Source organism: Bos grunniens, chromosome 3 (assembly GCF_055505025.1).
Source record: "Bos grunniens cultivar Pamir isolate PY7600 chromosome 3, Bosgru_T2T1.0, whole genome shotgun sequence".
NCBI lineage: Eukaryota > Metazoa > Chordata > Mammalia > Artiodactyla > Bovidae > Bos > Bos grunniens.
This window is the reverse complement of record NC_141167.1, coordinates 88468086-88539984: the sequence shown is the minus strand read 5'-3', so window position 1 is coordinate 88539984 and position 71899 is coordinate 88468086. Positions and strand designations below refer to the sequence as shown.

The 71899-nt window shown below is 49.1% G+C and overlaps 1 protein-coding gene across 1 annotated transcript; it reads left to right on the top strand.

The window, feature by feature from the left end:
• The first annotated feature begins 42393 nt into the window (after positions 1-42393).
• Positions 42394-55927, top strand: KCNA10 (potassium voltage-gated channel subfamily A member 10). Its single transcript, XM_086394467.1, has 2 exons — positions 42394-42503; positions 54176-55927. The coding sequence occupies exon 2, from the start codon at positions 54232-54234 to the stop codon at positions 55765-55767; it is 1536 nt and encodes a 511-aa protein (XP_086250593.1). The 5' UTR covers positions 42394-42503; positions 54176-54231; the 3' UTR covers positions 55768-55927.
• Positions 55928-71899: the final 15972 nt, after the last annotated feature.

The following is a 71899-nucleotide window of genomic DNA, read 5'->3' as shown; positions in this document are numbered from 1 at the left end:
CTGGCAGCTGACCAGCTCTGTGACCTGGGCAAATGGTAGTAATTGCCTTGAGCTTCACTGTCATTCTCCGCAATAGATATAACCACACCTTCTCTTCTTCAGTGTTGTTTTGGGGACAAAGCTCATATACATGTGAAGACATTTTAAAAAAATAAAATGCCCCACCCCACTGATATATAGTGACTATAAATGATGCTTATGGAGAATGTCTAATGAAACAAATAATTACACTACAAGTGAAAAATTCAGGATACAAGATTGTGTATACAATACATAAAGAAAAAACACATAGAATGACTAGAGGGAACAGTGGCAAAATGCTAACAGTAGATGTCTCCAAATATGAGGATGCTGTACCTACTTTATGAACTTTTTTTTTCTACAATGAGCATATACAATAATTAACAGGGTGTGGGGAAATTAGAATTTTTATTAAGGTTTTTAAAAAGTTGTTGAGAAGTCCTGTTCTCAGGTTGCTCAGACAGATGCAGCACTAACTGGCAGATCAGATCTATGCCTCACACAGAATCTGCTGGGCACAGTGCGTTAGGGAGGGAGAGGGAGAGGGGTGTGGCCCCACAGGGAGGGAGGAGGGGAAGTGGTCAAACTGCCAGCCTAGCAGCCACAGGAGCACTGCCTGTCACTTCCTTGAGCCACCACAGGACTGCAGAGATGGCAGGAAGCTCAGAGACCCCTAGCCACTCATCATCCTTGATCCCACTTTTCAGATCATCATCTGGGGCTAAGACGGGAAAAGTGACTTGTCTAAGATACCAAGTCTCCCATCTTCTGCTTCTCCCTCCCTTCTGTGTCATCTCTGGTGACTGGGGACTGCTGCCTGTCTGCTCTCCAGCTGCTACTCACCTTCCCAGTTTTCAGGTCAGCATATCTGCTAGGGAATCAGAATCACTAATATGAACTTGAGCACAAAATATTCAGGATGTGAATCTGCCTATCCTTGTCCAAAAAATAAGGCCATTGCAAACACAGCAGCTGAATAATAAAAACTATAAAATTCAGAGATTCTAGAGCTTGGCACAATATCTTCCTTGGCACAATGTTCTTCCAAGAACATTGATACAGAGACCTTGAGTGACTTACACTAAAAGTTAATTTGTGGATATGCCAAGTCACATACCTAGATCTTTTTATTCCTAGTTTCATCATCTTTCTCATTATATTGTTCAGCTCCTCAAAAATGAATTAATAAATTAATGAATGGAACAAAAATTGACTCCAAGCATTGTGATTTAATAGATAATTATCACACACTGGAACTTCCAAAATACTGGGAACATGTATGATAATCAAACAGTTTATGTCTTTATATAAAAAGATTGCCTACAAACTGATAAGAAAAAGATATCCCAATAGAAGAAAAGAATAGATAAAGGATACAAAGAGGTAATTCATAGAAGAAGAAATTTAAATAGCTGACAAATATACGTCCTACTTTTATAAGATAAGTTTGTCATAAAAAATTCAATTCATTCAAAGGAGGATTGGATGGGGAAATTTGAGGCATCTTGCTTTTTACATTATGTATTTCTGCATTGTTTAAATTTATTATAACAAATATTTTGAAATTTTTAAAAACTGGCCTTCTGAAATGTAAACGTATAATCACACAGTTTCAAAGCTAAACATTTCTTTGTTGTTTGGAATTATATTGGCCAGTATTTGCCTTTGTCCATCTACAGCCTTAACATGCTCTAACAACAAATAAATAACATATTCATACCACTGGCCAAAATTAATTCCAGGTATGTCAAAATGTCCAAAGTGAAACAGTACTTTAAGAGTAGGTAGCCATTTTCTTGGAGAAGGCATTGGCACCCCACTCCAGTACTCTTGCCTGGAAAATCCCATGGATGGAGGAGCCTGGTGGGCTGCAGTCCATGGGGTCGCTAAGAGTCGGACACGACTGAGCGACTTCACTTTCACTTTTCACTTTCATGCATTGGAGAAGGAAATGGCAACCCACTCCAGTGTTCTTGCCTGGAGAATCCCAGGGGCAGGAGAGCCTGGTGGGCTGCCATCTATGGGGTCGCACAGAGTCGGACACGACTGAAGCGACTTAGCAGCAGCCATTTTCTTCTCCAGGGGATCTTCCCAACCCAGGGATTGAACCTGGGTCTCCTGCATTGAAGGAGGATTCTTTACCCTCTGAACCACCAGAGAAGCTAAAATATTACATGATAATACAAAATACTTAATCTTGGGCTAAGAAAGGGCTTCCTAAACAAAACACAATACTGGAAAGCCATAAAAACATAGCTGACAGATTTAACTACTTACAAATTTGTGCAAGACTTATAAACCAAGAAAAGAAATGAGAGGATGGGAGAAAATATTTGCAATATATATAACACAAAAGATATTAATGTCTATACTTTAGGTAATAACCTAAAATCAAGTATAAAAGACCAAACACCCAATATAAATAAAAATGGGCAAAATTATGAATAGGCAATTCAGCAAAAGAAAAATAAATTTAAATGGTTAATCATTTTTATGATGCTCCACTTCATATATAATTAGAATACACACCAAATCATCATGAAAAGTGGTTTAAAATTATAATTTGTATTATGGAATACTTTGAAGGCATTTTTTTAATTAAGGCCAATCTGTATGTAAAATATGGGAAGATCTTCAAACATATTTCATAGAAAAATACGTTACAGAACAATACAAATATCATGCTTAAAAGCTTTATATCTGTTTTAAATATGGACAGAGGAACCTGGCAGGCTACAGTCCATGGGGTCGCAAAGAGTCAGACACGACTTAGCAACTAAACAACAACATATACATATAAATGTATGGGAAGATTCTGAAAGAACACACATCAAACTGTGAACAGTGGGATCCCTCTGGAAGGAAGCAGGAATGAAAGAGGTAGCTTGGGAACCAAGAATGTGTTCACCATTTACTTTATTTACTAACGTATGTATTGTTTGAATATTTTGCAAAACTGTATTCCTCTATGACCTGTTTATTTTGGTGGTGGTGGTTTAGTCGCTAAGTCCTGTCCGACTCTTGCAACCCCATGGACTGTAGCCTGCCAGGCTCCTCTGTCCATGGGATTCTCCAGGCAAGAATACTGAAAGGGTTGCCATTTCCTTCTCTGGAAGATCTTCCTGATCCTGGAACTGAACCCAGGTGTCCTGTATTGCAGGCAGATTCTTTACCGACTGAGCTACTGGAGTGGGTCGACATTTCCTTCTCCAGGGGATCTTCCAGACCCAGGGATTGAACACACGCCTCTTTCATCTCCTGTATTGGAAGGCAGATTTTTACCACTGCATCACCTGGGGAGCCCCCTATTTATTTTAGAAAGCAATAAAATAGAACAATGGAGAGGTCTTCATGGCTGTGTTTTCTCCTGAACCAGACTATCAAGAATTGCATCAATTTTAGGAATAATCTCCCAGGATGGAAATGAGCCACCAATTCATTAGGAATTTTCTTCTAAGTCCACCCTTAGCCTCCATGGCGCATGAACCTAGGCCTGTTTCCACTTGTTCAATCCTCAGAAACCACACAGAAGAGTGACCTCTCCAGACTTTCATACAGAAGTGTCCCACCTCCACCTCCTCCCACTTTTGATCCCTCCCCTCCCCACAGGACAGGTTCCCGTCTCTGCATCTAACCAGGTCTCCCTGCCCCTGGAATCCTCCTGTAGGAAGGCCAGCTCCAGAGCCTTTGCTGGCAAAACCCAGGAGGTAGACATTTCAAGTGAAGAAACTTTGCAAAATTTCAGGCCACTTCAAAGAGAAGGTCTCCCAGAATCCTTGGTCATTTTCACTACCTTCACCAGAAGGATGAGAATTTTTCCTCTGCACCATTAGAAGATGCCAGATTCAGAAAGCCATCCATTCATCACAGGGTATGAGCATGTACTTACATGCCAGATATCACACAGGAACTTTTGTTTCATTCAGGCCACACCACAGTCCCAAGGTGGGCACTACTGCTTGTCCACATCTTACCAATGAGAAAACCCAGATCTGAAAGGGGACATCACCAAAGATCAGTTCCAAGGTGTTAGGGACACAGTTTATAGTCAGGATTTGGACTCCAATCTGTGTGCCTCCAGGCTTCATGCCGTCTCCACTTGCCACATTGAAAAATATTTTTCTCTACAGTGAGGAAATCTTGGGGTACAGATTATACTCAACAAGAGAGGTCAGTGTCAGGCAAATAGATGAAAACCAGCTTGACAGAGTTTTACCCAAAAGTATGCCCCCAAGGAGATCAAACCAGTCAGTCTTAAGGGATATCAACCCTGAATACTCCTTGGAAGAACTGATGCTGAAGCTGAAACTCCAGTATTTTGGTCATCTGGCATGAACAGCTATCTCATTGGCAAAGTCCCTGACGATGGGAAAGATTGAGGGCAGAAGGAGAAGATGGCATCAGAGGATGAGATGGCTGGATGGCATCATCGATGCAATGGACATGAACTTGGGCAAACTCTGGGAGATGGTGAGGGACATAGAGGCCTGGCATGCTGCTGTCCGTGGGGTCACAAAGAGTGGGACACGACTGGGTGACTGACAACAACAACATGCCCCGTAATGAGCTTTGACTTTGGGAAACACCATCAAGGAGAGCAGCTTTCTCATTTAGCCTTGGCCTGGGAAAGTGTAGCCCTTCCTCACTATACTTCAAGCGCAGTTTTAGGGCTGGAACTGCTCTCCATATGACCCCTGGAATCTCATATTCCATGGTGCCATCTCTCCTCTCCAGACCCACAGGCATCCCCCTACACGCCTCTGTCTTCTCTGCTTTCAACTGTCAAGCTGATCTTGAAAGCTCAATCCGTTTATCAAGTAGTCTGAGCTAATCTCCCCATTCTCCATCCATGCCTCTGGGACTGCTCCCAGGATCCACACAATGAGCAGCCCTCCCCCACATATCCTGGCCGCCCCCGCTCATCTCGACTATGCCTGTCACATAATTCTAACTCGGTGCTCACATTATCCCAGCCAGAGGGCCTCAGCAGGGACCGATACCCTTGAGTTAACTCCTGCCTAGTTACCTTCACTACCAAACACATTTCTTGTTTCCCCTACCTCAGAGCAGGCACACCTCAGGCAAAGCCCACTGCCCAGAGAATGGACATTCTTTATACCAGAGTAGGAGAAAGTATTTCTCCAATCACTGACCCATCCCCACTGGGTCTTGACTTATCCTGGAGACGTAACAGGATACTTCTCTATCTTCCCTCTTCGCCTGCACACCTCTCAGCACACACACGAGGCACCCGCCAGCCACACAGACATAGCTGTTTAGGCAGAGGCATTGTGCTTTAGCACAATGGAAGCCAGAACTTCCGTGGAGCCTCCCCCTCCCGCAAATGCAGACACCAGAGATGCAGCCCTTGGCTGCCTGCCCAGGAAGCTCCCCATCCTCTCCAGCCCCTGCTCTTGGGTCCTCCTGACAAGCTGACGGTAGCCACCACACATCCCCCTCCCCGGCCTAGAGGATCCCATCCAAAGCAGCAGGGCTTTTTAATGAACAATTAGCTTGAATTTTTCATTAGCTGCAGCTTCCTTTGAAGTTCCTGCCTCTATGCCTTTCACATCACCAAGCTATGTATAGCCGGGGAGGCCTAGGCCATCACAGCGGAGAGCCCAGCGGAAGTGTGGGTTTAAGGTTCCCGTGGACCCACCTCTGAAGCAGACCCCTAATGAAGCTGATTATCAATTCAATCCATTTCCTCCAGACAGCCCATGTGTGGCCTACTTCAGACAGGGGTTTCCAAGGGCATCAGCAAAGCCCACTCTGCTGTAAGAAATGTTACTCTTCCCTGCTGCTGAGGATGACCATGGTAAGGACAACGAAGGTGATAAAAGGGATAAAGAGAGGTAGATGCCTTCCATCTGTACACCATTTCATTGTTAGCAGAGATCTTACACATTCAGACTCTCATCTCAGCCCCTTAGCAACCCTGTGAGGTCACTGTGATCATGACTAACAGCTTCTGGCTTACAGAAGAGCACACTGGGCTTCAGTGTTGTGACTTCATCCAGGGACACAAAGCAAGGGAATGGCTGAAGTAGGCCTGAGGATGTTTCCAATGATGAATTCAGGCTGGGTATTTCAAAATGAGGAAGCCCCAGGCCAGGGAAACTCTGTCTAGATGAGTGGATGGATAGATTTTCAAGTATTGCTACTCACACCAGTTTTTTGGAGATGTTTTCAAGAAAATGAAAGAAGGAAAAAAAAATACCCTTTTTAGTTCTAAGTACATATGCAGACAGTGAGGGAGGAGCCCACACACATCCACTCTGGGAAGTCCACAGACTGGACTTAAATCTCGCCTCCGCCGGCACTACCAAGGACGCCTACCTGATGTTGGGAAGACAGAGCTTCTCCAGGGGAGTGCCTGTCCTTTTACGGCCAGCGGGAAGGCAGGTGCCCCGGGAAAAGGAAGGAAGGCCCCTCCAGCTCCAAGAAGAAACCTGAGGGGAGACCTCACCCCACTGCTCCCCACAGCCTGAAGAGAGGGCCACCCACCTGTCAAATCTGCCTCAGGTGCTGATTTGGCTCCAAGTTACCTCCAAGCCCAGGGTAGAAGCAGAAGAGGAGCTGGTTGTTTTAGATGGATCTGGTTGCTTTGTGGCACCTAGTGGATGGTCAATAAACTATTGTTGGTATATGGAATGGGATGGGATGGGATGGGATGGGTGTGATGGGATGGGTGTGATGGGTGGGATGGGATGGGAAAAGGGCAGAGAGCAGGTCACAGTATGCCCCACCCCCTGACTCCTAACCGTATGTCCACCTCCCCAACCTCCCTCCCACGGTAAGCACCCTGGTCTCCCGCTGCCCCCTCCTCTGTTTCCGTGGCCTTGGACTTACCTCCAGTACTCCGTAAGTCTTCCCCTCTCTGCCCCAGGGTTTCCATGCCTTTGTGGACACCAGTAGGACCTTGTTCAGCACACAGGCCTGTGGAGTCCATAGGCTCAGGAAACCAATGCCCTTTGAGGCAACACTCAACCAATGGGACAGAAGAGCCCGTGGATAAACGCACACCATCATGTGGACAGTTGTGAGACACATCTTATGGTCTCCCCGGACAGTCTCGGTGAGGCCCAGCCCCATTTCCCTACAGTAGTGTCCTTTATCTTGGATTCTCCTCCTTCCTTCACTTTCCCCCAGGTCTCCCAGATATACTACCTACCATGAGACCCCTCAGAGAGCTCTCAGGACCACTGGCCCTCTGCTACTTCCTTGGTTCCTGTCCACAGAACAGGTAGCCTGTTTTTCTCCCACCCTGAGAGAAACCCTGCTGGGTGCTGTCCCCAGATGGCAGATTAACAATGCAGCTAGCTTGGCCAGAGTCCAGTCCCATGCATGAATTGGGCTGTGTGCTTTCTAAACCTTATCTCCAAGCCTCACAACTATTCTCTGGGTCAGTGTTACTTTTCCCATTTTATAGATCCATACATCAAGGTTCAGAATATGATACAAGTCACAACTAGAGACAAGAGATTGGCAGCGCTGGAAATTGGCCCCAGGACCCCCTTGGGCCAATTTGGAGACGCATGGAGCCATGAGATTGGTCCCCTATCACCGCTGGCAGAAGGACACTAGAACAAGCCAGAAGGTGGGAGAGAGCATGAGGTGTGGAACAGTGAGGCAGGACTGAACTAGAGCAGAGAGAGCAGGCTGAGGGGCTGAGAAGGGGGATCTAAGTTCTGGTGTACCTGCTCTGCCTGTTGGGAAAAGTGGATTCCTCCCTGAGGGCCACCTGGAGCCTGGGGAGGCCCTGAAACAAGGGACTGGCAGGGTCGGATTTTTGTTTCAGAGACCCAGGGCGGGCGTGGTCACAGGGCGGATGGGCGTGGTCACAGGGCGGATGGGCGTGGTCACAGGCCGGATGGGTGTGACCAGAGCGGCTGGGCCGACGGTCCAGGAAGATGATCAAGTCCTGGAGCTGGACGAGTGACACACAGGGCACAGGGTGAGGAGGGGCTAAACCCCGAAAGATGTGGAAGTCCAGGGAGAAGGCGGAGTTGAAGACAGCCTCCAGGGCTGGACCCAGGGCTGCAGCACTCCCTGCCAGGCAGCCCTCCTTAGGACCTGTCTGTAGGGGCGGGGGTGGGGGTGGGTCCATGAAGGGCGTGCCCCAGTACCGCATGCCCACCGGCCACACCACGACCAGTCTGCTCTGTATCTCTGGGCAGCCCCTCCATCCCCCCGAAGCTTCAGGCCGGGCTCCTCTCCTGCCCAGGGCATGGTCTGGAGCCTCTGGGAAAGGGTGTGGCTTCCTCAAGCCCCATCCTGGGAGTCTCCGCGGGGCCAGCTCTGCCCTCTGAAACCTGTGATATATTTACAGGCAGCCAAGCAGGGGAAGTGAGTGGGAGTAGAACATGAATTATTGACAACTCACTCTCATCCTGGCCCGGGCTGCTGGGCCGAGCAGAGACCCAGGGGAGCCCCAAGGCAATCTATGGGCATTAAGCAGAGCTCTTGAGGAAGCCAGAGGAAGAGGCTTCTGACTGTCGGGGGAACCCTAGGTGGCCTGAGCAGTGTGGCCCCTGTCCTGGCTCCCTGGGGTGCCCGGCGTCAGGGAGGGAGTGGTGAGCAGATGCTCAATAAGGAGCCCAACAGCCCAGACCCAGCTTTACCAAGCCCAGCCAAGGCACCCCCTTCTCCCTCACGGGCTGCCACCCAGACACCAGGGACGTGGCCTGCTGAGACCACCAAATCCCCTGCAAGCTGCCTGTCACTACAGAGGTCCACTGTCCCCTCTAAGATGACTGTCACTGTGGTCCCAAGTCTTGTTCAGTCACTAAGTCATGTCCGACTCTTTGAGACCCCATGGACTACAGCACACCAGGCTCCTCTGTCCTCCACTATCTCCTGGAGTTTGTTCAAATTCATGTCCATTGAGTCAGGGATGCTATCTAACCATCATATCCTGTGTTGCCCACTTCTCTTTTTGCCTTTAATCTTTCCCAGTATCAGGATCTTTTCCAATGGATTGGCTCTTTGAATCAGGTGGCCACCATATTGGAGCTTCAGCTTCAGTATCAGTCCTTCCAATTGAACATTAAGGTTTGATTTCTTTTTTTTTTTTTCTTAATTTTTTTGTGTCGCCTGCTGCGGCCTCATGGCGAGGACAGGACGGGCCGCGCCGCCTCCTCTGCCCTCCAGCTGCTGTCGCAACGCCTACGCCTCCACTTACGTCCTGCCGCAAAAGGCCTCTTCCTCCCCAACACCTCCCTGCCCCTCTCAGGTTTGATTTCTTTTATGATTGACTGATTTGATCTCTTTGCAATCCAAGGGACTCTCAAAAGTCTTCTCCAGCACCACAATATGAAAATTTCCCAGTCCTGCAGGGCACCAAATCCAGCCTGTGGAGTGGCCCCGAAGGGCAGACCTCTTTTGCTTACAAGCATCTCTACTGGGCTGCAGCACAACCTTTGCAGAACTTGCCCTAGGAAAAAGGCCTGTGGGTGACCACTCCCTACTCCAGCTCCTCGGCCAAGGAAAGAGCTGAATCCTGCCATCAAGGAGCCAAGACTCAGCAGACATGGGTCTGAGTCACAGCACCAACCACTAGCCAGCCATGGACCCAAGCCTCAGTTTTCCCTTCTGAGAGATGGATATGAAAGTAAAACCTGGCCTACCCTCTGGTGCTGGCAGGCATATCCCAGAAAGCACGTGAGGATGAACTCTGCAGATTGAGGTATCATTCTTCCAAAGCCCAGTTCTCCCCTGAGTCTTGGCTGCAGTCAGCGCCTCAACCTTCTCAGACGATAAAAACCTGACAGCCAGGGTGACAGGCCACCCCGGCCGTGTGATCCGTGTGATCCAGCCTCAAGACCAGAGGCTTTTTATATTTTCACATTTGTCCTTCCAGCCTCCTGCCAGGCTCCCTCCCCGCCTGCCCGCCTGCTCAAGACAGCTCAGTCCTGAGGTGAGGGAAGAGACCAAGATGGGATGGGGGCAGTATGTCTCTGGAACCCACAGTGAACAGGCAGGATCTGGGTCACTGCCCTCTCTCCTCACTGAGCTGGGGCGCTCACCCAGCTCCTGTGGGCCTCTGGTTTCTGCTGGTAGATTTTGGAGCCCTTGAGCATTGTGGACAGGGAAGGACCCCGCCCCCCATGTACTTCCCAGAAGCCCACCCCCTCCGGCCTTGTGGTCCAACCGCCCGCCCCCTGCCAAGGAAGCCAAACCCATAAGCAGATGGTGTTTCTGCTTCTCACTTGCTTGCTACCTCCCTCTCCACAGCTCATGGCACTCTGAGAACTTTCCAAGTTAGCAACCACAGCATCTTCCAGAGGAGAGAGAGAAGAGGTCACTAGAGGGCTGGGTGAGTAGAAGGTTCAGGGTTGAAGAAAAGGTGCGGGGTTGCAGAAAAACCATGCAAATCATTTGTATAAAATGTTTCATTCGATGTCTGTACTAAAAAAATACATATAACCTGAAAGTAAAGAGTTATTTTATTTGGTGGAAATGTTTAGGACTCAGAGCCCAGGAGACAACATCTCAGTAGCTCTGAGAAAACTGCTTCAAGGAGGCAGGAGGGAAGTCAGGCTGTATACAAGTTTGCAACAAAGGGAGCAGATAGTCTGAACAGCAAAGATCAGGTATCAAGTTAAAGAATTTAGCATTCTTTGTGTGGGAAGATGCAAGCCTCTGGGGTCACTGAATTCATCCCTTTTATATGCACCTCAGCTATCTTTGGCCAACCCTGTTTCCTTGTTCACCTTAAGGAGTGGCAGATGGCTATTTCTTGCATTCCCCTAGCTCCTCAGCAATCACTATGGAGGGTGAGGGGCAACAGTATCCACTGTGTAACAGTTTTGGGAGCCGTCATTCATATTTGGAGGCCAGAAATTGCTGATGGCTGTGACATTTCTTGGTTATTGATATGGCAGGAGATATTTTCATTTCACAGACTGGACACAGTATTTCTCAAAGGGGACCCTACTGGCTTTTGGACTGAGATCATCCTTGGTTGTGTAGGATCATCCTTCATTGCAGGATACTTGGCCTCCCTGGCCCTTCCTTACGCAGGACCTACCTTTGAGGTTCTTTTACACTCAACCCCCAAGTACATTTCCAGTGGTCTCTAAGGATGAAGTTCTGCCCCATTAAGAACCAGAGGCTCACCAGAGCAGAGACCTGGTCGCTGTCTTCTCTTTCTGACTCCCTCTGCCCACAGCACCTAGTAACTCCTGTCAGCTGCAAGGTGCACACAGAACGTGCTCCTACCTGCCGACTCAATGCCCCCTCCAGGTGACTGTTGGACAGACAATTTCTGCATGCAAGACTGACCGTCTAGCTAATTGGATGGGCAACTGGACTGACCAAGTGCCTGCTTAGCTAACCGATAGAAGACACAAGCCTTTCTGGAACAAGTATTCCCTGAAACTGAGCACAGATCTGTGTCAGCCATACTCTCTGGGGTCACAGACCCTCCACCATCTCATACAGGGGGGTTCTCACTTGCCTTGATTCTCTTCCTTTGGGAATTCTCTGCCACCACCCTTGAGGGACAGAGGCCATTGGCCCTGGCTCTAAGACCCCAGACCTCCTCCAGTTAAGCCCACACCCCAAGAGCCCATGTCCACCCCTGAGTCAGCAACTGGAAGCTCCTCAATTCTACCTGCCTTTAGACTGATCTCCAGGATGTGTCAGAATGAGTCATGGCCCCCCACCTAGTGCCTTCCCTGCAGGTATAAACACAGAGGAGCAGCTCTTTCCCACACCTTACCTGAGCACGATCAGACTCCCCCACCCCAATTTAAATCTGGCTGACTTGGCCTGTGTGAAATCAGAAGCCCTCTCCTACCCATCCTCCTTCCCCCTGGACTCTTCAAACCCTGGCCTTCCTCCACATAGGGTAACATCCATCTATCCTTCTATCCATCCAGTCATCCATCTATTAATAGCTCTTCACCATCTATCCATTTACCCATCTACCTGTCCAGCCCACACTCTATCCATGTACTAAGTTATGCACTCAAAATTCAGAGTTTATTCAGTAGGTTAATAATGAGGCCACACCTGGCTAGTGTCCATTACTCTCACTCAGCTAGCCCCCTTATTAAAAGACTCTCAAAGTCGACTTTGTCAAATTGTATCCCCTAGAGCCTACTTCTTCCACTCATCCCACATGTGTTCATTAAGTACCTATTCTGTGCCAGACACTGTACTAGCTGCTGTGGATACAATGATAAAGAATGTGGTGCCTGCTTACCCAGGGCTAGTTTGTTGCTGAGGACAAACCACTGAAACAAAAAGTTGGTCCATTTGGGAACAGTGATGAGCAAAGCATGCCAATGGAGAATCGGGTGACAGCAATGCCAGCATCTCCACAGGGCTCATCACATCTGGCACCACTCTGAGCCCAGTGCTTACATTAGCTCACCTGGTCAGAAGGGGGACACCTGTTCCAGGGGGAGGGGGTTCCTGACAAAGGGAAGAGTCCATGCAAAGGCAAGGGCACAGTGACTGAAGCAAATGAAGAGACAAATGAAGGAGAGGCAAAAGAGGAGACTGAGAAGGAGGCAGTGTCACAGTCATGTGCTGTGTTGGGACCCAGGGTTTCAGCAACTGTGCAAGACAGAGAGTCCCAGCCTCACTGAGCTTACGGTCTAGTCTTAGAGCAGTACAGGATCAGAGCACATCAGAATCTACAGACAGTTTGCAAAAGCCTCTGGATGATTCTGAAGTGTATCCTTCACCCAGGGAGAAGATTATTGTATCCAATGGTCTCAAAATTCACTTCTAACTTTAACATTCTATAAAAGGGGCAGTTAGAAAAAGGAACCAAATCAACCTGCCTCAAACGATTCTGAGGTGCTAACCTTGGTCTTGGAGCCCAGTAAGGGGCATCAGACACTGGCGGGGGGGGTCCCTTCCTGCCCCCATCGCAATGGGTGACGGGGGTGTTGTGGTACATCACCAGATCTCCCCTGCATGACAGAGGCGCTCATTCCCACAGTGGCTGACAGCTCAGAGCTGAGTTGCTCTCCAGCCCTGCCCTCTGAGGAAGGGACCTGCCTCCCCTAAGCTTATACCCCAGGGTAGCCTGCATCCAGTGACTGATGGAAGGACATAGAGATTTTGGCTCCCCCGCCTCAAATAAGAGTCTCTTGGAAAGGTCCAGAGCTCCCCATGAGATCAGCTGAGATCTCTGTAAAACTGAACACAGTTCAGCCTCCCCCTCAGCTCAATGTCTCCGAAGTGCTGATACCAAGTGCCCATCCCAATAATCTTCCTGCATGCAGTGTTCTGTCTCAGAATCTTTCTCCCTTGGAAAACTCACCTAAGACAATGGGCTATATTGAGTTGGGCCCTAGGAAGGAGCTGCCTTGACAAGACTACCCAGTCATCCACCCTCCCATCTAAACTCCTGTTCTGACTTGACAGTCCCACCAAGGAGACTTGCTCTCCATTCCTTTACCATCATTCATTCTTGCAGTATGGCTATATTCCAGGAAAGTGAAAGTGTTAGTCACTCAGTTGTGTCCAGTTCTTTGTGAGCCCATGGACTGTAGCCCACCAGGTTCCTCTGTCCATGGATTTCTCCAGGCAAGAATACTAGCGCCACTACCAAATCTCTCCTACCTTAAAATTATTGTAAATGTGGTTATCTTGGCTGGAGCTCCATCACCATCACCCACTACCCTTTGCTCTGTACTCTCTTCCTTCAAACAAACAAACAAAAAAAAATATTTCCTCTTCCAAGAAGCCTCGCTTGACTTCCCCGGAGTTTGATGAATTTAGGATCCTGGAGCACTTGAACTTCCAGCTGTTGTTAGTTTGGAAATTTTTGTGTGTTTATAGATGGATATTTAAAACCATGTTTTGGGGTTTCTTTGAAGTCTATATTTGTGCATTCTCTGCCCTCAGGAATGTGTGTTCCGTTTCTCCAGTAAAAGAGGGGGCGGAGATCCCCCAAGATCAAGGGAGTCTTTCATCTGTGCCTCCCCCTGCCTCTGCTTGGCAACCACTTGGCTGCCCAGAGAAGTGACCAGGGTCTAATGACGACCCAACAACAGGAAATGGAAGTAGGAGCACAACCTACTTGTAGCCCTTTTTCCCATCCAAGACCTGAGTGCACTGTCTCTCCAGAACCTCTGGGGGCAGGCGGGACACCCATCATTATGTCCATTGATAAATGAAGATCCTGAGACCAGAGAGGTGAGGTGACTTGCCCAAGGGCACCCAGTCCTGAAGCAGCAGTGTTTAGGTCAGACCCCAGGCCACTCTCCTCTCAGCCCAGGGCTCCTCCTGCCACACTCTGCTGGTGAGACTGGTGATGTTCTGGGAGCTTATAAATCTGGTCTGCAGTGGAGCTGTGTGCTCCTGGTAGGCGAAGGAGCCCACATCCACCCGGGGGCTGGGAGATGCTGTCAGATGCTTGCTGGGGCACCCCAACTGCTACCCCTTTTCCAAATGGCTTTGAGCAAAGAACCGTTTCAGGAGACCCAGGCACCAAGGAGACCTGGGGAGCCACAGCTGAGGCTGTGAGGAACCTGCAGAGTCATCCAAGGACATGGTCAGAGGCTGAACCCATCTACAGGAAACAAGGGTGTACCAAACACACAGGACTTCACTGCACCACTCAGCAAAGGCTCTGATCTCCTCTCACCTCGCCGAGACCCTGAGGACACAGAAGGGCACTGAGGGTTCACAAGGGCCACAACATCATTGGAAGCAAGACCCCTGAATCTCACTGAGCTATAAAGAGAATGCACTATCAGGACGGTTCTCTGGTAGGCCTGCGAGTGGGTGGGCATCCGCACTGGCTTGTGGAGGAACCCTGAGAGCTCATGGCCCCGGCCCTGCTGTGGTGAGGACCACAGACAGCTCTATGAACAGCCTTGAGCTTGAGGAAAGGAGGGGCAGAAGCAGGGCTTAATAATATTAGTAGTAAACCCTTAGATAGTTCTGAGCCCATGCCAGACTCTGCCTTAACATTTTACATAGAGAGGTAACTCGGTGAGCCTCACAGTAGCTCCAGGAGGCAGCTATTATTATCATCCTTGCACCCTTGAGGAGACAGATGGAGGAGGGTGGTGGGATCATTTGTCTAGGATGATCAGCTAGAAGTGGTAACAGAGTCTGCATATCACCTCTTCTAGTGTTCTGGGGTGTTCTTGCCCTAAACATCAGTTCTTAGCCCACAGAATTGACCAGAAAGGGACACTCCCCCTACGCAGCCCCCCTCACCGGCCGCGCACACACGTGCTTTGGGATGTGATCCGACGGTAGTGCCCGGGCTGGAGGCCAAGGCAGCAGAAGCCCCTCGCTGGAGGCCTCTGGCCAGGGCCGGACCGGCAGGCTGCTGCGGAGTCGAGGACCACAGAGCCGGCAGCGGTCCCCACAGAAACCACCGCTCAGCCCCCGGCTCCATCCACACCCGCAGCGGCCCGGCCCACAGCGCTGGGCCTCCCTTTGGTTAAAGGAGGAGAATCAGACCTCCAGCCGCCCAGCCTACGGACTGGGCCTCCGGGAGTCACCTGAAGATGCGCGGGCGAAATCCCATCTGTTCCGGTTTCCTCGCGGCGTCTGAGCCGCATCCGTACCCAGGCAGCGCCTTCTGCTGGTCTGGCCGGCTCTGTGCGGCTGGGAAGTTGCCTCGGGGCCGGGACAGCCCAGAAGTCTGCCCCTTCTCCCCCTGGGCTGTTCCAGGAGGTTACAGACGCCTGCCGGGAGCCACCTCAGCCTGACCTGCCAGTCCGGTAAAACGCGAGCCTTGGTTTATCTCTAAAGGGCGGCTGAGAAGAAAAGCCAGTGGAGGGACCAAGATGCACAGGCTTCCCAGCAGAATAGCCCCAGTTCTGCTCGTCCTAAACTGATGGAAGCCTCTTTGACCATCGGTTTACTGATCTCTGCAACGGAAATGATGATTCTTTGGCCCCAGAATTGTTGGAAGGGTTAAATGTGGTGAGGTTAAGGTTCAGGCTAACAGGAGGTGGTCATCATTGCATGCTCCCCACCCCCAGCCCAGCACAGATAAACAGGTGCCCTACCCTGCTGGAATGGTGACCCTGGGTACTCTGGGCTTTGGCCCTGCTGCTCCTCCCCAGCTCCCTTCCCTTAACCATAAGGGTGCCCAAAAGATGGGCCCTCTGGGGAAGTTCATCCCCAAGCAGAGGTCAACCAACTCTCCGTGGTCAAATCAATCCCTTCTCTGAGCTTCACTATTACACTGTGGTTCCCAGATTCTAGACTATCAGCATCCATAACACCTAGCGACCACTTTAATAATCCAGATTTCTAGACCCCCACTTCCTGGAATTCCGATCTATGAGATCACCGTGGAGTCTGAGCATTTGTACTTAAATACCCTCTTCAGTTTACTTGGCTGTCCAGCAGGATTTAATAACCACTGCTTTAGGTGTTTATCAGGTCTTCTGGTGGTGTTAGTGGTAAAGAACCCACCTGCCAGTGCAGGAGACGTAAGAGATGCTGGTTCAATCCCTAGGTTGGGAAGATCCCCTGGAGAAGGAAATGGCAACCCACTCCAGTATTCTTGCCTGGAGAACTCTATGGACCAAGGAGCTGGTGGGCTGCAGTCCATAGGGTTGAAAAGAGTAAGATAAGACTGAAGCGACTTAGCATGCATGCATGCAGCTCCAAGATTCAATGACCTTAGACAAGCTGACCACAAAGGCCTCGGTTGATCCCTGAGCCTTGGTCTCCAGCCTGGAGCAGCCTACCTTCCTCTCAGAAAGTGGCTCCAAAGGGTTTTTCCTTGTCTTTGTTCCTCCTTGGAAGAATTTTGGGAATTGGCTCATGGTTAGCAGATACTTTGGGTTAACTTCTTAAAAAACACACTCTTGATTTCTTAGTAAGAGATCCCTAGTTTTGTTAAATGGTCCCTTAATCAAAGACCGGAGAAGGCAATGGCACCCCACTCCAGTACTCTTGCCTGGAAAATCCCATGGATGGAGGAGCCTGGTAGATTGCAGTCCATGGGGTCGCTAAGGGTCGGACATGACTGAGCGACTTCCCTTTCACTTTTCGCTTTCATGCATTGGAGAAGGAAAAGGCAACTCATTCCAGTGTTCTTGCCTGGAGAATCCCAGGGACGGGGGAGCCTGGTGGGCTGCCGTCTATGGGGTCACACAGAGTCGGACACGACTGAAGTGACTTAGCAGCAGCAATCAAAGACAGTGATAGTAATCTTGATTCTTCTCAACCAGTTCTGATCATCTCATTTTCTTGGCAAGTATTTATTCAAGTAGCATCATATTAACCAGTGTTGGGCAAGTAACATGAAGGAAGTTTGGTTGGGGGGTGGGGGGAGAGTAGTTAGAGAGGGGTTGAGAAAGGTTACTTAAAAAGAGATAGAGAAACAGATACTCCCTCTTCTTTCCCGGATATAGTCACAACTAGATGTGATGTCCAGAACTTCAGAAACCATTTTTCAACTGTGAGCCGATATTTGAGTGGAAAACCCCTCAGCCTGGAATTCTTTTTTTCACCTGTCTCATTCTCCAACCTGACTCATTCTCCAACTTGACTCTTCCTTGCCCTTCAACCCCTCTCTCAAAAAACACTTCCTCAAGAAAAGAACCCTCACACTAGCCTGGTAATCTCCTATTCTCCTTGTTCACCCTTCTCAGGCCTCTAAGTTTGCATTTGACATACAGATCACAGTTTGAAACTATTCATCTATAAGATTACTTGGTCAAACATGTCCCCCTGACTAGACTATAAACTGTAACCCCAGCACCTCATACAATGCCCGATAAATCAGATGTTTCATACACCATTGTCAAATGAATTAATAAACAAACTCTCACTTTCCCAAGGAAGGATCATGCTTATTTTCAAAATCTACTCCCAGAACTTTAGGCAAATAGACTCCCCTTCCTAACGCTCTTCCATGAAATCAGAGAGTGCTGATGCTACATGAGCCCCAGAGATTTTGTTTTCAGATAAGCAGACCAAGGCCTCAGGCGTTCACTCCATTGTCAACAGTTCCTATATGTCCTCTCTGCCCACTACTGTGCTGGGTGTTGAGGACCCAGAGTTAACTAGGGCAGGATCCCTGCCCTTTCAGAGCTCTGTCTGGTAGATTTTCCCAATGTTTTCCTCCCTTCTGCTCTCCCCGACCCAGTTCTCCATCTGTCCTTTGAGGCGCTAAAGCCAAGGAATGTGAGACAGCTAGACACACGGGGCACCACTCCCTCCTGGGGGTGACCTAGGGACTTCTGGAAGCTCTCGTCTGGAAGGACAGAGAGGTGTCCAGTCAGTGCTGACCAGAGGCTGAAATGAGGTCTTCTGGCCAGTTCTGCCTGCACATCAGCCAAAGAAAGAAGCCATCAGGGAATGCCCAGGGTACAATGAATAGCTCGTAGCTACCTCAGTTTCCACAGGGTGACTTTCTTCCTCAGAAGCAGAGATTTCCGGGCAATAGCAGGGGAAGAATTCAGGCTCCATCTCAGAAGCAGATAGAAGTCCCAGAGAAGACTCCTCTGCTTCCACCTCTGGTGCCCCTTCATCCCTCTCTAAGAGGAGGCCAGCCTCACTGGCTGGGAGAGCTCCTGAAGCCCTGACTTCAGGACTGACAAGGAGACTGGGGACAGGGGTCAGCTCTGGCTCTGAGCAGGGGTGAGGAGACATGCTGAGGTTGGAAAGTTGTCACAACAGGGTACGGGGAGAGAGCTAAGATGTGGAGCTGAGAGAGGTCTGCAGGAGAGATGAGATGCATCTCATCTCATCTGAGAGAGATGGCTAGCATCTCTCAGCAGTGGACTTTCCAGCTGGGCAGTTACCCACATTGGGCTCCGCAGTCCAAGCTTCTGCGTCCTCCAAAGCTTTGCTCTGCCTTACTTCCTCCCCTCAGATGAGGAGCCTTGTGGAAGATGCCCCATCACCAAAGAATCCCCCTACAGAGGAGGGCTGGAACCAGAGGGAGCATGACCCTGGGGTGAAAGGGTTCCTTTCCTGGAGACCTCAGGTGGTTCATCTTGGAGAGGCAGCCAGAGTAGCAGCACCCTGGGGAGAGAAGAAAATGGGAGAGGAATTCATTCAAGGAAAGAACTGCTCTGTAATTCCTTAAAGACATTCTCTATTTGCTTTCCCCCTCCTCCTTCCCCTCTCCTCCTTCCCCCTTCTCCCTCCCCCTCCTCCCTCCCCTTTCCTCCTCCTCCCTCCCTCTTCCTTTTCCCTCCCCCTTCTCCCTCCCCCTCCTCCCTCCCCTTTCCTCCTCCTCCCTCCCTCTTCCTTTTCCCTACCCTCCCCCCTCCTCTCTCCTCCCTCTCCTCTCCTCCCTTCCCTCTCCTCCCTCCCCTCTCCTTCCCCCTCCTCCCTCCCTCCCTCCTCCCTCCCCTTCCTCCCTCCCATCTCCTCCTTCCCCCCTCCTCTTTGTTCCTCCTCCTTCCTCATCTCCCCTCTTCTCTATCTCTCCTTTCCCTTCTCCCTCTTTCTTCTCATTTTCTCTCTCTGTCCCTCACTCACTCATTCTACCCCTCTCTCACTCTCCCTTTCTCTCTCTTCCATCTTTCCCTCCCAGCACTGACAGTCTTTATATGATTAAAGTAGGACAAGAATGTTTTCCAAGGCTTTAAAATATCCTCGTTAAGGAAATTCACTGGGAGGAAGGAACTCTGCTTAATTTCTTGGAAAATACAAAGCATATGGTGAGAACTGCTGTTGTTTCCTCTGTCTTCCGGATCCCCTCCTGAGGAGATCACGTCTTAGGCTCACCTGTCAGGCACACCAGGCAGGTGGGGCCTGGATGATGATGGCCAAATCCAAATTTGCCATCTCCCATCTGGCTCCTGTCCTGAGTTTTGCTTGACAGGTGAGTTTAGGGACCAGAAAAACACCTTTGAACATCTTCCTGCTAGAAAGAGAAAGCAAAGCTCTTCCCATCTCCCTCAAGGGGTCTTTCTCCGCATACCCTAAGCCAGAGCTTCAGTAAACTCACATAGGTCCCACCACACCCCAGAATAATCATTGCAAAGGCGCACTGTGTAGACAGAGGCCAGCTAGGGAGTGGAGGTGGGGAATGGGGGCGGGGGGAGGAAACACACCTAGAGATAAAGCAGCTTCTGCAACTCTGAATTCTTTGCTGTCTGAGCCACCAGGGAAGCCTTTAAAGAACCTGCCTGCCAGTGTAGGAGACTGTGAGAGATGTGGGTGTGATCCCTGGGTTGGGAAGATCCCCTGGAGGAGAGCATGCCAACCCACTCCAGTATTCTTGCTAGAGAAATCCCATGGACAGAGAAGCCTGGTGGGCTACAGTTAATGGAGTCACAAAGAGTCAGACACAACTGAGCAACTTAGCACACACGCACACATCCTGGAAAGACATGGAAAAGACCCAGAAAGGACCAATTTTGCCCATAAGAGTAAACAGAGTGGTTTACAGTGGTGGTACTTAGATTTTCTGGATCACCTTGGGGATCTGATGAAAACTATAAACCTGTTCCCCCCAAAATAGACATATACAGGACAGTAAGATTTTTCATATAATTTCAGTAAGTCCGTTGAACCCAGATTAATAATCCGTGTATTAAAGGGATTATTACCATCTTCCTGGTAGCCATGATTGCCTGCAGCCTTCCTGTCTCCTTCCTCCTGGCCCCACAGGTATCACAGCCAAGTCCTGATGTTCCTGAGCTCTCTGCCACTCCGCCCCAATCTTCCAGTCCCTCCATATCTCTGTCCCACACTAGTCTGCCTGTTCCCAATCTCCCCCTCACACCTGGTGGCCTGGCTTCTAGACAACAGGAGGTGGAGTGAACGCTGAGCCCTCCTAGGGGTGCCAGAACAGCAGCAGCAAGGCGAGGACTGTGTGAGAGGCAGAGCCATTCCCAGACGCTGCCTTCTCCTTCGGCTCCATCTCCACTTGGTGGGTTCCTTCCCTCCCCAGGGCCTTCCAGGTTCTCTATAGCTTCTACTCTTTGCACTAAATTCACATCAACTGATATGTATTAAGGGCTTCCCTGGTGGCTCAGTAGTAAAGAACCTGCCTGCTAATGCAAGAGATGTGGGTTCCATCCCTGGGTTGGGCAGATCCCCTGGAGAAGGAAATGGCAACCCACTCCAGTATTCTTGCCTGGAGTATCCCTTGGACAGAGGAGCCTGGTGGGCTACAGTCCATGGGATCTCGAAATAGTCGGACATGACTTGGCAGCTAAGCAACACCAATATGTATTAAGCACCTCCTATGTGCCAAATGGCCTGTACATGCATTATATCTTTCTCCCTTTACATTGAAGCTTATGAAATGGGTCTTCTTATGTCCACTCAACAGGTGAGGGAGCGCACAGGTTTGGGGAGGTTACACTCTTCCCACCAGGTTATCAATTGCAGTCAAATTCCTGTTCAGAGCTTCTTTCTTCCAGTCTACTTGGCTTCCTGCTACTTTTTATTAATTGCCAAAGACTGATAATGAATTTTCAGGATACCACCTGCCAGATGGACAAAGCATTTCAGGGTCAGAAAGGTCTTGGAGTCCCACTGTGGAGCCAGCCTTCTTCCTCTGCTGTGTGAGAACTTAGTATAGTCGAGGGGAGTTCGCACTGACGCCTGCTGTCAGGGCTGTCCAAGAGAAGCAGACCCATGAGAGCTCATGTTGGGGTCCAGATAGAACTCTCCGATCTCACTGATCAAAATGCAGGGCATACAGCTCAATCTGAATTTCAGATAAACAAAGGACCATTTTTTTAGTAAGTATTGCATAAGGTATATTTAGTCTGTACTACTCTAAAGAAATCATTCACTGTTTATTCCACTGACACCAAACATTTAATCTGGCCACCCTGGGCCCAGGCCCCTCAGATGTGGGCTTCAGCCAGGCAAGTGGAGAGGAGGCGCAGCTGTGGTTCCCTGTACCCCTACCCCCACAGTTAGACAAAAAAGCTTGGAAAGGCCCATCCAGCCAGAGCTGCCAAGGGAGGGAACCAGAGGCCCTTCTACTCCAAGCTTCCCTCTTCGCCTGCCAGTTTCTTTGCCCTAGGTCACACCCTGCCCCCTCTGTCATCCTCTTCCTAGGCCCCCCATTCTCCCCCTCTGCCTAAGAAGCTGCCCCAGGCCAGGGGGCTCTCCTGCTCTGCTGACCCCAGCACAGGTCTGTGATCTAAACATACAAGACAGCTCGGCTGCCATTTCTGTGACCTGAGTTGGCAGGGGTAGGAGGGTGGCCAGATCCCCAGGCCACCCAGGTGCCTTTCAACCCTGGAAAATGCCTTTATGCAGATTTGCTCACTAGGGCCACCATTCCTTGTTCCCCGGGAAGCTGAGGGCTGTCCTCAGTGCAGAAGGACGTGAGTCAGTACCCACAGCAAGCAGGCCAGGGGGCCCCAGCCTCCCTCCCACTTTCACATTCTTTCCAGCCTGGGGTCTGAAGGGGACACAGGACACATCCTGCTTCTCAAAGGAAACTGAGCCATTCAAAGCAAGTGATTTTATGTTTGTCTTCTTTGAATGCATCTTTAAACTAGAGGACAGTACAGCATCACTCCAGTTCAAGCACCAGGTCAGCAGATGGGCTGAGGGAGTTAAGAAAGGATTGCTAAGGCACGGTGCACATAGTGAGAGGCCAAGGGTAGCCAGAGCCCCCCGGGCTGGCGGCTGGAGGACAGGTCCCAGGTATGTGGGTGCCAGCCTGGCTGAAGGCTGGTAGCTTCTGGGGTGTAGATCAAAGCCAGCAGTTCGTCACTCTCAGGCTAGGGGTAAGGATCTCAGGTAATGATGGAGAGGAATTTGGAGGATTCATACATTGCAGATGGCTTCCCAGATGGCTCAGTGGTAGAGAATCCACCTGTCAATGCAGGAGATGCGGGTTCCATCCCTGGGTCAGGAAGATCTCCTGGAGAAGGAAATGGCAACCCATTCCAGTATTCTTGCCTGGAGAATCCCAAGGAGAGGGGAGCCTGGTGTTATACAGTCCATAGGGTCGCAAAGAATCGGACATGACTGAGTGACTAAACAACAACAATGTACTTCGCATATATGGTCATTTGAGGACAACCTCCGGCAGGGAATGTAAGGAAAGCAGGAGCAGTGATTCAGGTGCTTCTCTAATCAGCATTGGTGCATGGTGGACAGGCTTCACTTCTTCACTTCTTCCAGAATAGAAGCGTAAGTTACTCACCTCTCACCCTCCCAGCTTCTGCCCCTGGGCCTGTGCACCCAGGGGAGAACAGACAAGTTTCTCATTCCTTCCTTTGCCTGGCTCTCTGATTGCCCCTTCCACACCACCACCCACCTCAGAGCAGCAGAACCAATGAGAGGACCCTCCTCCTGCCCCCTATACACTCAACTTCAGAAAGACCTTGACATCCCCACCTGACTCCAGCAGGGCTTCTGGGGCCTGGAGCATGGAGTGGGACATCAAAGGTCAGCTCTTCCAGGCCCTTCATTTCATCATGGGAAAGTAGAAGCCCAGGGGTGTGTGTGTGTGACTACTCCAAGGTCACACTAGAGCCATAAACCACCCAAATCTGAACTGGTGCAAGTTCTTCCTAGTATGTTACCCTGATCTTCTCCTAATTTGGGTAATCTTTTAGCAAATGTTACATTTCAGAGAAAAACATTTAAGTCCAATTATCCTGACCCTATTCTCTTTCATAACTAATAAATGCAGACTCAGTTCAGTTCAGTTCAGTTCAGTCGCTCAGTCGTGTCTGACTCTTTGTGATCCCATGAATCGCAGCACGCCAGGCCTCCCTGTCCATCACCAACTCCTGGAGTTCACTCAGACTCAAGTCCATCGAGTCAGTGATGCCATCCAGCCATCTCAGCCTCTGTCGTCCCCTTCTCCTCCTGCCCCCAGTCCCTCCCAGCATCAGGGTCTTTTTCAATGAGTCAGCTCTTCACATGAGGTGGCCAAAGTACTGGAGTTTCAGCTTCAGCATCATTCCCTCCAAAGAAATCCCAGGGCTGGTCTCCTTCAGAATGGACTGGTTGGATCTCCTTGCAGCCCAAGGGACTCTCAAAAGTCTTCTCCAACACCACAGTTCAAAAGCATCAATTCTTCAGTGCTCAGCCTTCTTCACAGTCCAACTCTCACATCCATATATGACCACTGGAAAAACCATAGCCTTGACTAGACGGACCTTTGTTCGCAAAGTAATGTCTCTGCTTTTGAATATGCTATCTAGATTGGTCATAACTTTCCTTCCAAGGAGTAACTGTCTTTTAATTTCATGGCTGCAATCACCATCTGCAGTAATTTTGGAGACTAGAAACTGACAAATAAGAAATTGCTTTTTAAAGAAAAGATGTGTTTGATTTAAGGCAGATATTACAATAAGAAATATATTTGAAAAGGAGCTGTAGTCTTGTAACTTACTTATTATTTTCCAAAACAAACAAGTCTTGAACTAAAGAGCCTTGGCTTTGAAGTCAAATGGATCTGGGTCCACAGCTTGGTTCTGCCACTTACCAGCTATGTGATCTGAGGCAGGGTAGTTAACTTCTCTGTGCCTCAGTTTTCTCACTCACAAAATGGGGATAAGAGCAGCATCCATCACACAGGCTTGTTGAGATGACTAAAGGAAATAGTGGAAAGCACTTAGCCCAGGCCCGGCACACTGTAAACCATAGTAATGAGCCGATATCTACTGAGACGCCTTCACACTGTCCCCAACCCGTTTCAAGGCTAATAGGAGCCTCCCACTAATTATTGTTATGAAACCAAGTGAAAAAGAACAGTCACTGCCTGATTATAAGAATCTTCTTTCCTGGACTTCAGGCTGCTCAACTCAGAGAATGACTGCTATGGACTGGATTGTGTACCCTCAAATTCATGTTGAACTCCTAACCTTTATTGTGACTATAGTTGGAGACAGGACTTTAAAGAGTTAGTTAAGGTCAAAGGAGATCATAAGGATGGGGTCCTAGGCTAAGAGGATTGGTAGCTTTATAAGAAAAGGAAGAGGGAGGCTCTCTTTCTCTCTCCAGGTGCGTGCACTGGGGGAAGGCCTCGTGAGCACCCAGCAAGAACGTGGTCATTGGCAAGCCACAGAGAGAACTCTCATCAGAATGTGACTGAGCTGGCGCCCTGATCTCAGACTTCTAGCCTCCAGGACCATGAGAGAATAAATTTCTGTTGTTTAAGCCACCCAGTCTATGGTATTCTGTTATTGCAGCTTCAGTGAAGATAATGACCAACCCGTGCTGACTCGTTGGAGCATGACGGCTCTCAGCCACAGGGACAGAAAACCACACACCACACCCTGGCAGTGGAGCCTCGTGGTAAAACACAGACTGCCTGGAAATAAATATCAGCTCTGTCACTACCAGCTGTGTGATGTTGGGCTAGTTACTTAACCTCTCTGTGCCTCAATGTCCTCAAGTACAAAACAGGGGCTCGTGATGTTGCTGTGGGAATTAAATGGGTTAATGAATACAGTGATCTCAGAGCAGGTCACTCAACAAATACTTACCCAGTGCCTACTCTGTGTCAGACACTGGGGGATCTAGCAGACAAAACAAAAGTATTCCTGCCTTCATGGAGCAGAGGAAATGGCTGATAAGACGATAAATGCTGGGGACTTTCTTGGCAGTCCAGTGGTTAAGACTTCACCTTCCAACACAGGGAGTGTGGATTCAGTCCCTGGTCGGGGAGCTAAGATCCCACATGCTTCATGGCCAGAAAACCAATAGCCCACAACAGAAGTAATATCATAACAATATAATAAAGACTTTAAAAATGGTCCACATCAAAGAAATCTTTAAAAAAAGAAGGAAGATAAATGCAATAGTGATAAGTGCTAAGGAGATAAATAAGGAGAGGGTAGGGTTGGGATGGGGACTGCAGTTTTGGACAGGTAACCGGGGATGGCCTGATGGAAGTGACCATGCAAACACCTGGAGCATTCCAAATGAGGGGAAAGCAAGTGCAAAGGCCTTGAGGAGGAAGCCTGTGATCATGTCTAAGGAAGAGCAAGGAGGCTGATCTGAAACAGTGAGCAAGAGAGAGCCCTGACAAAGAGACATAATGGGGGCTGGCTTCCCTGGTGGCTCAACGGTAAAGAATCCTCTTGCAATGCAGGAGGTCTGGGTTCAATACCTGGGTTGGGAAGATCCCCTGGAGGAGGGCATGGAACCCTCTTCAATATCCTTGCCTGGAGAATTCCATGGACAGAGGAGCCTGGTGGACTACAGTCCACAGAGTAGCAAAGAGTCAGATACAACTGAAGCTACTGAGCACGCAGAGTAGGTAAGACTCTACAGCCATTGAAAGGACTTGACCTGTATGCTGTCATGGAAGCCATTGGAGGGTTTTGAGAAGAGACATGCATTGTTTTTGTTCTCTTCCTTTTTATAATATTTATTTATTTATTTGGCTGCACCAAGTCTTAGTTGCAGCACTTGGGATCTTTGATCTAGTTGCAGCATGTGTGATGTTCCCTGAACAGGAATTGAACCCAGGCCCCCTGCCTTGGAAGCATGGTGTCTTAGCCACTGGACCACCAGGGAAGTCCCCTCATATTTTTACAAGCTCACCTTGGCTACTGCTCAGAGACTGTGCTGTGGAGGATGGAGAGCAAGTACAAAGAGATCAGTTAGGAAGCTACTGGAATAATCCAAGTGAGAGATGATAATGGCTTGAACTAAGGTAGAAGAGTGGAGGTAGTGATATGAGGTCAGATTCTGGATATATTTTATTGGTCGAGCAATATGACTTGCTATAGATCGGATGTAGAAAATGAGAAAATGAAGAGTCAAAGCAAGCACCAAGGTTTGGGTCTGGGCAACTAGAAAAGGTATATTTGCCATTTCATTGCCATTTACGGAGCTTGGAAAGATGCCAAGAGAAGCTGGTTTGATGGGAAATATCGTATTCATTTTGGGCATGTTGGATTTAAAAAGCCTATTAACCATCCAAATGGAGACAAAGGGTAAACAAATACACAAGCCTAGAGTTCAGGAGAGATGTCTTGGCTGAAAATGGTTTTAGAATCATCAGCATATAGAAGATATTTAAAGCATGAGACTGGATGAGATCAACAAGGCAACCAAGGTAGATAGAAAAGAGGAGATCAAGGGTTCAAGGTCAAGATAAACTGTAATAATACAATTAAGGTGCCTAGTTTGATGGAAGGATGAAAAGTCATACGTGATTAGGATAGGAAATACATCTCTTAGATGCTGTTTCATAACTAGTTGGCCTCTTGACCTTGATCCCTCCCACATTAAGTGCTCACAGAGCCTGGGAGTAACCAGCAGAGAAGAATGAGAAGGAGTAGCCAGCATAGTTACCATGATTCAGTATTTGCAGCTATTATTATTTATGTTCATTGTTGTTGTTGGCTGTATCACTGCAGCACCAATTCTCAGGTCAGGGTGATGCTATCTAAAGCTGACAGAGGACACCTGAAGGATCTGAAAATTAGATAGAAATGCTGCCAGATTAATTTTTCATCAGACCAAAGGAGTGATAGAAAAGAAACATACTCAGTTGTGTAGTGATAAAAGCTGGGACAAGGAAGATGAAAGATCTTGCCATAGAAAGATAGAAACAGAAAAATATCCCCCAAATATAAAAGGGAAAAAAAGGAGAAACGGGGAAGTCGCACCACTTCCCCCCGCCCTGAAGCCACCCCCTTCCACCGGCTGAAGGACAGAATAACAGGAGACAGTGAGAAGACAGAAATATTTTTTTAACTGCTATCTTTGTTTGAAAAGATCAACTATACTAAAACAAGGTGCTTTGTTTGATGGAAGGATGAAAAGTCATACATGATTAGGATAGGAAATGTCTCTTAGATGCTGTTTCATAACTAGATGGCCTCTTTGCCTTCCACCCCAAAGGCACTTATGAAATTGTGATTATTTAGCCAAAGCAGTAGGGCTTATTTAGGGTCACAGAGGATGGGAGCCATCCATAACGTCCACAATGGGGTGAGTACTGAGGCATCTCTGAGCATTGTGATGGAGTGAAGGTGGAAACAACCCAAATACCAAGAGTCCCGGTAACCCTCCAGGTACAAAGCCAACAACTCAGTTTGCGCCAGGCAAGACGTGGAACAAATATCCAAACAATTCATGTGCAACCATCTAGAAGATGACAAGATATGACAAGACTGCCAATGTATCCTTGAGGAAAAACAGAAAGTGCAAGACCAAATTCAACAACCTCACAGTCCAGGGAGGCAGGAGGGAGATGACAACATGGATCTTAAGTTATTTGGTTACTGTTCTCAAGCAATCCACATGTCATGTATACATCACATGTATGTAATAAAGAGGGCTGTCTCTTATTGGGCTCTCATGTGCATATAATTAAACCCTTTACATAAATTATCATATTTAATTCCAACAATAACCTTGTGAGGGGTGCTATTTTTACTGCCTCCTCCCCTCTCCCTGGTGGCTCAGTGGTAAAGAATCTAACTGCCTGCAATGCAGGAGATGTGCATTCAATCCCTGGGATGGGAAGATCCCTAGAGAAGGAAATAACAGTGCACTCTAGTATTCTTGCCTGGGAAATCCCATGGACAGAGGAGCCTGATGGGCTACAGTCCCTAGGGTTGCAAAGAGTCAGACACCACTTAGCAACTAAACAACAACAACCCCTCAAACAAATTATTTTGTTTGGGCATAGGAGGAGTCAGTTGACCTTCCCAAGGTCATATGGCTATTAAGCAGCTAAAGTGGGCCTTGAACCTGGGGCTGACTGGCTCTAGAGTCCAAACTCATAATCCCATACCACTGTCTCCTTTCTGGAAGTTTACAGGAATTCACTTTCCTCTTGCCTCCCAGACCTCCTCCACCACTTTCTTGATGTCCACTCCCACCTACTACTCTTCACTGCCAGTCAGTCTTAGGCTTGTACCTACCTCCTGGTCAGACACAATGATAAGCACATGGTAAGTACTCAATAAACACTTCCCGAATTAAATATCCAGTATCAACTTTGAACTGGGTTCTCTAGTATGCAGAGTGATGAAACTCAGTCTCTAGGGAGGCAGAGAAACAAAGCCTTTGATGAAAGCAGAAGCAAGCTGAGATGGGACCCTTTTCCATGTAACTTTGAGAAACCCTCCACATGAGCCCATAGATTGCTTTGGCCCATTACTGGCTTCCTGCCATTATCCAGCTTCTCCACCAGCGTCAGGAGACTGATGACCAGCTCATTCACTGTGTGACAATCCCCATTGTGCCACCACTATTGTGTCAAAGCAACTGGTCATTTAAGCGGGGCCAGAGGGCCCTTTAGTGCTATGCAGACATCTAAATATCACTTGTCTTATGTTTTACCCTTGTTAACTTTTATGTGATATTTAGTAGGCATGACCCACACAGAAATGTGTATTCCTTTGCCTTTTTGTCCCTAGAATGAAAGGTTATATCATAACCTAGGAATGGTCTCTAATCACAAAAGTTCTTTGGTGAAAAAGAACAATCATGGAAATTTCTTGCCATGGCTTTCTAATGTCAACAGAAGACATATCATAAAGTGATAAAGTTGAACTAAATGAACTGGGAGCACAGGTTCTGAGTCACTACCCCAGACCAGGATTGTCTTTCTAAGTGAGACACAGGAGACTGGAAAGATACCTTAGCTGGTGCATCTCTGAATCTGTAGGTCAGGCTCAGTGTCCCCTTCTTCCAAGTTTTCCTAACAACCAGAAACCTAGACACATGGTTGGACAAGAGATTACTAAACTATCTCCATAACCAAGAGACACCCTGGAGATATTGTCGAAGTGGCAAAATATTAGAATTTCAGGAACATTGCAGTGATTCATGAAAACAATGTTATAGCGTATCTGAAAATTGGGACCATACCAGAAAACCCAGGCTATATATGGTCATATCAGCAAAATATAGAGTGCTTATCAAAGATACTTTGCCAAACCATTCTGCAGGCTTAGGCGATACAAGTCAAATTCTGTAACAGTAGATTTAAGAAAAATCTTTGAGCCCCAGGTCTACGGCCTGCTAATTGAAGCAATATTTTAGAATCTAAATTCTAAAAGTTTTCAAAAATTTTCAACAGAGCCTCCATTCTGTGAAGCTAATTTTTGTTTCCTAAAGCTGGCCAATGATGCAATACCTCAAATCTCAGCACCAAGGACAGAGCTCACTATATTAGGGAATAATGCACTGTTTTTCAACCCTGCAGATGGGAAATTTCTGTGAGTTCAAGATGAAACCACAGAGTATTTTGTTAAAAGCAATTAAGTAGCTCAACATTTTTTCACTTTACAGATGAAGAATCAAATGACCTGCTTAACATCCTAGACCCATGGCACTAGAACTCAGGTTTTCTAATTCCCAGCTCTGTGCTCTCACTGCATGATTCTGAGACCTGGAATCACATACAGATTATTACCATGCTCCTCTCCAGAAAGCTTCCATGATCTTTCAGTGTTCAGTTAACATTAATGCCCAGAGAGAATATTTGGGGTGACAGGGAAATGTAGGAAAAAAACAAAGGAAAGAGAAAGCTCCATGACTCCTCAATAGGGAAAGCTTTTCTTATTACCTTCTGGGAGTGTGACCAGTTGGAAAGAGAGTACAGGTAATGAAGCACACGTAAGTGAATTGCTGCTGCCAAGGTCACAGCTTGGAAGAGTGGACGGCAGACGGGAAGCCCCAGCCAGCCAAACCCAGGACTGGGGAACAAGGTTTAGAGACTATTCCCCCAACCCCAAATGTCAGCCAGTCAGCAGCACAGGTTGAGACCCCAATAGACATACACAACACCAGGTTCTTGGAGTCAAACACAAGCATGGTTCCTGACCTCAGAGGTGCACTCAGGCCAGCATGCCATATCTCTGTGGAACCAGCTATACCAGTGAGAACAAATCCATGACCCCCAAATGTGAATCCACCCATGGGGAGGGGCTGTGTGAATCTGGACAACTTATCCAAACTCTCTGAGCCTGAGCATTCATTTCTATAGAGTGAAAGTTTCAATTAAATGATCTGGAAGTACACTTCCTGAATCACTATCCCATGATTGTCTTTCTAAGCAAGCTATATGGGACTAGGAGGATACCGTTAGGCAGTGAGTCCCTGCATCTGTAGGCTAAGCTCGGCGCCTCTCTCCCCCAGCTTCCCCTACCATTCAGGAGCAGTCACTCCCCTGACCTTGCCCTAGACTTATAAATGCCAGGATAACAACATCGGCCATAGAATTGGAAAGGAAAGTGGATATTAATGCAGAGGTTACATGAGGCTGGCTGGCTGAACATCAAAGGCAGCTTTTTATTTTGATGAGCTCTCTGCTGACAAGATTCCAGCCCTCATCCTTACAGATTGATAAACTCAAACTCTATCAAGATTCCAAATAAAATTTGATCAGATTTGGGGATACTGATATACACTAACAAATCTTACATGAAGAAGACCAATGAATAAGACCTGAATGCCAATTAAATCACAATGAGAAATATAACTGTCAAGTGAATTGGAAACTTACTCAACCTGACCAGTCTCTCCATGGGAGTCGAATTATAGAAACATTGAGGAACTGGCCAAGACAAGTTAACTAAGTCATTTCTTTGTTTAATGGCATCAGGCTCTCTTATCCTGCCATACTCGTCTCAACAATTGGGCTTCACCTGACGACAGGAAAGTTCCTCCCAATAGCTACAGGGTGTTAGATGAACTCTGTTGCTTTTACCTGGCTAATTCCCCTTCCTTCTGCTTCAGTTTCTAATTTCCCTTCTGACTGGTACTTCCTGTGTGTGTGTGTGTGTGTGTGTGTGTGTGTGTAAATTCATTTACCATCAAGTCTTTCTGGTCTCATTGGCATTTTCTTTCTGGAAGTTTATCTTTGTAGCTCTACTCTGACCCATCGTATGTTGGTGTTTACTACTCATTTGCAAGTTTAGGGATTAGAGGAGGGACACTATATCAGTTAGATTTGTAAGATCACAGACAACTCTCAAACTCAGTGGTTTAAAACCACAATCATTTATGACTTTTGCTGCATCTGTGGGTAAGCTGATCTCAGCCAGACCTGCTCCTATATCTGGGGGGTGTGCTGAGAATCATCTGCTCTGAACTGTACTCAGTTGAGGAGGCTCTGGTCTTCACGGCTGTCATCCTCTTTGGACCAGCAAGGTAGCTAAGGCATGGTTTTCTGAAGGCAGTGACAGCTGCAGGAAACGAGCCAGAAACCCCCGTGACCTCCTGAGGCCCAGGCTGGGAACTGGCACACTGAAACGTTCACATTCCTCTACTGGCCAAAAAGGCACATGGTTGAACCCAAAGTCAAGGGCTAGGAGAAACTTCAAAGAAACTTCATACATTGGTAGTTGGTGTGGTCTTATACATCTATTTCACAAACAAGCAAACCTGAAACTCTGAAGGATTTTGGAAAATGGACTCCAATTCCTCTGTCTCCAGATGCACGCTCTCCCCCCTCAACTGCTCTGACTCCTCCTGCCCCAGCAGAACCTTGATACAGAGTTGGCATCTTCTCTGCCTCTCGGACCCTGTGGTTGGTTGGTCCTCATGCTCCTGCACCATCAGAACCCAGACATCTGCCTGTCTCAGTGAGCAGTAAGCCCCCGCCCCTGCCCTGGCTGACTCCTTGAGGTCCTTGTCTGGCACCTCCCGGCCCTGCCCCCCCTGCCCCTCCACCACAGCCAGCAGCCAGCACTCATGGCTGATCTGGGAAAGCAGCATGCTCCCTGCCTTAATTCACCATCCCGGGGGGCGGGGATGTCCTGGCAGTGGGCTTTCTGCTCCATCCCTTTTGTTGCAGCTTATTCTAAAAGCGGCCAGTGCTGAAGGGACTTGGCCTGCAGGCCACAGATTGAATGGCCCAGGGTAAGCTGGGAGTGCTGTCCTAAAATGCAGGAAATTTGAAACTGACCTCTCAGGCTGCAGTTTCAGAAGCTGCTTGAAGATAATTCAAACTCAAGGGGAAGAATTACCAGAAGCCAAGAACTTGTGACTTCCCCAGGGTCCCACCAACTCTGTTTGGAGCTTTCCTGAAACCTGAGATCATTTATTCAACAAGAATTGATCAGGTGCATACTGTTTATTAACACTGTGCTAGACAGAGATAATGCAAAGATGAGCTAGATAGTGTCCTTGGACATAGGAAGAGGAGGCACAATCAATTACAACATGACCACTGCCACACAGAGGACTAGACCTGGTACTATAGGAGCACAAGGGAAAGAGGGCCTGAGCGAGCTTGTATGTAAGACCTGGAGAAAGCTCTGAAAACAAGGTGATGCTCCAGCCAGGACTTGAAGGATACACAAGTGTTTGCCAAGTGCACAGGATTCAGAGGAATGAACTGAGGGAAGCACCCCAGGTCAAGGGACAGCATGGGCAGAGCCCAAGGAGCACGTCATCCTGGCATTGTTGAAGAACTCACGCAGAAACATCAGGGAGCACGATGAGGTGGGACTGGTCTTGTGGGCTTAGTTGCATTAGGTTTGATGAAAGGAACAAAAACAAAATAGAATATTATTTCTTTCTTACATAAAGGCCAGATATATGATCCAGGACTAGTATGGATTCTGCCAGCAGGGAGCCAGGATCTTTCTATCTTTCTTCCCTGTGTGTAGACTTGACCTTAGGGTCAAGAAGGGACATCTTATTCCATTTGACACAAAAGAGCAGAGAGTGTGCGAGTGCTGACTCTTAAAACAGGACTCGTAGGACGCTACCAGCTAATACCTCACTTACTCCTTCCTTAGTCAGTTGACCACACCCAGCTACAAGGCAGCCTGGGAAATGTGGTCTTTGTTCTTGCAAACTCTCACCCAGCCCCAAAATGACGGGGCTAAGCAAGAAGAGAGTACCAACCCATTCAGGGACAATAAGCCACATACGTTATGAAAGGAGTTTAAATTTTGCACCACGGCAGATGATGAGTCATTGAAGAATTCTGAAGAAAGGAGTGTCGGATCTGATTTGCCTCCTAGAACAATAACTCAGGATGCTCTGTGGAGGAAAAACTGAAAGGGAAAAGAAAAGGGACCTGTACAAAGACCACTTCAAAGCATCTACAGCCAGGCAGACAAGGAGGTGGGGCAGAAAGGAGAGATGCCAGGGAGGTGGAAATGATAGGAGTAAGTGATCACTTAGCATAGAGGATGCAACATGGGAGGGAGTCAAAAATAACCCAAGTTTCTAACTTAAGACAACAGTAATGCTCAATAGTTAAATTTTTTAAAATGAAGAGTTGTTATGTAGGATTAAAGACAATAACATTTGTAAAACGCTAGAACAGTGTCAAGCACATATAAGCACTCAGAAAGAGATCCTTAAATCTCTGGTATAAGAAAAGGCCCTAGGTTAACAGTCTTTCTTACTGGATCCTACATAGAAGGATGAATGACCTTCTATGTAACCCTGTCTCCCCTCTCTCCTCCTCTCCTCCTCCACACTCCAGATTGAGTGAGGAGGTGTCGGCACCCTGGCCGTGAACAGGCAGGGCACTGCCAGTGCTGGGTCACCAAACAAAGCTAAAGAGAATGACCCAAAGGGACCCGGGTTTTTCAGTCCATTCACAAAGACCTTTCGGAACCCACTCAGAACAGCCAGGCAGTTCTAATTTTAAATCAGAGGAGTGGGAAATACCAGGTCAAGGGATTTGGTCTGTGAGCCAAGGGGGTAGGCAGTTGGGTGCAGATTATGTGAGCACATATTCACAGAATGATGGGGCGGGTGGGGGGGGGCGTGTACTTCCCAGCCCCTACCTCAACCAAGTCAACCATATTTAGAATTAAAATATTCCTTAAGAAATGACTCAACTAGTTGAGAACATCGTAGCTATTTTCTTCATACTCTTCTATTTTTTACGATTTTTCTATTGAGACTGTGTATTTTTAAAGAGGAGGAAAATAAAATTTCACATGCGTGCGCAGACGCTCTTGTGTGTGCGCATGCGCACACAGACACACACAGACACACAGACACACACACACACGCCAGCTCAAAGTGCTGGCCTGCTGTAGCTCTGAGGAAAGGTGGGATCCCTGGCCAAAGAGGAAGCTTACTGATTCTCATCAACCAACCATCATGGAGCGGAAGACCCCTCTCCCCATTAAACCTCTCTGCCAGGGGCTAACTGACTTTGCTATTGGCCCGAGGATGCTCCTTTCATCCTATTGGTCAGCCCTCTGGGCCTTGCCCCGCCCCACTTGGAGACTTAATTTCATCAAACATTTTTCAGGTGCCTCCTGTGTGCCAGCAGCTGAGGACATAAAGATGACTAAGCTTTGGCCCGCGGCCTGGAGTCGCTCACACGGAGAGACCTATTAGGACTGGCCTGCTCTGGCGGTCAGAATCTGGCTGGAGCTGCATATTCGCGCTCCTTTGGCAGATGGAGATGGAGGGGTCTGGACCAGAAGGCACTGCCTGCGGAGACAGAGCTGAGTTGGGAGCTCAGATTTTCTGCTACCACCCCCATCTTCTGGGAGAAGCCAAACTAGAAATAAACAGAGCCCTGGCCCCCAAAATTCTGTGTCTGTGCCTAAACAACCCTCCCCTTTCCATCTTAGGATTCAGGGGGATCCGGCCTCCAGCCTTGCTCACTACTGCTTTGTTAGGAGAGGGCCTTGTGAATTATGGGGACAGAGGCTGACCTACAAGACCTCAGCCGGACTGTGTGGGCGAGTTTCTTCGTTAGTGCGCCACCTGCAGGACGCTGATGAGAATTCATCCCCGCAATCACCCCTTCGCGTCCTAGAGCTTCCGTAAGGCTGGGGCACACCGCGTTCCCCACCCGGTCACTCTTGAAAGGTTGCCAGTTGGTCGGTGGGGTTGTTTTGTGAGGGTCAAGGAGGGAGGCCGGAACCTGCTGAGGGGACTGAGCTCCCATCTGCCTTCAGCCGACTAGAAACTGAGCTACTTAGAACCTGATCCAATGTGTTTTTTTTCAACCCAGTTTGATTAAAGTGGTGGTCATCTGAAACCCAAGACTAATGGATGACCACAAGGCGGCCCTCTCAGCCGAGCACTCGCCCTCCCTGCAGCCCCTTGGAACCAACCTCAACAGGCAGGAGGCGCCATTACCATGAGGGCCTGGATCTGGGCCCTCTCTGAGCTAGTCGGAAATGCCACTCTAGAAATCTCAGGACATCAATATTTCATACCACTGGAGCTGTCTTTGTGTTTATGCAAATTGCTCAGGCTGCCAGATGGGCAAGAACTGGCAGCATCATCTATCACTGGGCTGTTCCCTCCCTGAAACCTCACTAGCTGCCAGGGCCCCCACAGATTGGCCTCAGCTGTGCTCTCCTCTCTTGCTCCCTCTGCACGGTGGGCCACAGTCCTGTCCTGAACACTGGGGGACTCAGAGGACACCAGAGGCCAGGTGACCACACTGGGGGACCCACAGATGAAAGACTTCAATGATGAGATGGAAGGCAGTTCGTCACTTCAGTACTGTAAGGCAGGCATCACGTCCCCAGTTTGCAGATGAAAAACCGAAATTCAGGGAGACCAAAGGGCTTGCCCAAGATCACCCAGCAGGTTGAGTAGCAGAGCTGGCCCAGAGTGCCCTCCCGTCCTTCAGCTGCACCTTGAAGCTAATAGCTCTGTGAGCCGTGCTCTGGAGGCTTTGCCCATGGTCTGCATGGTTTTAGCTTCCACAGCTTCTGTCCCCACAGCTGGGCCACCAGACCCCGCTAGCAACCTCAGCCAGGCCACGACTAACCCTTGCCTGGTTCCCAGGGCTTGAACCCATGTCCAGGAACCTATCCAGTGGCCGCTTCCCCTAGCTGCCTTGCTCTTAACATGTTCTTGCCCTTCAGAATCATGAGTAAGAGATACCCCAATGTTGACTCCTACCTGGTGGCAGAATACCGTGGGATCTCTGGGCTCTGCCCTGTGGAGGTACCAAGCCACCTGTGCCCATACTCCAATGCCAACTTCTAAGCTGGAGTCGCATACCCTTGGAATTACTCAGCATGACATCCTTCCTAACCTTGCTGCCACCCTATCCCACCCCAGTGAGTGGGTTTTGTCCTACCAGCCAGCTCCTATGTGCCCATTCTCCCCAGTGTCTCTGACCACGAAGGGACTAGACCCTATTCACAACCTTCTGTCCTGCCTGGTAGCCATGGTGATAAGAGTGACACTCAGGGTGGGACCCTCCAAGCACGCAGCTCTAGATCCCAGGGCAGAGCCTGCAGGGATGGCTCAATTCCCTGTGATGTCACTAGGCTGGAGCCAGCTCAGCCAAAGGCTGCTGTAGAATGGCCCTACGCAGGGAAACTGGGAGACCTGTGGCTAACTCATCCGGGGACCTTGGGTAAGTCATGGGCTTCTGCATCTGGATAACTCAGAAGTTGGGATCAGTGACTTCCAAGGTGCCCTCTAAGTCTCTGCATCTATGAACCAGTGGTCACTACTCCTAACCACTCTTTCCCTTTTTAATTCTCCTCTAGGATAGGGTCAACATGAGATGCAGTAAATGGTTATGGCCAGAGTTATGCTGGGCCAGTGACCTTTGCACAAGCCTAGAAGTGTCACACAGTCTGGTCGACCCCCAGCAGGGCTGCTAGAGCAGCTCATTCCCCACATTCAGAAGAGGCTGGAGCAGACCACTCCTGTTACCTCCCGACTTCAGAATTCCAAGTCTCAGGTTCTGCATCTCATAGAAAAGGCACAAAGTCCCACGGACCATGTCCAATGACGGCATGTTATCATTTCACCCTTACGTCACAACAGCCTGGCAAGGTAAACTGCAAACTCCCTTTGACAGTTGAAGAACTGAGACACAGAAAAGTTAAGAAATGCCCACAAGGCCACACTACTAGAGCCTGAACCCAGGTGTGTCTGAGTCCAGAGCAGCCCTCCACTACATAGCACTGCATGGAAGGGACCTTGGCATCATGCAGGCAGGACATTCCTGAGCTTGGAGTTCGTAAGGCAAGCCAGGCTTTCACAGGCACCAGTGCCTTCCTCGGCACATGCTATTTTGTGCATGCATGGAATGCCCTTCTCCCTATCCCTCCTTTTACTCCACAAACCAAACCTCTTCTCTGCTGTGGGAGATCCTGATTATTTTACAAGGCTCAGCTCAGGCTGCTCCTGAGAGATGAGACCTTGCCCTCCTCTTTTTGCTTTTCTCCCTCCTCTACCCCAATCTAAGTGTTCCCACCTCTTGTGATCCCCTAGCAAAGACGCTCCTTTTATTGCCCCAGGCAGCAGGCTCAGAGCTGAGTGCTGGCTCATGCAGCATCTATCCAGTCCTCTCCATATCACATGAAGCACTGCTTGCTATTTCCATTTTACAGTCATGGATCTGCACCCTTTTGCTCTTCCCGGTTTCCCCCACCACATCTCTGTCTCCAGCACTGAGCACAGAGCCAGGGCATTCATTAGGTGCTGAGCAATCCTATGCTCCGATGACAAGAACCTGCTTGTACCACTAACGTTTTCAGATGCTGAGATGAAGCAGGTCTGCCCTTTGGAACCCTGAGCCTGAGCCATTCAGATCTGATGGTGGCTTGTTCTCCCACCTGCAGAAAACAACTCCTTTTTTGCTTCCAGCCTTGACTCCCTCTCCCCCTGCCCAGGCCGCCCCTCTCTCTCACTGCCAAGTACGGTATGAAAGTGTATAGTTGGTGACGGATGTTCCCTTGAAATGCATGCAGCCCTGCTCATCCTTTTTCCCCAGAAACTGGAGCACAGGGGGTTAGGTCACAAGGATGGGTGCAGACTGAAGCCTGAGAGGCCCCAGGATCTGATAGGGGGTTCATTTTTCATGGCTCTATGTCCAATTGGTAAAACAGCTGGGGGCAACCGGCCCCTGGCCCTGCTCCAGCAGGTGGTGGTAATAGAGCCAGAGGTCAGAGTAGAGAGCAAGGAGATCAGGTTCTTGGCAAGAACCAAACTGGACTGCATCACTGGGCCTGCACACAGGGAGAAAAGGGTCACAGACACATCCAGGTGGGGGAGGGGCAGGGTGACTGGGGCATCAAACCTCAAGAGGGCAGCATTGGAAACAGTAAGGACTTAGCTCGTGGGTGTCAGATCATGTTCCAGGGAGTTGGGGAGGTTCCACAGAGCAGGGATAAAGGGGTCCAATAGGCAGAATTCAGGACCCCCACCACTTCCCTACCTCAAGCAGAACAGCCTCTCTTTATCTGTTTTATACTGGGCCTGCAGACAAAACTTCCTTTGAAGAAAGAAAGGATTGTGCTGTGATGCAGATGAAGAGGAAGAGGACTCACCGTGCCCTGGATGTTAAATGCCCTGGATCTTGGTCCTCAGCTCCTGTCGCCCAGTCTCAGGTTCAGCTGAGTGTGGAAACCACCAGCAGGCGCCCTGGTTGGTGAACGGTCCCCACCATCACTGGAGGGCCTGGCTGGCTCCTGTAGACACTACCTTGTGTGGTCACTCTCTTCCTAAGCCCTGCACTCCAGTTGTCAGAGGATCACTCCCGCCATCACACTGCAGGTCCCCTCTCCATGGGATGACGTCATCAACTGCATCTTTTCTCAGCCTGGAGCCCCTTTCCTTTATAAGCTCAGGTGCTACCTCCCTGGGGAACCTCACTGACTTCTTCAGGCAAAGTTAGTCCCACATACCTACCTACCGGCTGCACTGCACATCCACATACCTTCTGCAGAAGTGAAGTCAGGACTCTAGATTCACATTTCAGCTCTGCAAGCAAACCTTCCTGGTGACTCAGTTTCCCTACTTAAGATAATAATAGTACCTGCTGCCATTGCTGGGGGCTAGGGAGGGGTATTCAAATGAGATGATAAACCTAAAGCACTAGCCTGGGCCCAATCCTTGGGTTGGGAAGATGCCCTGGAGGAGGGTATGGCAACCCACTCTAGTATTCTTGCCTAGAGAATCCCCGTGGACAGAGGAGCCTGGTGGGCTACAGTCCTTGGGGACGAAAAGAGTCGGACATGACTGAGCGATTTTCATTTCTAGGCCCTATACCTGGCACAAAGTGCTCAATAAATGATAACTGCCATAAATATTTCTCATTGTCCAGAGTTTTTGTGAGCCATTCCAAGTTCTATCTCCTGCACCTTTTCCCCGCCATGACTTTTGCACACGCATCTGAAATGTGTTTGCATTTTGTTCCCAAGTAACTCTTTTGACAAGAATGACAGATTCTCATGCCAATGAGAATAGAGCAGAGAAGCAATGTCAGGAAGAGAAAATAAATGAGAAAGATAGTTTATTTATAGTTTTATAGCAATCAGGAGTCTCATTTTTTCTCCCCATAGAAAGTCCTGTTTCTTACCCAGCGTTTATGGCATTGTATTCTTTAGCTGTGACCCCAATCGCCCTGTTGGCACCTAACCTCCTTGTTCACCTGGCAGGTGGATGTGGAGGGAGCAGTCCCCTCTGAGAAGCACCCTAGGCGGCAGCCATCTGCCCACACACAGCAGGACGCGGGGCTGCTTGACTCATACACGCGCTGGGTCCCAACACATGCAGCCCGGTCTTCCCCTGTCAAGACCCCTCCCCCTGCTCAGAGGAATCAGACCCTCAGGGATGGTGAGCCTCTCCATGGCCTGGAGCTTGTCTGCAAAGTAGCACTTCTTTTTGGGGTATGATCCACCGTTTCTGTCCCCTTGGGCTGCCCCCTAGACCATGACCACCTTGGAAGGTGTTCACATTTGTTCTCCCACAATCCAAGCACCCAGCACAGGTTCTGTGACCGATAACTGGCTGTGGAGTAAGTGAACAGTGTAACCAACTGACATGTCACTAGAGGAACTGAGAAGCTGTGGCCCCTACACCCCATCCCTCTTAGACAGGATTCAGGTGTCCGGAAGCGACTTGTCAGAGCCCGCAGGGGAAGGGATGTGAGCCCACCCAGGTTGAGCCCAGCTACCTGGGGGAAGAGGTACCCCAGTATTCCTTGGCAGCCCATCTCCATCTCCAGGAGGGGCATATCTGGGGCAGAGAGGGCAGGCACAGCCCTGGGCAGCAGGATAAATGCCAGGCATGCGGAGTCCCTTACCCTCTGAGACTACGCTCTTGTCCACTCCTCACAGGGCAAGGCCACCTGGGTACCCCTGAAGGGGAAGCAATAACAGGAAGAGAGAGGCTGCAGCGGGGCCAGGTGCGGGGTGCGGTGGGAAGGGCATCCTTTATTGATGCACTCATTAGCTATTGATGAGAAAGGCCTTGGTGATGAGAAAGGCCTCAGCTCCCTGTCTCGGGGAGCTGAGCTGGGATGGGGCCAGGGCATTTCTGGTGGGCCACAAACACTTCCTGAGCCAGAACTCAGACCTTGATTCAAGGAACTGGTAAGGTTCCTTAGAGCACCAGGATCCATGAAGCACCAACTCTCCTCCAAAATGGAGGCTCAGAAAGCATTATGCCAGCCCCCCCATGAGAAATAACAAAAAGATCTGCCATCCCAAGATCACCCAAAAGACCCACCAGCAGAGCCTCTTGGGCAGTAAAGGCACTGTGCATCCACCAATGCCTGAAACCAAAAGGTGGACTTCACCTGGGCTACTACATGCCAGACGTTGTTTTATGTGTATTAATTTAGCTGAATCTCACAGCAGGGTTGTGACAGATGAACTATTTATGGATGAAGAAATGGAGGTTCAGAGAGGTTAGGTAGTTTGCCCAAGGTCACACAACTTGTAGCTGAGCCTGGATTTGGACCCAGGCAGTGGGCTCCAGAGCCTGTGTGCTGAGTCACTGTGCTGTGGTCCCTCAGAAAGATTAAGGGATAGGCTCAAAATGACAAGCTGGTAAATGTAAACTGGACACCAAGCCTTCTAACACCAGTGCAGGCCTGTTCTACCTTTCTGTCTCTTCTTCGTGCTGTTATGCAAATAGATCACCTGTTTAGGTGATGAGGGCAAATAGCTGGGACAGTTCCCTCTCTCTGCATTGGCCCCTTGGGGGTGAGACCTTCTCTCTCCTCCAGGCCAGGGCCCTCCTAGGTGCCTGCACTTCTGGTTGGAGTTGGAGAAAGGAGCCTTCCCTTGTTGGTCAGGTCAGGGTTCTGTTCCTCAAGCCCAGTGGTACTGAGACAAGCCCCCAGCTATGCCCTTACCCTTGCCTTTCTCACAGGTGGCCAGGTGTGGGGAGGCCCAGATGGAGTCCAGGGCCGTGTCGAAGAATCTCAACGCCAAGGATCAGTCACTGAGCAAAACCATCCTGACTCGATCACCCATTTATGGGCAAAATATCCTACAAGCTGGGAATAATATGGGGAGACACAAACTCACCGCCACCCCCCTCTGTGCCTACATGTTATCATTTGCTCTTAGGACACTGGGTCGAACTAATCCAGCCTCTGGGGTCAGCATCTGATCTGCGCACTGTCAGGTGAGGGCCATTATTTCGCCAGGTTTGCCCCTGGTGCCCTGCACTTTGCACCCTGCCCGCTAACCTTCCTGGATCCTCTCTCAAGCTTCCTCCAGAGGCACAGACAGCCAGGGTGATCCTATTTCATAGGATAGGATTTCTGAATCCCAGGCATCAGCTGGGCAGGCTCCTCCTGCCAGTCTGCCTGTCTGCCCGGAGACCAGCAGATCCCCTCGGCCATGGAGAGCTGACTTAGCGGAGCATCCAAGCCTACTCAGGCCGAACCAGAAGCACCTCCTCACCCACTGCTCCTGCTGGTGAGTTCTTGGCCACATTTTCCCCTTTGATCCACATGTCAATTTCTGCCCCTGGATCTTACCCGCCACATCAAAGGGCCCCAAGCATCTTTCTCTTAGAGCTCCTGAAGCATTTTTGGGAAATTGCAAGCATGAGCTCTCCAGAGGGGCTTGTTTCCCAGCGTGTTCTTAGGGAGATGCATCACTCTGATGGTCCACATTCCTAGGTTGTTTAGTTCAGAACCTTCCAAGAACAGCAGTTTCAATCCCTCAGCTAAAACTGAGCCTTGTCTTTGCACCAGAAGAAAGCCGAGCTGTCCTGGGATCCCCACCCACTATGTTCATTCCTGCTCCAGAAATTCCAGAGCTTTCTTGGGGCTTAAGGAGGCCCCAGAGCCCCACTGCTCAGTGTCCCACATAGGAGCCAATAGAAGAACAGATCCAGAAACAGAAGAACTTTGGTCTAGTAGGACAGACAATGGCCTCTGTGGTATTTCGTCAGGCACATGGGCAGCTTCCACCACCCACCCCACCCCACGCAGCCAGATGTCTGCATCCCGCCACAAGTGCTCCGTGCCACTAGCTCACGCCTTTGTGTGCCGATCAATGAATCATTCAACCAGTATTTACAAAGCTTCTTCTATGTGCAAGGCAACATTCTAGGTATTGGGGTAATCTGAGGACATGAATCCTTCCCCCAAATCTCTCGAATAATAATAATGTATGTTATTACTATCCTTGCTTTGTAGATAAAGCAGTTAAGACACAGAGATATTAAATAACTTGCCCAAGGTCATACTGCTTAATACATCCTGGAAACACAGCTATGGGATGGTTCTTTAGGGAGGTGATCCCAGGAAAATAACTCAAAATTGAGAGTTCTAGCAAAAAGGAGAGGCTAGCATTTTGCATTTTGTTGTTCAGTGTCCACACTTAGCCCCAGGACCTGCTTCCCCAGCCCTAGGCTGCCCTGGGGCAGGGAGAGGACAGTGAGAAGCAGGCAGGGGTGATGGGTGACTGGCAGGTGGAGCAGGGTCAAGCTGGTCCCTCCTCTCTAGTTCTCTGGATGGTACAAGTGTCCACAGGCCCCAGGACAGGCTGAAGAGACCAGATGAGGGTGGGGTCCCACCACAGAGCAGGAGAAAAAAGGCCCAGGATGCGTGCCAGGCTGAGGAAGGTGGGAGTTGATCTGGGTATGGAGGAGTCTGCTAGAGGCCTTGTGCAGGGGAGACTGGGTCCATCTGTGTGAAGTAACCACATGGGGAGGCCATGATGGCAATCAGGCAAGAGGGGAGGTCTGAACAGGTGGATAGGGTAGTGGGAACAGCAAGATGTGACCTAAAGAAAGCAAATCCCTCATGGTCTAGAAACTGATGGAGTATGAAGATCAAGGAGAAGGAAGGCTTTACCTGAACAAAGACCCAGACGGGAGCACAGTCTGGGAGAAGGAGAAAGCCTGTGCACTCGGACAACGCTGGGGCACTGAAGAAAGACCCCAGTTACGCTCAAAACCAGGCCAAGACAAGGCAGCTAGTCCCTGGGGCAGGCAGGCCCAGGCTCCTGAACACTTTATAATATAACCTTTATGTAGAACTCACCATCTGTCTGGTGCTATTCTAACCTGTGTGTTTTACAAACAGATTACTCCTTTAATCAGTTTGACAGAACTAAGATATAGGTAGTCTCCCCATTTTACAGATAAAGAAACTGAGGCAAGGAGAATAAGTGACTTGCATAGGACTAGTTGGTCATAGTTGCAAACCTAGGCCCACTGACTTCAGAATCCAGGCTTCTAACTGCTGTTCAAGCTGCCTTCTGGGCGGGTGGCAAAGGGGATGAGATGGTTTTGAATAAATTTATAATGATGAATAGTAACATGTTACTGAGAAGATTAGGTGTATCCCTAACCTTGAACAAGGCTGCAGAAGTATTTTGCCCAGTGTCAAGGGGGAAAATTCCAGTCTCATGGTCAATAGCAGTTACCTTGTAAGCCCTTACATTCCTGCCAGAAGGAATTATCCTGTGATCACTCTTTTCAGCATTGCTGCTGTTGCTCAGGATTTCAATGAATGAAGATGTCGTTCTGTCTCTTTCAAAAGATAGCTCTGTCCTTGAGCAGTCCCTGCAGGGAGAGAGACGCACTACCCACGCAGGGCCCACCCCCCGCCCCGGCAAGGAAGAGAGCCACGTGACTGGCTCCCAAGCCCCTCCAGCCCTCCTTGTCTTCTTTCAGTGACTTTAAATAACAGGACATCCTCCTGTTCTAAGAGGTAGACAGACTAGACAGGGGCGGAGGTGTCAGGGCATACCTGGAACAGAAACATCTGTGGACGTGGGTAGTCTGTACAGCTGCAGGTTTGTACATGGCAGCCCACTCGTGGGTCTCTGCGTATTTGCACATGAGCAGATGTCTGTCAGTGTGCACAGGTGTCTTGGTGATCTTCCTTGTAGTAAGCACATATCTGTGACTATTTGGATGATAAGGCTCACGTAGCCATGTTGATGTGTGTGTCTGAGTATGTCTACGAGGGTCTGTGGCAGTGAGTGCCTGTGTGTGACTGTGGCAGTGTATAGATCTATGTCTCCGTGTGTCTGTGTCCTGGGCAGCATCCCAGGCTGAATGAGACTAGGTCACAGACAGCAGTGGATCTGCTATTGTGGCACTACAGTATAGACGGGAAAGTGTGGGCTTTGCAGCTAGAATACTTGCGTGTTAAGTCACAGCTCCATAACTTAGTGACCAAAGGACTTTTGACCAGTCACATGCTTTTCTAGTGGGCTTCCCAGGTGGTGTTAGTGGTAAAGAACCCGCCTGCCAAGCAGGATAAGTAAGAAACACAGGTTCGATCCCTGAATTGGGAAGATTCCCTGGTGGAGGGCCACTCCAGTATTCTTGCCTGGGAAATCCCATGGACAAGGAACCTGGCGGGCTACAGTCTATAGGGTCACAAAGAGCTGGATATGACTGAAGCGACTTAGCATGCACGCATGCTTTTCTAGATCTCAGTGCCCCTATTTTTTTTTTAAGATTTCTTTTCAATGTGGACCATTTTTTAAGATCTTTATTGAATTTGTTACAATACTGCTTCTGTTTTTATGGGGTGGGGGTGGTCTTGAGGCATGCGGGATCTTATTTCCTGGCCAGGGATCAAACCCACACCCCTTGATGAAGTTTTAACCACTGGACCGCCAGGCAAGTCCCCCACTATTTGTTAAATGGGGATGACCTCTACCTTATTATCGTAGGACCATCATGGGACTCAAATCCTGTGTAGAAATGCTTGATCAGCAGGAGCAAAGGTGATGGGACTGGACAGGAGAGAGTGCCTTCACCACTGGTGAGGGGCTTTGAATTCGGGCCATACACGCAGTCCCCCTCAGATGGTCCCAGAGCCGCTTGCCCTCAGGCCGCCCCTTCCCTGATAAGCCTGCCTGCACCTGCAGGCTTGGCCTGAGTAGGAACAGCCTCCAAAAGGGCCCAACTACTACAGCAGTGGGGTTGTGACGCACACATTTTAACAGTGCAGGAACAGAGAAGGGCCATCGCACCCCTACCCCTGACTCGTGGCCCCGCTGGCACAGCCACCAGCCTTTGCTGAGCATCTGTCGCTTGCTGTGTGCTTCTGTGTGGCGTCCCTTCCTCATGACACCCTTAGTGAAGCAGGTGCCAGCAAGGCCACTTGTCCTCCATCACACAAGACAGTAAGTGGCCAAGTCAGGCTTGAGAGCAGGCTCTCCCATCTGCCCAGAGCCTTGTGTTTTAACTCGGCTGAAGAGTGTTTCCGGCTCCCAGGGAGCCAACCCCCTGCAGACCCTCACCCCAACCTGCTGACTCCACCTTCCCTATTGGGTTCAGGTCTCCCAGCAGGATGCTGGCCTCAGCTTCCAGCTTTACCCCTCTGATGCCTCCCAGGCTCCCATTTCCACCCATTGCCTTCTGCTAGGATGGCGAGGAGAGGAGGGTACTTGGGTCACCTCCGCCTAGGGACAGGAGGGCGGCTAGGACAGCAAATCTTGCCTAAGAATCCCTCTCACAATTCCCCACTTGGGGAAACTGAGGCCCTTGGAGGGTGAAGTCCCCATCCTGACCGCCAGTTGGGCAGAGAGGACTGGAAACTATTCTCTTCAGGCTCCTATCTGAAGCTGGGCTGGTCATTCAAGGTGATCACAAGAGAGGGGGCTGGACTGATGGCAGGGCTGAAACCACGAAGAGGGAGCATGAGAGCCACCTGGAGGGACAGTCAGTGGCCCCATGGCCTGGCTGGAGCAAAGAGGGGAGAGAAGCAGCTCCCAGATGGAAGGAAGAGGCACTGTAGAGTCATCTTCACAAAGTGGGCCAGGAACTGCATCCAGCAGAACAAGGACTCCCTCTTCTGTCCGAAGATAAGCAGCACCAGTCTCTGCCTTCCAGCCACTCCTTCCTTCAATCATCCTCTTATTCACTGGACAGCAACCAGTGGAAACCCACCCTGTGCCAAGCCCACTTGCCCACCTCCTCATTCCCCGGCTGCTCCCAGCCCTGTGACATCTGAGCTCGCCCTCTATGCAACTCTGAGTTTCCCGTCCCTGAGGCTCTCGAGGCGGCAGCACGCACAGTTGCCTGCATGATGACTTCTTTCAGCCAGTCTCTGACTCAGGGATGGCTGCCGCCTCACCTGAAAGTGTAGGAAGTGTTAGGGTTGCTAGGCAACCAAGGGCAACTGACTGCTCCTGATCACTGTGAACTTGAGAGACCAGACTCTCAGACATCTTTGGAACATTGTTTTGGGAACAGCACAGGGCTGGGCCCTACAAAGCCCTGTCTGCAGGAAGTGCTCAGCTTAGTCCAGGAAGAGACCACCAGTGCAACAAAGCCACGTCTGCAGACTGGGGGCAAAACTGAAGCGCTCCAGAGGGAGGGAGGTGGCTGGGGTCACTGTGTTCCACACACAGCCTCGAAGCCTTCCCAGGATAGATGAATGTGAACCATAGCGGCTCCCATCTAAGAATGCCTACTATGTGCCCTGCAGGTTATTCACAACATATATTATCTTTTCCTCTCCCAAGAACCTTGAGGGAAGATATGAGTAGACCCATTTGGAGAGAAACAAAGCATTGTTTATGAAGGTGGTGATTTACCCAAGGCCACATACCTACTGCATGCAGAGTTGAGATTCAAACCCAAGCCAGTCTGGCTCTGGGGGAGGAGGAGCAAAGTTCAGAAGAGGGAGAGCTGTAAGATGTGCTGGGGACAGTGAGTAGACCCACCTGTCCTTGCCTACAAAGATGCGAAGGGACCAGAAGACGACAGGGCTCTGGGGAGATGAGACATGGATCCAGAACTGTGTCAAAACCTTGTGTGGAGGTTATCAAGAAGGCAAGAGCACCTCCCTGTCTCCTTAAGGAAAGTTACATCTTCAGGTGAAGTCAGAAGGAAGGGATGCAAGGGACAGGACCTGCACAATCAGTGACCCAGATGGAGGAAAACACAAGTATGTTCAGAGGGGAAAAGAGGTTATTTCAGCCCAACACACTGTCTTGGCACTGTGACAGGCATAGCAGAGGTATGAATGGAATCAGATGTCTTAGAAGACTCCTGAATACAATGATCACTTCAGCTGTGGGTGAGGGTTCAGCTCTGAATACTGGTAATTCTATCGAAGCCCTAGAATGGTGCGCAGATGAAAAGCTACAAGACTCAGGGAAAACTACCAAGAACAGCAAGTAGAGTGCCCCAGGACGCTGCCCGCCACGAAGTGAGCTGTCCCCCAAGTACCCCATCCCCACAACTCCACCCTCACTGGGGTGCCCCACCACACCCAGAATGTCCATCGTCTGCCAGAGGGCCATGGAGGGGAAGGCAGGCAACCCAAGGTCAGAACCAGTTTCCATCTTGGCTATCATGAATGGAGCCAAGGACTATTCCCTGATGGCTCAGACTGTAAAGAATCTGTAGGCATAGCAGGAGACCTGGGTTTGATCCTTGGGTCGGGAAGATTCCCTGGAGAAGGGAATGGCTACCCATTCTAGTATTCTTGTCTAGAGAATTCCATGAACAGAGAAGCCTGGCGAGCTATAGTCCATGGGGTCGCATTCTATCAAAGCCCTAGAAAGCTGGGCAGATGAAAAGATACAAGACTCAGGGAAAACTACCAAGAACGGCGAGTACCCTGGCAGGTACCCCGAGAAAAATCATGATTCAAAAAGATACATGCACCCCAATGTTCATTGCAGCACTATAGCCAGGACGTGGAAGCAACCTAGAAATTCACTGACAGAGGAATGGATAAAGAAGATGTGGTACATCCATATAGTGGAATATTACTCAGCCACTAAAATGAACAAAACTGTGTCACTTGCAGAGTTGCGGATGTACTAGAGACCGTCATACAGAGTAAAGTAATTCAGAAAGAGGAAAACAGATATTTGTATGTTAAGGCATATATGTGGAATCTAGAAAAATGGTATATATGATCTTATTTGCAAAACAGAAATAGAGACACAGACACAGGGAACAAGTGTATGGACACCAAGGGAAATGGGGCGGGGCATGGGATAAACTGGGAGATTGGGACCGACATACATACACTACTATGTATAAAATAAATAACGTATGAGAACCTACTGTAGAGCACAGGGAACTCTACTCAGTGCTCTGCGGTGACCTAAATGGGAAGGTAATCCGAAAAAGACAGGATGTGTGTATAGGTATGGCTGATTCACTCTGCTGTACAGCAGAAACTGACACATCTGTATAAAGCAGCTACAGTCCAGCTTTTAAAATTAATTAACTAATTGTTTTAGTAGAGAGTTCCCTTGGCCCCTTGATAATCCTTTCCTCTCTCTCCCCACCCGCTTCCCCAGGCAACTGCTGATCAGCTTTCTGTCACTCTAGGTTAGTTTGCAGTTTCTAGAATTGTGTTTAAATGGAGCTACTCTAAATGTACCTTTTTTATCTGCCTTTTTTGACTAGCATATTTTCTTATTATAGATTTTTAAAATGGAGTTTTGATAAGGAAATGCAAGTAGTCAGTGATCAAGGCAGTGGGGGCATGGCAAGCCCAGGATGCTATCTGCCGCACTTCATTCACTCACCAGAGATTAACTGAACTCTGAATGGGCTCAACACCGGGCTAGGTCCTGGAATCATAATGGTGCACAAAGCAGAGACGATCCCCGTTCCTGTGAGCACGAACTTCTCACTTCTCCTTTCACTCATGGTTCACCTGCTTAACAAATGTTCACTGCTCGTCCACAACCCTGTTTGAACTTGGCACTGCACACCACTTCTTACACCCCACTGACCCTCATCGGACATTTCTCTATCCACCCCATTGAGCTGGGCCCTGGGATGATGCAGTGGGGGGATCATCAGATGTGAATCTTGCCCCCTAAGACTGTGCAGGGTGGAAGAAAAAACTGTAAGACACCATCCTGCTCTCTCAAAGCTCACGAGAGAGTGGGCGCCCTGAGGCTGAACTGTGGAAGCTGTAACTCCAAAATGAGTACAAAGTGGACCATCTGGGCAAGGAGATCCAGACTCAGGGAAGGTAGGGGGCTCTCCAAGCTGGACTGTCCAGGCTAGGTTTGTCAGACAAGCAGGATCCAAACAACGCCCAAATGGGCAGGGAGGAAGAGGAAAGACAGAGGAAGGGGAGGTGGATGCCCAGAGGGAGCCAAACCAGCACAAAGGCACAGGGGCAGGATTAGGAGAGAGGATAGGAGGGCAGCAAGCTGAGAATTCCTCCCGGGGCCATGTGAGGCCACAGGGAACTTTTTTCTGCTTTCACATATGTTACATTGGCTTTACATATGGGGCAAAGGGTAGGGGAGTGGGGAGGTCATTCCTTAAATTTTTTAATAGCTCACTATGTGTTCTTACTGTCATTACCTCATTTAGTTCTCATTTTCATGTGGGAACTGCCATTATATTTCCCATTTTATGGATTGGAAACCAGAGGCTCATAGAATCCAGTGATTTGCTCAAAAATATACAACTCCTAAGGACAGGGGCAGAGAAGGAAATGGCAACCCACTCCAGTTTTCTTGCCGGGAGAATTCCATGGACAGAGGAGCCTGGCAGGCTCTAGCCCATAGGGTCACAAAGGGTTGGACATGACTGAGTGACTAACACACACACACACACACACACTCACACACACATACACACAAGGGCTGGGGTGGGGCGTCAAGCCAGGTCTCTTGTCCCAAGACCAATTCTCTTCCTTCTGTCCATAATGAACAGAAGTTACTACTCTAAATGCGGCCTTCCCTAGTGGCTCAGTGGTAAAAAAAAAAATCTGCCTGCAATGCAGGTGACTTGCAGGAGACGCAAGTTCAACCCCTGGGTTGGGAAGATACCCTGGAGGAGGGCATGGCAACCCACTCCAGTATTCTTGCCTGGAGAATCCCATGAACAGAGGAGTCTGGCAAGCTACAGTCCATTGGGTTGCAAAGAGTCAGACATGACTGAGCAACTGAGCATGGATACATGCATACGTGGATACGTGGATACATGCATATGTGGAGCTCCAGTAGACCACAGAACACTCTGAACTTAACACTATTCTTCTCTCTCCTACACTACCTGACCCTCTTCAGCCACCCCTGTACCTGTCACTTTGAGCTGGAAGTGGAAGCAGCAAAGAGGAGAACAAGAATGGGGAAGGAAAATGGTCTGGTTCCCAGGAGAGGAAGTTAATTTGGCCCAAGAAGCTCTCCCTCCTCTCCACATTGCCTCCCAAACCCTGATAAGAAGCAGCAGGTTCCTAATAAGGGCCCACTCTAGGCACTTGGAGCTCTCTCCAAGACCCCCGGATGGTACCTCTTCTTCTCAGTCTGGATAAAATGGAGTGGGATTCACGCCAGGAAGGAAACAAACCCAAAACTTCACCGAGGGTCAGGATCCCAAATCAGAAAGTACAGCTCTGAGTTCACAAGGCAGACACAGAACTGGATTCCTGGTCCCACCTCTGCTCAGCAGCCCAGTGTCCCAGGATTGGGCCCCTAAATCATCACATGGACCACTGCAAAGGAGCAGCAAATATTCCTCCAGGGCTGACCGTGTGCAGGGTCAGGATTCCACCTCACAGCAATGGGCTCAAGCCCAGGAGTTCTGAACTGCGGCTCCATCCTGCCCTCCAACATTCTACAGCTCACGTGGTACCTGACACTCTCAGTGGTGGGTACATCCTCCCAATTCCACGATCAAGAGGCTGAAGTTCAGTGAAATTAGGTGGCCTGCAAAGGCCACACACTCTCATGAGATGGGACAGGTGTTCAACCCATCCTGGCCACTCTAACCTGAGCTCTTCACCCCACACATTGCCCCTGAACTGAGGAAAGAGGGTGTGGAACCAAACGAGTTCTGAACTCTCACACTCTGAGGCCCCGGGCTGCAGCTCCCCAAGAGGCCTCAGCTTCCATGCAAGGGGCCCCGTGATCTAGTGGGTCTACCAGGCGGGGAGGCAGGCTCATGTTGGGGCTCTGTGCCACTAATTGTGTGAACTTGGGAAGGCCACTTGGCTCCTGTGACTCAGTTTCCCCACCCATGAATGGAAATAACATTTTCCACCCTCCTATGACCATTGTCATTTAAGTGAAGGTGAATAAGTGAATGTGGAATCACTTTGAAAAGACTACAGCTGTGTGCATGCAGGTTACCCTTATTATCTGCAAATGAAACTATTCAAAGCTGTAACCACCACAGACTTGACCTGTCTCCCACTGTCACCCCCAGCCTGCCTGGTTTCAGGGTTTTCATGCTGAAGTCAAAGCTTGAATGGACCTAAAGAAGGAATCTTAGTTCATGTTTGTGGATATCCAAGCTCACTGGCGTGTTCTCCTTAACCCCATCCCTAATACACACACACATGCGCATGCGTGCACACACACACACACACACACACACACACTATTCCTTACTTTCCACTGCCTCAAAAGACTTTTAATGAAATCATTCCCCATAAACATCTTGGACTTATAGAATGGCCATCATTAAAAAGTCTACGAATAATAAAGTTTGGAGAGGGTGTGGAGAAAAAGGGAACTCTCCTACACTGTTGATGGAAAAGTAAATTGGTGCAGCCATTATGGAAAACAGTATGGAGGTTCCTAGAAAACCTAGAGTTGCGATGTGATCCAGCTATCTCACTCCTGGGCATGCACCCGGACAAAACTATAATTCAAAAAGATACATGCACCCTGATGTTCATGGCAGCACCATTTACAATAGCCAAGACATGGAAACAATCTAAATGTCCACCAACAAATGTATGGATAAAGAGCATGTGGTATATAAATACAATGGAATATTACTCAGCCATCAAAAAGAGTGAAATAATGCCATCTGCAGCAACATGGATAGATCTAGAGATTATCATACTGTGAAGTCAGTCAGAAATAGAAAGACAAATGCCATATGCTATCCCTTATATATGGAATCTAAAATATGACACAAATCAACATATCTATGAAAGAGAAATAGACTCACAGACAGAAAACAGACTCGTAGTTGCCAGAAGGGAGGTAGTTGGGTTAGGGAAGAATTGGGAGCTTGGGATTAGCAGATGCAAACGCTAGTTTCTATAGGATGGGTAAACAGCAAGGTCTTACTGTATAGCACAGGAACTATATTCAGTAGCCTGTGATAAAATGTAATGGAAAAGAATATATATAAAAAACTGGGTCATTTTGCTATGCAGCAGAAATCAACACACTTAAATCAACTAATACTTCAATAAAATTAAAAGAAAAATAAAAAACATCTTAGACTTAGGCACAAAAAATATCAGTGGCTATGGGCTTCCCTGGTGGTTCTGATGGTAAAGTGTCTGCCTGTAATATAGGAGACCCGGGTTCGATCCTTGGGTTGGAAAGATTCCCCTGGAGAAGGAAATGGCAACCCACTCCAGTATTCTTGCCTGGAGAATTCCATGGACAAAGGAGCCTGGCAGGCTACAACCCACGGAGTTGCAGAGTCAGACATGACTGAGCAACTAACACTTTCACTTATGTTGGCTTCTAAAGTCGCTATTATGTGGGGAAGTTCACAAAAATAATGACTGTAACTTAATGATCTCTCCATCAGGCATTTCACACATGCTATCTCAGTTAATGTATCCTCTAAACAACCCTAGACTTACTTACAGAGGAGGGGCTAAGGCTTACTGCTGGGAGGACAGTGCTTGTCCACTCAGCCTTCATCTTCATCCTTCCCAACAGAATTACAATTGGGTCCAAGAGGTAGTGGTGGTGGTGATAAGAATTGGTTCAATTCTAGACATATTTTGATGATATAATACCTAAAAGGATAGGTAAGGGACTGGCCATAAAGTGTGAGAAAAAAGAGTTAAAGGTGAGATTGGGCACGAAAAGTGTTGGGTAAACTGGAGAACTTCAAACAAACACCAAATTACACATTTTATTATTATGACCTCTCCCTGTCATTGTGTATGGACACTCTGTTTGGGTGGAGAAGTTTTCCCCTCTCAGTGTGGCTCTGTCTTTCCAATTTCTTCTCTTATTATTAGTGCGCAGATTCCAAGTGTGCAAACTGGTTTCCAGAAGAATGTTGCCAAAATAACTACAAGGTTCCATCCTGAGCTAAAAACAAACCATTTTTTAACCTATTGGTAAACCTCACTGCAAGCTGGATCAAGAACCAGCTGAACCCTATATTAGCTCTTGCATGATGCCTTTCTTCCTCTCCACAGCTCACAGCAGGCGGGGAAGACTGAGGGTCTTCATGCTGTTTCCCTGACCCCGTAGGATGGATGTGTGTGGCTGGAAAGAAATGGAGGTTGCTCTGGTCAACTTTGATAACTCAGATGAAATCCAGGAAGAGCCAGGCTATGCCACAGACTTTGACCCAACCACCCCAAAAGGCTGGCCTGGGAGCAGCCCCTTCTCCAACTGGAAGACCCTCATCAACGACAGCACCAGCCATGAGACGGTCTTCTCCAAGCTCCCAGGAGACTACATTGATTCCCCAGGGCCTGAGACGGTGGTCTTAAATGAAGGAAACCAGCGGGTGATCATCAACATTGCTGGCCTGAGGTTCGAGACCCAGCTCAGAACCCTCAATCAGTTCCCAGAGACCCTCCTGGGAGACCGGGAGAAAAGGATGCAGTTCTTTGACTCCATGAGAAATGAGTATTTCTTTGACAGGAACCGGCCTAGTTTTGACGGGATCCTATACTATTACCAATCTGGTGGGAAGATCCGGCGCCCGGCCAATGTCCCTATCGACGTCTTTGCAGACGAGATCTCCTTCTATGAGCTGGGCAGTGAGGCCATGGACCAGTTCCGAGAGGATGAAGGCTTCATCAAAGATCCTGAAACATTGCTCCCCACCAATGACATCCACCGGCAGTTCTGGCTCCTCTTCGAGTACCCTGAGAGCTCCAGTGCCGCCCGTGGTGTGGCTGTGGTCTCCGTCTTGGTCGTGATCATCTCCATCACCATCTTCTGCCTGGAGACCCTTCCTGAGTTCCGAGAGGATAGGGAGCTGAAGGTGGTGAGAGACCCCAGCCTCAACATGAGCAAAACAGTCCTCTCCCACACCATGTTCACTGACCCGTTCTTCATGGTGGAGTCCACCTGCATCGTGTGGTTCACCTTTGAACTGGTGCTCCGGTTCATGGTCTGCCCCAGCAAGACTGACTTCTTCAGGAACATCATGAACATCATCGACATCATCTCCATCATCCCCTACTTTGCAACCCTCATCACGGAGCTGGTCCAGGAGACAGAGCCGAGTGCCCAGCAGAACATGTCCCTGGCCATCCTGAGGATCATCCGCCTTGTGAGGGTCTTCCGCATCTTCAAGCTCTCCCGCCACTCCAAGGGGCTGCAGATCCTGGGGCAGACACTGAAGGCTTCCATGCGGGAGCTGGGGCTGCTCATCTTCTTCCTCTTCATCGGCGTCATCCTTTTCTCCAGCGCAGTCTACTTTGCCGAGGTGGATGAGCCAGAGTCCCATTTCTCTAGCATTCCTGATGGCTTCTGGTGGGCGGTGGTCACCATGACAACTGTGGGCTATGGGGACATGTGCCCAACCACCCCAGGGGGAAAAATCGTGGGCACTCTGTGTGCCATTGCAGGGGTCCTCACCATTGCCCTCCCTGTGCCTGTTATTGTCTCCAACTTTAACTACTTCTACCATCGGGAGACTGAGAATGAGGAGAAGCAGAGCATCCCAGGAGAAATCAACAAACTCCTCAACAGTGCAGGCTCAAGAATGGGCAGCACAGACTCTCTTAGCAAGACCAACGGTAGCTGCTCTGCAGAGAAGTCCAGGAAGTAATATCTCCAGGGCTTCTTGGCCCCGAGTCTCCCAGGTCTCTCTGTCTCTCTCTCCTCCTCCCACCTCTTGCTCTCTGTCTTTCCAGAGACCAAAATATATCATCTGTGACCACAGACCATCTTTGATTGGAAACTATTTTAATAAACTGATACTTCTGTTCTATTTTCTCAGCTGTTTCTTTTTCAATTGACTGTAGAAAGATTCCATTCTCCTTTCCTATAAGGGGGGAGTTCAGGTCCTTGCACCTCACCTGTGGTGCCCAAGATCAGCAATATCGTCATCAGGTGGAAACAAGGAAATGCAGACTCCAAGCCCACCTCAGACCTGCTGAAGCAGAATCTACACTTTAATAAGATCCCAGGTGATTCACTGTCACAATAAAGATGAAGAAGAGCTAGCTCTGGTCTTCCTAAGAGGAAGCACCTTGAAAGGCCAGAAGTGGCTGGGAGCAATGAGTAAGAGCTCAGAGTTGTTTTAATAATAGTACCATACACTTGAGTAGCATTGCTTACATTTTCCAAAGCCCTTTCACCTACATTATCTCACTGCATCTAAAAATAACCAGTAGAACAGACATGACTATTATTTCCACATTGTAGAACAAACCAGGAGACAGCGACTTGCCTAAGATCACCCATAACCATGAACAGTCAGTGCTGGAACCCAAATCTCCCATCTGCTGGTCTTGACTATTATTTCCACGTTGTAGATGAACAAAGCAGGAGACAGCGACTGGCCTAAGCTCTCTCAGAATGGTAAACAGTCAGTGGTGGAACCCAAATCTCCTACCTGCTAGCCAGGTGCTCTTTCCACGTGAGGAGAATGTGATAGAACTGAGGACAAGGGGGAGAGGAATTCGAGGGGTCTGTCTTTCAGAGGATCCAGGCAGCACATTTCCAGACAAGCACACTCTTCCTGAGGAGGGGGGTCCCCCCCTTCCCGTGCAGCCTGGGAGGCAATGCCAGCCTGGCCTCCTCGCTCCTCAGTCCCTCCCTTGGGCAGTGGACAAGCATAAACGTTCTCTTTGCCCATCTCCATGAATTTGTGCAAACACTGGGGATCCTGAGTGTGGGGAGTATATATACCAAGGCCTCAGAGAACTGCTCCAGGAAAATGTACAGGCCCACCTACCTTGGGGTTCAGCTCCCTGAGTCATCAGAGATTGACCAGTAGCCTGTGGGGCAGCTGGGGTGGGAGCAGCAGGACCCTTAGACATGTGTGCAGAGGCCAGTCCCTATCCCCAAGGAGGGCGGTTGTCATAGGAACTGAGGAACTGCCTTCCTGGGAGAGGATCTTGCTCAGCCCATCATGATCCCAGGATGACAGAATGGAGTTGGGACTCCCCTAAAAGCAAGGAAGGAAGTCTCTACTCTGTCTCTCCCCCTCATCCCTCAAGTTAGGAGGCCCGTGCCTTCCTCAGACCCAATAACCAATGTCTGGTCATACCCCAAAGGAGAGTCAGCATCAGAATAATGCCGGTCACTGCACAGTTCCACTTTATGCAACCCAAAGCATACACTAACAGCATGTTAACCTTGGAACATATCCAGTTCCACACAAGCCTGGGAGACACAGCTCTGTAGCCCCAGGTACCACCATACAACTTCCACTTCCAGGTAGACTAACAAATGAACTGGTGTGGGGGAAAGCTGATCCTCTCCTCTCCTGTGTCCTTAGTCTAGGCCCTAAGAAGCTGGACTTAGTCACAGTAAGTCTCCATCCTGCTCTAAAAGTCTCAATCTCCTTCTTGCATGTTAACTCCAAGATGTAACTTGGCACTGAGTCACAGAAAGATCTGGCCTTGGCTTTGCAGCCCTTGGAGCTGGGCCAGCAGGACTCCTGTCCCAGACCTGAGCCTCAGGTTTCTGAACTTTGATATACCTTCCTCACAATTTCCTAAGTTCCCTTTCAATTTTCTTCTTGAGATCATTCTCCAATTCTCTTCACACTCTTCAGCTTCCAAGCATAGGGTTGACCAGATGTCCTGGACTCACACCTATGGGATTACCCTGAAGCCTTATGCCAGGCTCCAGTGCCAGGATGGTGGTCTGCTGAACAGATTGCTCCCACTGTCTGGGGTGGCATTTCTCTTACAGGCTCACACAAGCTCAGATGCCAGGATGGTGATTGGCACTCTGATTTAGGGTGATGCAAATTTTTATATACACCAGGGCCCTTGCAAAAACCGTTTGCCCAGAACCTAAGCACATTTGACAAAAGAGCCCACATGCCCGCATTCTGCCTTCTGGGAGCCACGTCATCATAATCCTTTATACTAAAACCTCTCCCCACAGAGAAACCCTTTGCCCTCTCACGTCAGCCCTCCAAGTAGATATTATTACCCTCATTTTGCCATATGAGGAAACTGGTTCAGAGAGGTTCAAGGTCACACAGCCAGGAAGCAGTAGAGAGGGATGTGAATCTAGGTCTCTTTGATGTTAAAATGTATCCCACCAGGCTGCCTACCCAGAGTATCCTAACCCAGAGAACAGCCTCTGCTGGAGTGAGGAAGTAGGGTTGTGTCATGATACAGACTGGGCACATTCCTGGGAGCAAATAGGCTCTTCACCTAAAGCCCCTACTTTCTTATTCTTTCTAATTTCATATTCAGAGGCTAAGCCACGTGTTGCATTACAGCTTCACATAATGCAAACAAGGTAACATACTTAGACTCCAGAGCAGACTGGACCAATGTCCCCCAGAAGCCAAGACAGAGCCCTGGAGCTGCAGCCATTCTCTTCCTGGGATCCTGTAGGAAGAGTCCAGTCTAGCAGGGCAGAGAGAGCCATTCTTCTTCTCCAGTCAATCCATTTATCCCCAGGAGTAAAGAGGACTGATCATAGGATTCTGATGCCCAGGAAGCAGGTCTAGGCCTTCAGGTTGGAGTAAGGGAGTGGGGCTGCAGAAACAAGCCTCCAAGACACCGCCCCTACCCTCCACAGCCATGCCACTGCTGCCAATAGCCCTGGTGTCATGGTCTCTGCGTGCCTGCACTGAGTCATCTATTTCTTCTCCAACAACCCAGGGAGATGGACTATGGGCGTTCCTTTCACCATCCATCTGCCCAGCCTCCTGTTGGCAATGGGATCTGTGGTCCACAGTGGAGCACCCAAGATGGCTTATGACAAACAGAATGGAGAGAGGAAGGGCAGACAGGACAGGGCTGCCCAGAGGGTCAAGTGCCAAACACAGAAGGAAAGATATTCCCACTCTTATCAAGGAGGGAAGGATTGGTCAGCAGCTGGGCTCAGAGAAGCCTGCTTTAAGGAGGGCAGAACGGAGCCCTGAGGCTTCATTCAGCCAATTAATATTGATTGAGCTCCTACTGTGTGGCAGACAATTTATAGCCACTGAATAAGGACACAGAAAGAACGAAAAGTGTCCCTTTAAATTTTCACAGTAAAAACATGCATAATGTAAAAGAAACAACAAAAACATTTTCACAGGATGCTATAATTTGCAGATGGCTTCCAAATCTTATGTTTTCTTTTCTACCATGTCATGCTGGCTGTCTTTACAAAGAACTGTGCAAGTCAGGACAAACCTTTGTGTCTATTCATCATTCTCTTTTAAAAATGCTTTATAAACCAAAAAGTTTCAAAAACTTAAGGATTTTTTGACTAGAAAGCTTTCTAGATTTGAAATCAAAGGACTTGGCTGAGTTCTTACTAATTGTATCACTTTGACCTCAATGAGCCTCAGTTTCCTTTTGTGGAAAATAGATAAAAAAAAATACCTACCTTGCAGTAAATGGGGCCATCACCCAACCCCAACACACATACACAGACAGACAAACAGCAGTGAATAGTTTCAGAGACCATCCAGCTGCCCTCTTTTACCCAAACTGGCCAACCAGGCTCCTCAGAACCTCCACAGGCTGCCAAAGGGGCTGCTTGGGACCTGCCTTCTGCTTGAGACAGGTCCTTTTGTGACTTCTTACTTCTCTCATTCTTATACTTGTACTCAACCTCTTTGCGCTTACTTCCAAATCTAAAAAAAAAAAATGTGCAGAGTTGTACCTGCCTTACCGGGCTATTGGGAAGAACCAGTGATGGAGTGTTATTAAAAGTAGCTTACGGCTGCCAAGCACTACACAAATGGAAGGAATTGTCACTCTTTAAAAGCTGCCATTCTGGACCGACTAACACTGTGCAAGTGAATATCAGATCAGATCAGTCGCTCAGTCGTGTCCGACTCTTTGCGACCCCATGAATCGCAGCACGCCAGGCCTCCCTGTCCATTACCAACTCCCGGAACTCACTCAGACTCACGTCCATCGAGTCAGTGATGCCATCCAGCCATCTCAGCCTCTGTCGTCCCCTTCTCCTGCCCCCAATCCCTCCCAGAATCAGAGTCTTTTCCAATGAGTCAGCTCTTCGCATGAGCTGGCCAAAGTACTGGAGTTTCAGCTTTAGCATCATTCCTTCCAAAGAAATCCCAGGGCTGGTCTCCTTCAGAATGGACTGGTTGGATCTCCTTGCAGTCCAAGGGACGCGAAAGAGTCTTCTCCAACACCACAGTTCAAAAGCATCAATTCTTCAGCGCTCAGCTTTCTTCACAGTCCAACTCTCACATCCATACATGACCAGTGGAAAACCATAGCCTTGACTAGACGGACCTTTGTTGGCAAAGTAATATCTCTGCTTTTCAATATACTATCTAGGTTGGTCATAACTTTCCTTCCAAGGAGTAAGCGTCTTTTAATTTCATGGCTGCAATCACCATCTGCAGTTATTTTGGAGCCCCCAAAAATAAAGTCTGAGACTGATTCCACTGTTTCCCCATCTATTTCTCATGATGTGATGGGACCAAGTGAGTATAGAACTAGCTTTACAGTCCAAGTCAGATCATGACTTGGTCTCAAAGATAAAAATTAATTTCAAAGACAATATAAAAATAGAATGAATGGATACAAAACAGGGAAACTAGTAGGAGTAAGGATAATATGATGCTTAATAAACAACTGCCCTCTTCTGGATGCTCTACACACGTGTTTCATTTCCTCCAAAGCAATCGCTGTAAGGTAAGTACTATTTCTGTTTTACAGATAAAGAAACTGAAACTTCAGAAAGTTAAGTAACTTCTCCCTCTGCTGTACAGGGGGGAATCATCATAGGCACCCCAAAATCAGGCTGATCAGATATAGATGGTACTCCAGTTGTCCTGTCCTACCACTTTCTTGCCCAAAGACCCAAACCCCATGTCTGCCACCCTCAAGTCACCTTCACCCAGAGATGCACAAAAGGTGGTGGTGCCACCACATGGGCCACAGCACTCCCTGGGGTCTGGGACGTCGGAGAAGCTGAGTTTGGAGCCTCCACTCCCACCACATCAGCCCCTCTAGGCCCACACCTGTGCAGAGGCCACTCAGAGGAGCTCAGCCACTCGTCTGAGACGGCAGGCTCTGCAAAACTCCCAGGACAACCTCCTGGCACAGAACCGGCAACAGCAGTGTGGTCTGGAGTCGCTGCCACCCCAGACACTCAAGCACAGGCTATGTGTCCTGCTTCCCCAGCTTGGCCAGAAGCTTGTCTCCTGATGGCCCTGCCCAGCCCTCTCTCTGCTCTACACACGGTCCCTCCTCTGTGACTTGCTCAGCACTCCCTGATGTGGCATGAGCTGGTGCAAGAAGCCTCAGGCCTGACGCTTTAGTTGCAGATGGCAGAAACCCAACTGAAATGGAACCAAAAGAGAAGACTTTATTGGCTCACATGACTGAGAAATGCAGGAAAGCTTATGGTAAGCCCACTGGGCCTGGGGACTCACACACCACCTTCAGAGCTCTCATTACTTCTGCCCATCGCCTTTGTCTGGACATGCAAGCATTCCCCATGGAGAGGGAGCACAGCAGTCCCAAGACCCAGTCTGATCACCATCTAACCAAAAATGTATAAATACATATAATCACCTTTAGGGCTTCCCAGTGACTCAGATGGTATAGAATCTGCCTGCAATGAGGGAGACCCGAGTTCGATCCCTGGATGGGGAAGATCCCCTGGAGAAGGGAATGACAACCCACTCCAGTACTCTTGCCTGGGAAATCCTATGGACAGAAGAGCCTGGTGGGCTACAGTCCATAGGGTCGCAAAGAGTCAGATGTGAATGAGTGACTAACACACACACACTTAATCACCTTTGTATCTAATTACTTAAATTCCTCACACGTTAGATCCAAAAGATAGGCGTTTTCATCTGTCTCTGACTGTTTAGTCACTCATTGGTGTCCAACCCTGCAACCCCATGGACTATAGCTGCCAGGCTCCTCTGTCCTTGAGATATCCCAGGCAAGAATACTAGAGTGGGTTTTTGTCTTTCTAGTCTACTGCTGTACTCCCAGGATCTATTACAGTAGAGAGCAGTTGTTCAATCACTGCTTCTTGAATTAATAAATTGTCCCTTCAAACTCCCCCTCCCAACTACCCTAAGGAATCCAAACCAAGCCACTCTGTAGGCCTGGGGAGATCTTATTCTCCCCCTACTCCCAATCTCCCCCAGATCCTAGACCTACAGGCTGAAGATATTTCTTAATGAGGAGTGTGACGATAAGTGACCCTTGAAGGCATTATGGGGGTGGGCTCTGGAGCCTGGCTGCAGCTAGAAAGGGGCCAGGGGAGGTCTGGCCTAGCGCACGCTCCATTCACCCTTGGGGAGATCATTCTGCCCTTCCCCTGGGACTGCTCAGCCTGGCAGACAGAAGAGAGGACCGCAAGGACAGCTGGAACCCCCTTCTCTCTCTGAGAGCCCCACTCTGAAGGTCTCCCTGTCTCGGACCCCTTCACAAGCTTCCCACTGGAACAAGTGAGCCTCCAAAAGTCTGCCCTGCTCAAGGATCCTGGATGTCCCGCCTCCCATGTCCATTTGGACTGCTTCCCCTAATGCCCAGGCTGCCCACCCTGCCCACTTTTGCAGGCCCTCCTCTCCTGGAGTCCTGCAGGCCCACCTCCACAGCAGCTGTAGGGAGGGAGGGGGAGAGTGCACCCCCCACTGGTGCTAAGGCACCCACCAACACTCTCCCCAGCCCCATCCCACACCCCTTGTTCCCTTGTAGGTCCTGGGTTGGAAAGGAAAGAGATCCCTGCCAAGATGATTCTACCCAGAAGCTGATTCCAGCCCCCTAAAAAAATTAAATGCATTCGCCTCGTGGACTGCAGCACTCCAAAGGCCCTTTGAAGTGAGAGGAAGAAAGCTGCCCTGTCTCCCCAGAGACCGCTGAGTCTAGAGACAGGAGAACGTTTGCCCTCATACGCAGGGATGAAAAGGAACGGGGGGAGGCAGGGAGCCGGGGAGATGGGGGAAAGGAAGATCAGACACGTTTTTGTTATTTCTTCTCAGGGGAAGCGGAGGTAAGAAGCTGCCTGCAAAATGTCACTGGCTAATGAATGCTGTTTCACTCTGGTGCCGAGGTGTCAGTCAGGAGGCAGGCAGAGGGATGACAGCCGTCCTCATTAGGGACTCTGGGTGGATCTGCTGCTCTTCTGAGCTGGAGGGGCCAGGGCTGTGTCCCGTCCTTCCCACCTGACTGTATAGTTCTCTTGTTAAAGGCAAGAATAAATATAAATATAACAGGAAAAATAAACATGGCAAAATAATACAAAACTACCAGGGTTATTGGGAGAATTAAATAACATATGAAATTCCTTACCAAAGGGTAAAACATGCTACCAAGTAGGAGGAGATGGATGAAATCTAGAATCAAAACTCCCCTGCAGGTAGTAAAGAGTTCAAGGGCCGTGGCTGTGCCTTTTTAATGTTGGTACATAACAGTTGCTCAATGAATCAAGGGAGGAAAGGAGGAAGAGAAAGGGGCAATCCAAGGCAGAACGAAGACCACAGGAGGGCAAACCCAGAGGTCCCCAATTCCCCCCACACTCCCCTTGATAATGATAATAATCGTGATAATGATAATAATCGTGACTCATTCACCTGGAGAGTTTGGATTGAAGTAACTTCTTGACACAGAATTTTCTGTGCAGGCTCTGAATTCTCTGTTTTCTGAGAGTCCAAGGAGGAGAAGCAAGGACATCGAGATCAAACCAGTCAATCCTAAAGGAAATCAACCCTGAATATTCATTGGAAGGACGGATGCTCAAGCTGAAGCACCAATAATCTGGCCACCTGATGCAAAGAGCTGACTCATTGGAAAAGACCCTGATGCTGGGAAAGATTGAGGGCAGGAGAAGGGGACAACAGAGGATGAGATGGTTGGATGGCATCACTGACTCAATGGACATGAATTTGAGCAAACTCCAGGAGATGGTGAAGGACAGGGAAGCCTGGTGTGCTGTGGTCCATGGGGTTGCAAAGAGTCAGACATGACTGAGCAATTGAACATAACAAAGCAGAAGAAGATAATGAGCACCCACCATGTGCCCAGTTCACTTGCTTAGGCACATAGATGGCTTGCTCACTCTGTCCCCACCATGAGCCAGACACCAAAAAAGGCTCTGGGGTTACAGAGACTGAGAGGGGTCCCTGCCCTTGAGGAGCAGAAATGTCCTTCACAGAAGAGCCAGAAAGCCATACCCCACCTCCCCGAAGGATGGGTCTGAGGCCTGTGCCTCCTGATGAACCATCAACTTTCTGAGCTCTCCTGTGAGTAAATAGCCAACTCCACTTCCCGATTCCCTGGCTCCTTCAGACTGGAGGGGACCCAGCCCCATGTAGACCCAACCCCCTAACCTGCCCTGGGACAGAGCCCACAGAGGGGAGACTGTGGACACAGCTCAGTCTCCCGCCAGGCACTCTGCCCCATTGGAAGCCCCACATTCACGCGGGAATGAATCTGAAGTCCAGGAGGACAATTCTGCCAGCATTGACAGAAATTCTAGTCTGGGAGAAGTCTCCTGCCAGGAGAGCAAAGCAAGAGTCATGCTCCCTTCTGGGTTCTGAAGGATCAAATACCAAGATGTTTCCTTTCGAGCAGAGAGAGGGGAAAACAGGGCTTTGCATTTCCCAAGAGAGGCTCATCTGGCCTCATCTTAGGGAGAGTGGGGACCTCGCTGCAGGGGGTGGTGAAAGAGGCCAGGTCTGTCTCTCTTTCTGTTCTTCGGGGTGACAGAGGGGCACAGAGAGGAAGGGAAGGCTTGTGGCTGGGGCCTGAAGTCTAGCAGATTGATAACAGAAGAGATTTTTTTTTACAAAAGCTTAAATAAGTGAGTAGAAAGAGCAGAGAGCTGCAATCTTCTTTTTGAAACTGGATAAAAGGGCAAAAAAGAGGGAGAAAGCTAAGACTAAGAATAGTTCCTTATAAAGGAAAAAGGCGTTCCGATGTCTTGAGGTTTGTTTTAATTTTCTCAAAAACGTCATCTGTAAATGAAATGCTCAAGTTCAACTGTGTTAATGACAAATGGGTGCTTTTTTAAGTTAAGTAGGCTTGGAGCACTGTGCTCGCTGGTAAGCACAAGCGGATATGGCCATGTTGGATCTGAAAAGTCTGGATATGCAAGGAGCTAGGCCTTGACAGCCCTTCTATTACAAGTCCAAGTTGCTCACACTCCCAGACACTCAATCCTTTCAACTATAATTTGGAGCTATTAAGGCATATCTTTTAGAGATGCCAAGAGAATCGGATGAGATGTCAACTACAAAGCCCCTTTCAAAGAACTAGCACTAAATAATTAGTAGACTTCGAATTTCCCTGAGCACCTCCATGAGATCTCGAAAAAAGAAAAAAGGTTCAAAACATAATCAGGCTCCCTGTTGCCACTTGGCGGCAGCATACCTGACTCAGGGTGGAGCACTACTTGGAACACTCCTGAGCAAGCCTCTGGCTTCTGCCTCTATGGGACCCTTAGGACAGCACCGCATTTTCCCAAAAGCAAAGATGCCTCCTTCCAACTCCCCTGTGACACTAACCATGTCCTCAGGATTCCCTTCTATGACAGGAATAACCACAGTAGTAATTAATGCTGCAGTGGGTGCATGCACGCCTGCTAAGTCGCCTGACTCCTTGCAACCCTAGGGACTGTAGCCCGCCAGTTTCCTCTGTTCATGGGATTCCCCAGGCAAGAATACTGGAGTGGGTTGCCATGCCCTCCTCCAGGGGACCTTTCTGACCCAAAAATTGAACCCTTGTCTCTTAAATTTCCTGCACTGGTAGGCAGATTCTTTGCCACTAGCCACCTGAGGACCAAAGACCTGGTGCACCCAAATAAATAAATAAATAAAATTTAAAATATGCATTTATTATTTCATGGTTTCTGTGAGCCAGGAACCCAGGCACAGCTTAGCTGGGCCCACAGGCTCAGGGTCTCTCATGAGGCTGCCCCCAGGTATTGGCTGATGCAGCAGTCACCTTGGAGCTCAACTTGAGGGCAGGCATCTGCTTCCAAGCTCACTCACGTCCTTGTCGGCAAGGCTTGGTTTCTCCAGGGCTTCTGGGCTGAGGGAGACAGTCCTTGTCCCTCCTGCTGGCCAAAGGTCATCCTCAGTTCCTTGATGGGTGAACCTTTTCATAGAGCAGGAGACAAAAAGGCAATTTGCTTCCTCCGAGTGAGCAGGTGAGAGGCATGAGTGGGGCAAGTGAGGTGGGATCTGCAGTGTTGGCCAACCAGCCTCAACACTGATACTCCGTCACTTCCAGGTATTGGCTGCAAGCAATTCATTCAGTGTAGCCCACACTCAAGAGGACTGGGGCATGAGGTTTTGCAGAACAAGTGTCCAGCTGTGATGTCTTGGCTTCAGTCCTTGGTTCTCTGAATTTATGTAAGGAGATCATTCTGTTTAGGGGGCAGGGAGGCTATGTTGAGGATGCTTGATGATATTCTAATGAACTGGTCCTGCAACAGCCACAGAGAAAGGTCACTCTCATGAGAAAGATGGCAAAGTGTGCTCTGAAGGAAGTGGATTTCCAGTGTCAGTCTTCCAAGGAGGAGGGTCTTAGACAGGTGGAGTGGGTGCGTGCCTCTACTATACCCTCCCTTTCTTGGAGACCTCAAAGAGGGAAACTGTCTGGACATGAGCTTCAGGGCAGAAGGCAATAAGATGACATGGGAGGCAGCATAATGGTCCCCAAAAGCTGTCCACACTGTGATTCTTGAAACCTTTGAATATGTTACTTTAAACATGCCAATAAGGGTTCTGCACATGTGACTAAGTTAAGGATCTTGAGGTGGAGGGGATGATCATGGATTATGTAGGACCCATGAGGGTCTTTATTAAAGGAGGTGGGAGGTCTGAGTCAGGGGATGTGCCAACAGAAGAAAGTGTGATGAGACCATGAGCCAAAGCATGCAAACAGCCTGTAGTCACTGGAAAAGTCAATGAGGAGGATTCTTCTAGAGCTCCCTGAGAGAATACAGCCCTCCTGACACCTTAGCTGTGGCCCACTGAGACCAGTTTTGGATTCCCAACCTCCAAAACGATGAGTTAATATGTTTGTGTTGTTTCAAGCCACTAAATGTGTACCAATTTGTTGCAACAGCAACAGATAACTAATACCATTTGAAAGTGAAGTTGCTCAGTCGTGCCCGACTCTTAGCTACCCCATGAACTGCAGCCTACCAGGCTCCTCCATCCATGGGATTTTCCAGGCAAGAGCACTGGAGTGGGGTGCCATTGCCCTCTACCTGTTAAAAGAAATGGAGATAGAGTGGGTCAACACATAGACTGACTTCTAGGGACTTGTTGCTCATGTGTACTCCCCTTTGAGTTATCTAGGGCCTGTGCACTAAAGCCATGCACCCCTGCCCGGGCCAGAGAGTTAGAAGGAGCTGTATCCTTCAGGGGACCATGAGGTGAAGGCAGCAGGGATTATCAGAGATCCCCAAAGCGGAGGTGACTTGCCTGTGAGGTCCACCAGCCTCTACTCTCCAATGAGAGTCTCTGAACCACGCCCACCCTGAAGGGGCAGGTCTTATTTCTTGGGAAATGGAGGTCAAGGCTTATAGGGGAGGCCCCACCCCCCTACACTGACATCCTCTGCAGCACCAGGAGACCTGACATGAGAGTCCCCTGCTACAGGGCCTTAGATGCTAGGGGTTGCCTGCCAACAAACCTAAGGAGATAGTCAAAGCTGCCAGAAGCTTCAGAAGCAAATCCTAGAGACAGGGCCTCTTCGCCAGCCTGCTTGGAGCCTCTGCTGAAGCCAGCCTGCAGCCACTACCCCTGCCCAGAAGGTGTCCCCATCAGGTCACAGCTCTCAGCTTCCCTCTGGCTTCAGCTCTCAAATCCTCCCTCGAACCCTGTTGGGACTACAAAGATGACATCTCATCTGGGGTGAGAAAAATCTATAAAAACCTTTGTAGGTGTTCTGGAGCCTGGTGAAGTCCAGCTGGCCCTTCTGGAGTAGCAGAGCTGCAGGAAGTTGGTCACAGGATGCCCCAGGGAGGGACAGGCTGATGTGAGACCAGGGGCCCATGGAGAGAGCAGCTGAGCCAGCCTGCTTCCCTTTTCCTCTGTGTAAAGCTGTGGCCCATGTCAGGGGCTCTGAAGCATGGCTGAATTGGGACCATATCTCCCAGACTATAAACTGGGACACTCATTGGCATAAGAAACATTCTGGCAAATGGAATCTGATTTCAGAATTACCATATTTTCTAGGACACTGCAACCAACTGAGAGAACAATGGACAGAGTATTTAAATTCTAAAACACGGTCTCCCTCAATAAATCTAGCCACAATAAGCTCTTGATACCTGCAATCCCTACAAAGCTCCAAAAGGGTGAAGGTCATGCTTTCCCCACCATTGATGCTTTCTCACCTAGTGCTAGGTGTATGTCATAAATATTTAATGAAAGAGAGAGAGTGAAAGAAAGCATTCACTTTGACAAGGCCAAGACAAATTCCCAGAAAATTTGTCCCAGACTTCATGCCAGGGCTGCCTGGGAAAGACCACACAGGCTTCCCCCGTGGCTCAGTGGTAAAGAATCTGCCTGCAGTGAAAGCAACAAAGGAGATGTGGATTCAATCCCCAGGTCAGGAAGATTCCCCTGGAGAAGGGAATGGCAACCCACTCCAGTCTTCTTGCCTAGAGAACCTCGTGGACAGAGGAGCCTGGGGGCTGCAGCCCAAAGGGTCACAAAGAGTTGGACATGACTGAAGCGACCGAACACACATGTGCAGTCTCCTATTTCACCCTCTTTCACCTCTCTCGCTCAGTACCTCCAGGGGTCAAGGGCTTTTTCAGGGTCCCTCTGCCCCCTTGGGGCAGACACACTGGAGCCCACCTGGTTCTTGTACCTCTCCTCCCCGACCAGTCCCAGAACAAGCTACAGTGTTTCCAAGCAGGCCAGGCAGCTTTAATTCCCGCAGACCTACTCCCCCACCCCAGGAGCTGAATGGGAAAGGACAGATGAGAAGCTGGGTGGTGTGGTCTTCCCCACAGACACAGTGGGGAAGGGAGGACACCTCTTCAGGATGCCACTTGTTATGAACTGAACTGCTTCCCTCCAAAATCTATATGTTGAAGCCCAAACCCCAATTGTGACTATACTTGGAGGCAGGGCCTTTAAAGAGGTCATTAAGGTTAAATGAGGTCATAAGGGTGGGGCCCTAATCCAATGTGACTGGTGTCCTTATAAGAAGAGGAAGTGACATCAGGGGTGTGTGGGTGCAGAGGAAAGGCCACGAAAGGACATAGCAAGAAGGTGGCCATCTCATCTGCCAGTCAAGGACAGAGGACCCCGGAAAAACACAGCCTGCCAACACCTTGATGTTGGACTTTCAGCCTCCAGAACAAAGAGAGATAAATTTCTGTTGTATAAAGCACCCAGTTTGTGGTGTTTTGTTACAGCAGCCCTACCAGATCAGGACACTTCTCAAGGTGAAGAAGATGCAGAGGTCTGAGTGGTCAAAGGTGAGAAAGAGGCCTGGGAGACATACGCACAAGTGCCCAGTGAACTTTGCCAGGGAGCAGGCTGTGGGTGGCAGAAAGCCCTTCCTCCCCTTGGATATTTAAATAAACCCTTTGAGTCCAGTCCAAAACCATAGCCCACCAATGGCTAGAGTATCCACAGGGCACCTTCTGCACCAACCTGTCAGTAGGTCTCTCCTTCTTGAATCTTCTCAGACCCCAACTTCTCTCCCTAACTGGTCTGTGTCTGGGGCTCCCTGGAAATGTGTGGACTCAGGAACATGCTTGGGAATTCTCTACTCTTTGCATGTTATTCAAACCCACCAGGACCACAGGCACAGTCACTAGAGCTCTGGCCCCAGCACCCCACCCCTACAGCTGAGGGCTGCCTGCTTCATTGTCTCAGGAGGTGGTGTCATGAGACTGGTGTCATGAGGCCACCAGGATGACTCTGGGAGTCCTGGGGACACAAGCCTGAGCATCTTGATGGCCAGTTTCCCACAGTCCACTCTACTGCTATGAATGACTTTCTTAATGAGAAATGTCCTCAGGGAGCTAGAATGGGTACAGTGACTGAGATTTGGTGCTGGTGGTGGGGAGGGATGCGGGGAGGAAATGGCACGCAAGACTCCCCAGGCCACGGTTCAAAGCTGCAGGACTTGTGGCTGCCCCTGCCTAGGAAGCTCCTTGATGCCTCTCACAGACCCTAAAAACAAAACTTCAAGGACACAGCTATTCTGGTTTCAATGCTAGATGGAGCCCCGGGAAAGAAAGGAACTCAAGTTCCGTGGCGCAGGCCAGAGAGGTGGGCAAGGACTAAAGGGCTGAGGCCCAGCACCTCTGATGGAGCTTTATTGTCACCCAGAGGAGGTGGCAAAGCCCTGAGCAGTCTCAGAAAAGGAGATGCAATTCCACCAGCCAGGATAGGGAGCTGACCTTGGTCTGTGTCTTACCAGCACCAGCCCAACTCCAGAAAGCATCTCCTGAAGCAGGTCCTGGCTGCTCAGCAGGCTCCCTGGAGCTCTAACTCCTTGTGGGGATTTGGGGAGAGCTGTTCTGCCAGCTAAGAAGGGCTGACTCAGCTCTCAAGCCCCCAGGGCACACACAGTAGCACATCTTTGCCTGGCTGGCTCTAGCTCAAAATGTAATTCTGATATAACAGATGATCTAGAGAGGTCAAAGATGGAGGGGCCCAGAAAACAAAGACTGGAAAGGGAAAAGCTAACCAGCAAGAAGTCCAGTGAGCGAGGGGTCTGAGGGCAGAGACCACATCTCCTATGTGTCCGAGTCTCCTGCTGAAGCTGGCACTGTGTCCTGTACACAGCAAGCACTGAGTGAATTCTATTATTTGGCTGGCCTGGGGTGTGAGTGTGCTAAGTCGCTTTAGTCATGTCCGACTCTGTGACCCTATGGACAGTAGCCCGCCAGACTCTGTCCATGGGAAAGAGGAAACTGGAGGTAAGCAAAGCTGGCATTTGATATTAGGTCACTAGAGGGCACTCCAGGACAAGAGCTGAGCACCCCTTGCATTATTTTAAAAATTTGGAGACAATGGTTGAGTATGTTTATTCGTTCAACATCTTCAGAACAATTATTCTAAATGCTATGAAGTTTGTTTATTCATTCAACGTACATCTTCAGAACATAACACTAAGTCCTATGAAGGATGCAAAAGGATTGAGATACGATTCTTGTTCTCAAAGTGAAGTGAGGTGTTGGTCGTTTAGTCGTGTCCGACTCTTTGCGACCCCATGGACTGTGGCCTTCAAGGCTCCTCTGTCCATGGGATTCTCCAGGCAAGAATACTGGAGTGGACTGCCATTTCCTTCTCCAGGGGATCTTCCCAACCCAGGGACCGAACCCGGGTCTCCCACACTGCAGGCAGATTCTTTACTGTCCAATCCATCAGAGAAACCTATGCATCCATATTTATCTACCGGTAACTTCTATTTTTTAAGAGATGATTAACCTTCAAACGGGCTTCCCGGTGACTCAGTGGTCAAGAGTCTGCCTGCCAATGCAGGAGACGTGGGTTCGATTCCTGGGTTGAGAAGATCCCCTGGGGTAGGAAATGGCAACCCACTCCGATATTATTGCCTGGAGAATTCCATGGACAGAAGAGCCTGGCAGCCTACAGTCCAGAGGGGTTGCAAACAATCAGACACGGCTGAGCACGCACGCAAACAATCTTCACACACTGTTCCTTCTACCTATAAAGCCTGTCCCTCCCTCATATCTGTATGCCTTCTAGCCTCCTGCATGTCACCTTTTCAGGGAGCCTACCCTTCCCACTTTGCTTTATAACATAACCTGTTCGTTTCCACAGCGCTCAGTCATCT

Excerpts from the sequence above, each read along its gene's own strand:
- KCNA10 (XM_086394467.1), top strand. The coding sequence starts at position 54,232 with ATGGATGTGTGTGGCTGGAAAGAAATGGAGGTTGCTCTGGTCAACTTT.